The sequence below is a fragment of the Littorina saxatilis genome, linkage group LG7 (genome assembly GCF_037325665.1).
Source record: "Littorina saxatilis isolate snail1 linkage group LG7, US_GU_Lsax_2.0, whole genome shotgun sequence".
Taxonomy (NCBI): domain Eukaryota; kingdom Metazoa; phylum Mollusca; class Gastropoda; order Littorinimorpha; family Littorinidae; genus Littorina; species Littorina saxatilis.
In genome coordinates, this window is record NC_090251.1 from 47,671,239 (window position 1) to 47,731,238 (window position 60,000).

Consider the following 60,000-nt stretch of genomic DNA (forward strand, 5'->3'; position numbering starts at 1 on the left):
ATCGGTATGAAAATGCGTTTGTGGGATACCTCCAGCTTCGCTGGGATGATGACAATAACATCAGGTATAAATGCAGTGCATACGTGAAGTTTCCAACTGTCACACACAAACTCACAAAATGTACTCACAGATTAGTAAGAACGATACACACACACACACACACACACACACACATACACATACACATACACACACACACACACACACACACACACACACACACACACTCACAGAAATGCACTCTCACTGGCGCTTTGCATTTGAATAACGACATCCAATAAAGTCTTATCAATTAGGTTATTCCTTTTTATACAACTCCTGCAATGCAACCGAGGGGTGGATTAAATCTAGTTGATTATTTTTAGACAAGTGAGAAATTAGAACGAACTACTTTGATTAAACCCAAAAATCACACGTGGATTATTCGAAGTAAGAATAAAGAGGGCTAAAAAATAATCAACACTAGAATTTATTTTTAGAACATTTCAAACCCAGACGATTGGACCCTGTTGCGGAAGAATACGTACAATGTTGACTCAAAACTGTAACAACAATGGCTGACGTGTATAACTAGTCGACAGACGATGCCATTTGCTTTGTGTGTGTTTTTGTTGTTGCTTACTGTACATGACATACATTACGTGTAAAATCCAGTTCTTTAACAGGCAACAAACCTTGCAAATTTCCAGAAGCTGCAATCTGAAGCGACCTATCTCTGATTCTAGCAGACGATCTCTCCAATGTTTAACACAAAATCAGCAAACTCTCCTGTCACATAGAACGTCCATTATATAGTGCAATGTTGAAATGAAGTTACCGATCTAAAACATTTAGTCGTTTCTTCTGAGACAATCCTTGTTCTCTTATCATCTACAGATTTACCGCAGTCTTCACCACGCGAATTCACAACAGTCAGACTTTCGAACATGTATACAATCTACGTAGGCAAGCATGATACGTCATGACGTCATATGATTCCCAGCATATTGACGTAATGCTAAACATCCGGTTATCCCGAGTTTTCTCCGTAATACATGTCCGTGGGTTTTTCAATGTTCGGTTATTTCCGTGGCTTCATACGGAAAGGGAACCGTCGTCTGCAATCAACGACATGGAGCATTCTGGTCCTTGCTGCTGACAAAAACATGATTTTAACACAGAATGTAATGTCAGAATAGCTATATAAACGCTATTGTGTTTTAATCGTAGCAATGGGGTCCGATATTTAGACGAGACAAGTATAATGCCGACGAGTCGGAGACTAAGAATAAAGTAAAAGAATAGGGACTATTTGAATGACGCGCATTTGACACTCTGAGTGATTAGGCTGAAATGAAATTGCCTACAAAATGTCGTCTGCATGACTGCATGTTCGACCCGTGTTGTTCGTTGTATAAATAGCTTAAACAATGACAACTCGTTGATTACTGGAAAATAAACCACTCGTGGGTATTTGCAGCCGCTTGGTAATTCACTCGTGTTCTCCGCACACTCGTGAATTACCAAGCGGCTGCAAATACCCACGAGTGGTTTATTTTCCAGTAATCAACTCGTGGTCATTGTTTAAGCTCTATCTAAGCTCTCTGTCTCTGACGGATTGCATATGAATAATGACATCCGACGGGCGCAGTGGCCTAGTGGTAAGACGCCGGCCTTCCAAGCGAGAGGTCGTGGGTTCGAATCCCGGCCGCTGCCGCCTGGTGGGTTAAAAGTGAAGATTTTTCCGATCTCCCAGGTCAACTTATGTGCAGACCTGCCAGTGCATTTGTGTGTAAACGCAAGCACAAGACCAAGTGCGCACGGTAAATATCCTGTAATCCATGTCAGAGTCCGTTGGGTCATGGAAACACAAAAATACCCAGCATGCTTCCTCCGAAAGCGGCGTATGGCTGCTTTAATGGCGGGGTAAAAACAGTTATACACATAAAAATCCACTCGTGCAAAAACCACGAGTGAACGTGGGAGTGTCAGCCCATGAACGCAGAAGAAGAAGAATAATGTCATCCAATCAAGTTTACCAATTACGTAATTCCTCTCTAAGCTTTCTGTCTGTGGCGGTTTGAATTTGAAAAACGACATCCAATAAAGTCTACCAATTACGTAATTCCTTTCTAAGCTCTCTGTCTCTTACGGATTGCATTTGAATAACGACATCCAATAAGTCTACCAATTACGTAATTCCTTTCTAAGCTCTCTGTCTCTGACGGATTGCATGTGAATAATGACATCCAATAAACTCTACCAACAGCTGCGGAAACTTTTAAGAAACTTAGGAAAGCAAGAAAACAATACAACGTAATTCCTTTCTAAGCTCTCTGTCTCTGGCGGATTGCATTTGAATAATGACATCCAATAAATTCTACCAACAGCTGCGGAAACTTTTAAGAAACTTGAAACTTAGGAAAGCAAGAAAACAATACAACGTAATTCCTTTCTAAGCTCTCTGTCTCTGACGGATTGCATTTGAATAATGACATCCAATAAAGTCTACCAACAGCTGCGTACACTTTTTAAAATCTTAAAACTCATCAAAAGGAATAAGTTGCGCCTTGGGTCATTTCGGTCCTGAATTTCACGACCTCAGCCAGGCGAAACAGGAAAACAATACAACGTAATTCTGTTCTAAGCTCTCTGTCTCTGACGGTTTGCATTTGAATAACAACATCCAATAAAGTCTACCAACTATCAGCTGCGGAGACATTTGTCTCGAAAAAAATACGCCGAGAGGCGTTAACGTTCCCCTTGGTTTGTCCCTGGCAACTTGTGACATACGTGTATATTTAATGTTTTTCGTGCTTGCTGCTTCATGACACAAAACTTGCCAAATAACGACACCGTTGTTTGGATCGATATAAGAAGCAGTAATGCAGACAATCTGTTCTGTATATGACATTTACACAAGTCGCGTGAAGAAAAATTAATAAATTTAGTCAAGCTGTCAAACTCAAAGAATGGTACTAAACGCACTGCATTGCATGGACAAATGAGATCATCCACGACCGAGACTTTAATGCGCTGACTTTCTTGTTCAAAATTTAGCGGCCCGCATTCCCTTGCAAAAGCAACTTTTTAACGACAAACACCATACACTATATTGTTTTTGAATCAGCAACTGATAAGGAACAGATAATGATAATAATATGTGTCTTCTTCAAACAATAAAGAAAGTCGAAATTTTAACGGTTTTCTCCATGTTAAGCCAATTTGCAATCAAACACAACAAAATCAAATATGTTCTCATACAGGAGGAAACAGCATACAATGATATCACCTTTGTGATTCAAATATAGATTTTTTTAAAATAAAAAAAATCAGCTAATATTGAGTGACAATTTCAAAAACGAATTTTGAAGGTACCATGATGGAATGTAATCCCATAGTCCGCAAAGTCAAAGATCATCTTACAAAAATGTCAACAGATGGATGAAAATCTGTAGCCGTGAAAGTGCCGCCTTAACTTTTGCAAACGGGCAAATATGACGCCATCAAATTGTCCAATGAAATAAATCGGAGAAAAAGCTCTTACAAAATGCCCTGAAAAAATGTATGCATCAATTGTCATGAAAATCCGTCGGGTAATTTCTGAGAAATGCTTGTCACATACATACATACATACATACACACATACGTGCATACACACACGCATACATCGGGAGACAAACCTCGCTCCCCGATCTCGTTAAAACATTCAGTCATTACTTGACTGAATGTAAAAAGCACATTCAATACCCCTTAAAATCGTAAATGATGATTGAGTAGGCAAGCAAATTCAATAATACCAAGGTGCGTATAGTTACCAGGTGTCACACACACACACACACACACACACACACACACACACACACACACACACACACACACACACACACACACACACACACACACACACACACACACACTATAAGACTTAAAATAGGCACAACCTATAGGGTGTATCCTTATTGAAGTCACACAGCTTGCACGCTATAAAACGTGGTACAAACAGAGTTTAGCTCACAGTCGATGTCTGCATAGTCCCAGAGTACTACAGGTGAGTGCATCTTGATTCATTCATGTCCTGCCGAGTGTATGCCGTACATACTACCTGTACTTCAAATCCTAGTTTTACAATTATTTCTCGGAGTTAGACATTGTGAATCTTGCCAAAGAAACAAATCTTAATATCCGTCTCTGGCCTTAAATCAAATTATTTCTTGGAGTTAGACATGGTAAAGCTTGCCAGAGAAACAAATCTGAATTTACATCTCTGTCCTTTAATCAAACTATTTCTCGGAGTTGGACATTGTAAAGCTTGCCACAGAAACAAATCTGAATTTCCATCTCTGGCCTTTAATCAAGTTATTTCTCGGATTTAGACATTGTAAAGCTTGCCAAAGAAACAAATCTTAATTTCCATCTCTGGCCAATTATTTAGTTAGATAACTAAACTAACAAAATCAATTTAAAGAGATATTCTTTCTTCATATCAGGGGTCGAATTCAAGCAAAGTCTGGTTCTTTTATATTTGTCTCATAATTATGTGTGCGTCTGTCTGCAATGAAGACCATTTTGTTGACGGACTTGTTTTTTTAAACGGAACGTTCCCATTCTTATCTTTCTTGTTTTAGATTCTGGATTTTGAAACTCTTTTAAATCTCTTGGATTTTGTTGGTGTTTTTTTGTTTTGTTTTGTTCGTTAGTTTGTTCATTCGTTTGTTTGTTGTTTTATACGTGAATCTGACAATAAAAATACGTCTTGGAAAGTATGGTGACAATTGACAAACAAAAGGTATATCCTATTCGATTTTTAAATCATGCGCAAACGATTATATCGTCATAGGATATACCTTTTGTTTATATATATGTATAAACCCAGTCACCCTCCGTCGCGATATAACCTTGAATGGTTGAAAACGACGTTAAACACCAAATAAAGAAAGAAAGTCACCCTGCAGAGACACGTTCCGCCATCCAGACCATTCAGACATGCATCACTGATGTTAAATCTTGGATGGTCGATAACAAACTTGAGCTGAATGATGATAAGACTGAAGTCTTACTGTGCAAAAAGAAGAACACTACATTTCCCTCTCCCCAACCTGCTTCTGTTCAAATAGGCAACACCGACATTCTTTTCTCACCATCAGCAGAAACCTTGGATTCACCTTTTCATCTTTTTATATTTAGTCAAGTTTTGACTAAATATTTTAACATCGAGGGGGAATCGAAACGAGGGTCGTGGTGTATGTGCGTGTGTCTGTGTGTGTGTCTGTGTGTGTGTGTGTGTAGAGCGATTCAGACTAAACTACTGGACCGATCTTTATGAAATTTGACATGAGAGTTCCTGGGTATGAAATCCCCGAACGTTTTTTTCATTTTTTTGATAAATGTCTTTGATGACGTCATAGCCGGCTTTTCGTGAAAGTTGAGGCGGCACTGTCACGCCCTCATTTTTCAACCAAATTGGTTGAAATTTTGGTCAAGTAATCTTCGACGAAGCCCGGACTTCGGTATTGCATTTCAGCTTGGTGGCTTAAAAGTTAATTAATGACTTTGGTCATTAAAAATCTGAAAATTGTAAAAAAAAATAAAAATTTATAAAACGATCCCAATTTACGTTTATCTTATTCTCCATTATTTGCTGATTCCAAAAACATATAAATATGTTATATTCGGATTAAAAACAAGCTCTGAAAATTAAATATATAAAAATTATTATCAAAATTAAATTGTCCAAATCAATTCAAAAACACTTTTATCTTATTCCTTGTCGGTTCTTGATTCCAAAAACATATAGATATGATATGTTTGGATTAAAAACACGCTCAGAAAGTTAAAACAAAGAGAGGTACAGAAAAGCGTGCTATCCTTCTCTGCGCAACTACTACCCCGCTCTTCTTGTCAATTTCACTGCCTTTGCCATGAGCGGTGGACTGACGATGCTACGAGTATACGCGGTCTTGCTGAAAAATGGCATTGCGTTCAGTTTCATTCTGTGACTTCGACAGCTACTTGACTAAATATTGTATTTTCGCCTTACGCGACTTGTTTGTTTGTTTGTTTGCTTAACGCCCAGCCGACCACTAAGGGCCATATCAGGGCGGTGCTGCTTTGACATATAACGTGCGCCACACACAAGACAGAAGTCGCAGCACAGGCTTCATGTCTCACCCAGTCACATTATTCTGACACCGGACTAACCAGTCCTAGCACTAACCCCATAATGCCAGACGCCAGGCGGAGCAGCCACTAGATTGCCAATTTTAAAGTCTCAGGTATGACCCGGCCGGGGTTCGAACCCACGACCTCCCGATCACTAAACTTAATTTCAAAACTTCAAGCAAGAAGGTATGGCAGATTATCCGTAAGATTAAAGGTAAAAATCGTAGCCTCAAGCAACATGGTCGAGTAATAACCGACAAGAAAAACGTGGCGAATATCTTAGCTTCAACAATAAATCATAACTCTTCTTCGGAACATTATTCTGAAGAGTTTCAAAAAGTTAAAGATAAATCTGAAGCTACACCCGTTTTCTTTGATTCTGCCAATTTGGAAGATTACAATTCCCCTTTCTCGATGTACGAGTTAAAGGATGCCATTTTAAAATCCAATGATTCCGCTACAGGGCCGGATGATATCCATTATCAACTTTTGGGTCATCTCCCTGAAAACGTCCTGACAGTTCTTTTAACCATTTTTAATCATATCTGGTCTACTGGAACTTTTCCTCTTGACTGGCGAAAGTTTACTCATCCTTTTTTAGTCGACATTCACGACCTTCATACTAAATTTATTTCTGAAGGAAAGACAATCAATTTAATGTGGGCGCCAAGTCATATGGGCATACACGGCAACGAGGTTGCTGACAAGGCAGCAAAGGATGCTCTAGATTTGGCGGTTCCTCGTCTCCCTGAGCAGTCTGTTCCTTTTACTGACTTACGTCGGAAGACCCTTTGTTACAGTTTAAAACTCTGGCAAGACCGTTGGTCTACCTGCACGGAAAACAAATTGTATAAAACTCTTCCTGACCTGTTAAAGCCACTTCCTTTAGTGGCTTCAAATAGAAAAGAAGAAAGTGTTTTGGCCAGGTTACATACTGGTTACACTTATATTACACATGTACATCTGCTAAAAAGAGAAGAGGCACCATGGTGCCACGCCTGTGATACTGGTTTTACTGTGAGTCATTTTAGCACCGAGTGTGCTGATCTGTATGATCAACGAGAGAAGTATTTTGGCACCTCGAACTTGACAAGTATTTCCACAGAGATCAGCTCTACAGCTCTTTTTGGGGTTTTAAAGGAGTCTGGTCTTTATTTTAAGATTTGAATTTTAAAACTACCTAAGTTATTTGACATATAGGGTTTTGCTTTGACTTTTTTGTTGCCTTCGGGTGACGTTACAGATTTTATGTATTAGAATTGTTTTTAATCAAAAAATGTGAAATGATTAACTTGTGGGGTCCTGATTTGGCCTATTATGGTCCGCTGGACCCGAAAAGCAACAGCTAACTAACTAACTAATGAGTTAGCACTTGAGATAATTGAGAATGGAAGACATGGTGCCACATTTACTGATGATTATTTGGAATTGTTTATTCTTTTGCTTGCTGATGATTTATTGTTGTTATCAGAGACTGTTGTGGGTCTACAGACTCAGTTAAATAATTTACGCAGGGCAGTGTCCTCTCTTCATTTAAAGGTAAACATGAGTAAAAGTAACATTATTGTGTTTAGGACAGGTGGATATTTGAGTGCAAGGGAAAAATGGACATATGAGGTTGATATTTTACCTGTTGTAAACGTGTATAAGTATTTAGGAATATTGTTTTCAACTCGACTCAGTTTCACTGCTGCCTGTAGTGATCTCTCAAGCCGGGCCAAAAATGCTCTGATGTGTATTATACAAAGATTATCTGTGCTTAATAATAATAGTTTGCATGTTTTTTTGAAGTTGTTTGATTCCCAAGTACAACCAATAGTACAGTATGGTGCTGAGATATGGGGATTGGATAAAGCTGCTCTGCAGTGTGAAAAAGTCCATTTATTTGCATTGAAGAAGTTCTTAGGAGTTCGTATGCGAACACCTAATGACCTGGGGTGTTATGTATGAGTGACGTCGAAAGTATACGCCGACTTCAGCGAAGTCATGACTTGAAAGTCGCCACCTACAGCAGGCGCTCAGTCGGTATGCACGGGTGACGACCAGACCGCCGACTTTCAAGTTGCCGTGTAAAGCAAGGTCACCAGTCAATCTATTTTTTTAACGAGGAATTCCTTCCTTTGCGCATGCGCTAGGGTAATTCGATAACATCCTCCCGCTTCCTCGCACGGGGAGTTCGACTATTCAGAGACGGAGAGCAGTGAAATATGGGTCAGTGCTACTTTGCGCTGAAACGAATCAAAGATGTCTTCGCTAATCTTATCGGTGTTGGTTCTAAAATAATATGACAAGGGAAGTGAATCTCGCAAAAAAAAAATCTTTTTAGTCCAGCATTTCCAACTATTGGGTTCTGTCTAAAAAAGATTACGGCGCAAAATGCGTCGACTTTGATGGCGGAAAACCATGAAAATGTCCATTCTGTTCGCTGAAGTCGGCGTGTAAACCATTTAGACGACCTCCGGAGCACGTCTAAATTTCGGTGGTACAAGCGTGTAGTCGCCACCCGTGCATACCGTGTACCTCGCGGTTGGCGGCACTCGCTGTTTGCACGCCGCCTAAACGTTTAGATGTCACTCATACATAACACCCCTGGTATATGGCGAGACAAACAGATATCCGATATATTTGAATTCTATTTTAAGATGCGTTAGCTACTGGATGAAATTGTTAAAGATGGAGGCGCACAGACTTCCTCGTAAATCATATGATATGTTGTACAAAATAGCTGAGAGTGGTAACAAGAACTGGGCCTCAAGTGTCCGTTGTAAATTGTATGAGTACGGTTTTGGTTTTGTGTGGTTGAATCAGGGCGTCGTTATAAATGAAAAAGAGTTTTTGCGTGTTTTTTGGGAAAGGTTGGTCGATTGCAGATGGCAAGAGTGGGATTATCATATTCAAAATAGTGATAGATTTGCTGTTTATCGGACATTTTGTACTGTACATGACATTAAACCCTACCTTTTGTTGAATGTGGATGGACATCCAAAGTTTATTATGACTAGGTTTCGATTCGGTATTTCAGAAATAAATGTGCATGCTAACCGATATAAACAGCATGATGCCGATCAGTTAATATGTCCCCTTTGTAAAGTAAAGCAAGAAGATGAAGTCCATTTTGTTTTGTGTTGTCCATACTTAAACAGATTAAGAGAAAAATTTATCCAATTTAAATATTATAAAAACCCAAGCACTTTTAGACTCAGCTTGCTCCTGGCTTCACCTCAAGAAACTGGGTTGTTAGAAATGTATCCTTGTATTTGTATAAAGCCTTTAAAGGCATACTAACGCACTCCCGTGTTTACAAAGTGTAGTTTGCCCACAATCGATGTCAAACGCACCATAAGACCATATAATGACGATATGTCACCATGCGCGGACCATAATACATGCATTACAGCTTGTTCTAGCCTCTGAAAAAGTGAAGATGTCAACAAAGCCGCGGTTGCATCAACGTTACATGTGTTGCCAAATCTATAAATAGGACCATCTCGATCAAAATAAAAATTCAAATATCTCAACATTTAAGGGCTCCTAGACCACAATATTTTGCAGGAAACTTAATTTAGTCTGTCTCCAGCTCTGGGTAAAGCAATTAGCGTGTATATTCATCAGCTTTCTATGCCTTTAAATTAAGAGATGTTTTAACCTCTTAGTTAAATAACGTGTAATCTACTATATAATACTGGTAGGTTTTTCGGTGGTTTTTCGATTCCTGTGACCAAACCGCGCGGATTTGTGCCTTCTCCTTCGGTTGCTATGCCAACGTGACCCAGGAAATCGATTCCGCTAGGTCCCGACTTCCAATTTTGTCCACGAACAAAGTTTGAAGAGGTTTGTCTCGCAAATTTGAGCAGACAACAGTGAACTTTGACCTGAACTTTGACATCGCGGCGAAAGAGATCTGTGATTGGTTCTTCTTCTAAACACTACATTAAACACTACGCGACCGCACCTCAGACGAACCTAGCTGTGTGTTTTATTTCTCTACCCCAGACGAACCTAAAATAATAAGAAGATAGATAGATCTGTTTATCTGTTAATGGAACTCCAAAATATTCCATAGATTTGTTTACTTAATTTTTAAAAGATAAGTTCGAAACATTATCACCTGATAAGTCGCCGTATAACCTTATAGGTTCCAGCGACTAAATATTTTCCCCCGGTTCAACCATAGACATGTACGTCATCATGATCTCCCCTTAATTTGACCGTTATTTTGGCTGTCTTAGTGAAATGGTAAGATATATCTCTATGTTTTTTACATGTAAGTGTTCGGAAAAAATACAGTTATAGCAGCTATGTACAAAAATAAGCAGCATATGCTCTTTTCGCCAAAGTAAAGTCCTTTTTTCTTCTGGTTTCTTATATGTGTCACAGCACACCGCAAGCTTTTAGGCGAATAGCAAGTGAGTGGTATATATATATCATCAATTTTATAGTAGATAACGGTGTAAATTACTTACCATGTTCATGTCCGTTATACGTTTTCCATATTCCATATGTGTCATTTAATTGTGTATTGCTTGATGCCATGTATGTATGTGTGTGTGTGTGTACATGACTTTAAATAAGCATGGATGGATGTGTGCACTCGATTGTGTGTGTGAACCATGTATATATTTTCTGTTGTCAATTACATATGTTATACTATGCGTTTGAATCATTAAGTATTTTAGACGTCATACTTTTTTTCGTATCTTCACGATGGCTTTTTACCCGTTTAAATTTTAATGCTTCCAACTTTCAAAGCGCTGCACGGCTGGGAAAAGATGCGCACTTTTATCACTGTTGTTCATGTAGACGTAATCATGGATTCATGCAAACGTCATACCTGCTGTATTTTATTTTGTTTGTTTGTATAGTCGCGTGCGGTCGCGCAGTCTTTTTGGTCAGTTCCGATTACCTCCCATTGATGCGAAAACCTATATGACTGTTTTTTGTTATTTTTCTCTCTGTTAATTCACCAGTGGCTATGTAACATGTGTTATTCCCCCCTCTGCTTCTTTACCTCTGTAAACTTGTAGGGCTAGTTATTTTTCGGTAACTTACCCAACAACCAAAATCACTTACCCAACAACGGGCCTGAATCCTCGATAGCTCATGGGTAGAGACTGTACACATTGTGGATCTACTTTTTGCGACTCAAAAGTTCAGAACACTCTAATGTACAAAATATACATTTCTGGAGCAAACAATACAACCATACCGTATTTAAACCAGCAACTACAGACTTGAACACATGAATCTCCATATAAAATCCATGAGTTTGGTTGTTTTCTGAATTCAGATCTGCCGTGCACAATCGTTTATCGCTAGCAAGATTCCAAGGAAAAGTAACTCTCATACTTTGTCTAGCGACACGAGTAGTTCCCCTTCCAGATTTCGGCTGCACCGACAAGACTGCAATCCGACGGTCAGTTTTCAACAATATTTCATTTTATAAACAGATCACACGCAATCAATTGCAAACATTTAATCAACGTAAAGAACATGCAGCGGTTTCATACACTATTTTGCCCCAGAAAACTAAACTTCATACAGTTTTTAACGTTGGAACACGGGTGTAAAACTTCGTCTGCTAGTCACATTCGAAGAAAGAACATTTCCTGAGCGATACCAAAACATGAACAGAACACACACTGTCTGCCTTTACTGCCACAGCAGAATGACAACATAACTGTGTACTTGATTTTAGTTCAAAACATGGAAACTGACAAGAAGTGTTAACAAAATTGAATGATTTGCACGGAACTATACAACCGCGCATTAATCGATCGCCTGCGCAGGTAGACTGGTTGGGTGAATATGATTCGATCAAACTTTCGCACAAAAACTCCTCTTTTCTTTGAATAACTGAAGAAAGGAGGGATAAAGAGGTTACATACCTCGTCTCAGTGATTATCAAAAATAATGGTCTCAGTTCGCGGTCATGAAAAAGCTCGCTGAAGCTCGCATTTTTCATGATCCGCTAACTTCGACCATTATTTTTGATAATCACTGAGACTCGGCATGTAACCTCTACTTATACCTTATAGGTTCCAGCGACTAAATATTTTTCCCCGGTGCAACCATAGACATGTACGTCATCATGATCTCCCCTTAATTTGACCGTTATTTTGGCTGTCTTAGTGAAATGGTAAGATATATCTCTATGTTTTTTACATGTAAGTGTTCGGAAAAAATACAGTTATAGCAGTTATGTACAAAAATAAGCAGCATATGCTCTTTTCGCCAAAGTAAAGTCCTTTTTTCTTCTGGTTTCTTATATGTGTCACAGCACACCGCAAGCTTTTAGGCGAATAGCAAGTGAGTGGTATATATATATCATCAATTTTATAGTAGGTAACGGTGTAAATTACTTGCCATGTTCATGTCCATTATACGTTTTCCATATTCCATATGTGTCATTTAATTGTGTGTTGCTTGATGCCATGTATGTATGTGTGTGTGTGTGTACATGACTTTAAATAAGCATGGATGGATGTGTGCACTCGATTGTGTGTGTGAACCATGTATATATTTTCTGTTGACAATGTTGTCAATTACATATGTTATACTATGCGTTTGAATCATTAAGTATTTTAGACGTCATACTTTTTTTCGTATCTTCACGATGGCTTTTTACCCGTTTACATTTTAATGCTTCCAACTTTCAAAGCGCTGCACGGCTGGGAAGAGATGCGCACTTTTATCACTGTTGTTCATGTAGACGTAATCATGGATTCATGCAAACGTCATACCTGCTGTATTTTATTTTGTTTGTTTGTATAGTCGCGTGCGGTCGCGCAGTCTTTTTGGTCAGTTCCGATTACCTCCCATTGATGCGAAAACCTATATGACTGTTTTTTGTTATTTTTCTCTCTGTTAATTCACCAGTGGCTATGTAACATGTGTTATACCTTATAGGTTCCAGCGACTAAATATTTTCCCCCGGTGCAACCATAGACATGTACGTCATCATGATCTCCCCTTAATTTGACCGTTATTTTGGCTGTCTTAGTGAAATGGTAAGATATATCTCTATGTTTTTTACATGTAAGTGTTCGGAAAAAATACAGTTATAGCAGTTATGTACAAAAATAAGCAGCATATGCTCTTTTCGCCAAAGTAAAGTCCTTTTTTCTTCTGGTTTCTTATATGTGTCACAGCACACCGCAAGCTTTTAGGCGAATAGCAAGTGAGTGGTATATATGTTCTGCGCGAACTTAGAATCCGGTTTCATTCTAGAATGGACCGGGTCCAGGTTGGAATTCTAACCCTGCGCAAGTACAGGGGTGCCATTCTAGAATGAAACCCTTGTTGCTGGTCCATTCTAGAATCGGCCGTGCGCAAGGTTGGAATTTGGGTCCAAGTTGGAATAGTCATTTCAGTTAGACTATCACACAGCCAAAGCCACAAATGTGGATTTTCGGTTTGTTTTTGTTTTTTGTGTGTTTGGTTGTTTTTTTTTTCTCGGGTTTTTTACACTTTACTCAAAGACATCGTGAATTGGGATTGTGATGTTCTGAAAGTGATTACGATTTTGAGAGACACTCAGCACTGATCGCTACGAACGGAAATTTCCGGACTGACAGTGTTTTGCTGATCTCGCTTGTAACTTTTAATCTTATTCATATACATGAAGTTGGTCTTCTGAATTGTGAAGATATAATGTCAACTTTTTTTAAACCTGTGACAACAGCTCTATAACTCACTCTGTCCTTCTGTTGGTCTGTCTGTCGGTTAGTCGGTCTGACCGTCTGTCTGTCCAAAAAATTGTCAAAAAACCGGACATTTCCGAGAGGGAGACAGCGCTGACATTGCAAGCGGCCGCAACCGGCTCTCATCACAAAAACAACTGCCCTGCAAACAATACCGCCCTGGTAGTCCCCCTTGCTATGGTCTGCCTTTGTTTATTGCGTACTCAGGAGTGTCAACTTTCTTGACATGACATCGCAAGATCGCCAAAGGATTTTTTTCAGGGGTAGACAAATCAGCCCCATTTTATCAAAGGGAAGGTGCAGGTGGAGATAATTCAAGGGAAGACAACTCTGTCTTACCTACAAACATTACGGCCCCCTTTATTCAAGGGTTTCATTCTAGAATGGCACCCCTGTACTTGCGCAGGGTTAGAATTCCAACCTGGACCCGGTCCATTCTAGAATGAAACCGGATTCTAAGTTCGCGCAGAACATATATATATCAACAATTTTATAGTAGATAACGGTGTAAATTACTTGCCATGTTCATGTCCATTATACGTTTTCCATATTCCATATGTGTCATTTAATTGTGTGTTGCTTGATGCCATGTATGTGTGTGTGTGTGTACATGACTTTAAATAAGCATGGATGGATGTGTGCACTCGATTGTGTGTGTGAACCATGTATATATTTTCTGTTGTCAATGTTGTCAATTACATATGTTATACTATGCGTTTGAATCATTAAGTATTTTAGACGTCATACTTTCTTTCGTATCTTCACGATGGCTTTTTACCCGTTTAAATTTTAATGCTTCCAACTTTCAAAGCGCTGCACGGCTGGGAAGAGATGCGCACTTTTATCACTGTTGTTCATGTAGACGTAATCATGGATTCATGCAAACGTCATACCTGCTGTATTTTATTTTGTTTGTTTGTATAGTCGCGTGCGGTCGCGCAGTCTTTTTGGTCAGTTCCGATTACCTCCCATTGATGCGAAAACCTATATGACTGTTTTTTGTTATTTTTCTCTCTGTTAATTCACCAGTGGCTATGTAACATGTGTTACAGAATTGCACCGGTGTAAGGGTTAACATTTTATTTTTCACCAAGAGAATATAATTCATTATATGCGGGATAATGTGCGGGGGGGGGGGGGGGGAGGGGTGCAAACAACATTTTCACAAGCACATAACCAACAAAATGACATCGCATGCGCAGCACACAAAGTGCGTAGCACGGGTACCACTAGTGTATGTTTTAATCCGTAGTGTTGTGCGATTATTATGTTGTACCTTTTTTGCACCTGATGAGTTAAATTATTTGCAACGTTTGTCATTTGTTCACACTCCGATCCTTCATAAGGGGCTATGGCCTATTGAATAAATTATCTGCATCTGCGTCTCTCTCTCTCTCTCTCTCTCTCTCTCTCTCTCTCTCTCTCTCTCTCTCTCTCTCTCTCTCTCTCGACGCCTTTCGGATTATGAGATCATATTAAAGCAAACCACTGTCTGTAGTTCGATTCAGAATTGTAATTAGCACCATCAAATCCTCCCCCGAAAGGACAGATGTCTGTTAAACAAAGCCCTTTTTGCGCACAAAATCCCACCGGGACATTGAATCTAAATTTTGAAGAAAAACAAATCTAAAAAGTTCTTTTCGAATTAGGATGTTAGCAATTGTCTGGAAGTGTCTTCCAGACAGCCTCCATCAGTCTCTTTACTCTTCGGTGTTTAGGGACACATAGAAATGTCAACTCTCTGCTCGTTTGATAAATTCATGATACCTGACCATAATTATTGTCTGTGTAATATGTGATGACTGTATTTTAATTATGATTGTTTCCAAGCGTATATTACTATATATTATAATATGTTCTATTAAGGTTTTATTGTGTGTGTCCCTTTGCTTTCAGGTTGTTGTCTCTGTGATTTTAGGCACTTTACTGTGTATGAATGTTACCAATTACAATGTAGAGTATTCCCTCATTCGGCGAGGGCTAAAAAAACACACCACTATTTGATATATAATTATGCTTGCTCCTTTACCCTCTAACAAAAATACAGTATTTAGTGCATTCCTCTCTCTTTCTCACTACCTTTCATTTTCTCTCTTTTTCTGTCTCTGTCTCTGTCCGTGCCTCTGTCCGTGCCTCTGTCCGTGCCTCTGGCTGTCTGGCTGTTTGGCTGTCTGTCAATCTCTCTCTGTCTCTCACACACACTCTCTCACTCTAGTTTTCTTTCGAGTAAATGTCTACGTGCATTGTCATTAAGGCAGCCATACTTCGGTTTCCTTTTGTCCAAGGTTCCTTACGTTCAAGCTACCTTGAAGAATAACCAACTTCCCCGCCCCCCCACCCCCCAAAAAAATAAATAAATAAATAAAAGTAGCTATAGGTAGTGAAGGGAACTGCACATACACTGCGGGAAAGTGGCTGCAGACTGACAGTGAGAGTGTGAGAGAAAGCTATCGACGTCAGTTCCGTTTCTCACCCTCCTTTCTTCGTCGACAGCAGCGTGTGTGCTGTGTCGTGGCATGGCGTCTCAGCTTGCCAATTTTACCAGAATTCCTTAGAAAAAGTAAAATTGAGTTGATTACATTTGTCAGAGTTTTACTTTTATCCCGTATAATTTGTGTGTGAATAGATATATGCATTGTTGTAACAAGCGTATGGGCACCTTGAAAACCTCGGTGTTTATTCTCGGGTATCTTGGTGTGTACCCACGTATTTTGGATTATGAGACTGTGGTGTCTGTGTTTTTCGTTTAAACAAAAAATCAGTTTGATTCTTTTCGGCCACCATATTAATTAAATAGTTTGTTGTCCCTTTCATTTCAACTCACTTTACAACCGGCACGGTTGGCCTAGTGGTAAGGCGTCCGCCCCGTGATCGGGAGGTCGTGGGTTCGAACCCCGGCCGGGTCATTCCTAAGACTTTAAAATTGGCAATCTAGTGGCTGCTCCGCCTGGCGTCTGGCATTATGGGGTTAGTGCTAGGACTGGTTGGTCCGGTGTCAGAATAATGTGACTGGGTGAGACATGAAGCATGTGCTGCGACTTCTGTCTTGTGTGTGGCGCACGTTATATGACCGTTCGTGGTCGGCTGGGCGTTAAGCAAACAAAACAAATCTCACTTTACGTGAGGGAATACGACAACCTAAAGCCTGTGATTTCACCAGGGAAAAGACACAAACACGTGCATACGTATGTGTGCCCGGTGTAATACGAAACCAGATTAATTAAATATTTTGTTATCCCTTTGTGAGAATTGTTTTTGTCTGTCTTTATGGGGTTTTTTTCTGACTGTCTTGCCCGTCTACTTTGTTTCTATCGCACTTAATCGTGCACGTGAACGTTGTTTCTTTTGTCTTGGACCGCTGTAACACGAGAAAATTACTCCCACGAGATTTTTACTACAGAGTAAAAATTCGTACGAAAAATCTACTCCCTTTACGAAAAAACTACTCCCCCATTACACGAGAAAATTACTTCCAACGACAGGTGTGTTCCGAGTCAACATTTCGGTCAAAGATGTTACTCCCCTGACGAATAAAGAACGAGTAAATTATTCCACCCTAACACGAGCAATTTACTGCCCACGCCAGGTGTACGCAGCTTTTACTCCCCTGTCCCCTGTTAGTCTTGGTGGTGGAAGGGGTGGAGGGAGGGTAGCTCTTTTTTTTATGCGCGAGATCACATTATTGGCATCATCCCTTCGCCCCCATCCCATTTTCGCGTACGAGATTTTTACTGGGAGTACCGTAAACAAATTGGGGAGTCAAAATTTTGTGGAGGGAGTCATTTTTTCGTACCTTGGGGAGTTCTTTTCTCGTACGAAAGGTGTACTCGGAGTGAAAATTTAGTACGAAATTTTTACTCCGGAGTAAATGTTTCGTGGAGTAAAAAATTCGTACTACACCGGGCACACATACGTATGTACGTGCTTGTGTCTTTTCCCAGGTTAAATCACAGGCTTTAGGTTTGTCATATTCCTTCGCGTAAGGTGAGATGGAATGAAACGGAGGGAGATGTGGAGGAACGCTCGCTAAAGCTTGTGCTACATTATTTATGAAGCACTTGATTGCTTGTCTGTTTGGCTTATGATTTTAAATGCGAGACGGTCTCCAAGGAATAAAATCAGACAAGGAACAGGGTGGAAATGGGGATTATGCAGGAGAAAAAGTGTTCTTGCCAAGACGCATTAAAATAGGTTTTCTGTGCGCCTCTTTTTAAAAAAAAAGGCTCAGGCTTTGAAGCATTTTGTATTGCATAAATTATGCGCGTGTATGTATGGGTGTGTGTGTGGGTGTGTGTGTGTGTGTGTGTGTGTGTGTGTGTGTGTGTGTGTGTGTGTGTGTGTGTCGTTCTGCCCGTTTCTCTGCCTTCTGCCTGTTTGTCTCTCTGTATTTCATAGTTTGTGTCTGTGTTGTTGTTTGTCCAAGTCTGTGTTGGTCTGTATAATTATGTATCTGTGTTTCTGCGTCTGTGCCTCTGTTTCTTAGTCTGTCTGTACCTTTCTTTGAGTATGTCTGTGACTATGTCTGTGAGTATGTCTGTGACTATGTCTGTGACTATGTCTGTGACTATGTCTGTTTGTCTGCCTTTCTCACCACAATGACATTAATATTTCTCTCGTTTCTTTTCCAGACTTATAATTCCAAGCACCAACGGCCACGTACCAAAACAAGCGGAAAACTTCTGCTGCAGAACTAACCTTAAAGTACCCTTCTTTCGCTGACATATCAACGCTTCAATGGCACGCGTCATGTGGCTATTTATAGCAGTGGTGTTGGCACTGGCAACGCTACATTTGTCTTCTGGTGATGCTGTGAAAAGACAAACCAGGTATGTTGATGTAGTCTAATTTAGACAACTTCTTACCCGTGTCAAACACAGCACAATTATTTGTCCAGACTTTTACATCGACTAAACATATCCCGGTAACTCAGTTGGTAGAGCACTTAACTTGTGATGCTTGGAATCAAAACACAGGACAGGTAGGTTGTTGGAACGTTTGTTATTGACAAAACAATACATTCACACATATTTCGACGTAACGGTCTTTTAGGTGAACAGACAAACACATATTCACATAAAACCTATGTTCTGCGCGAACTTAGAATCCGGTTTCATTCTAGAATGGACCGGGTCCAGGTTGGAATTCTAACCCTGCGCAAGTACAGGGGTGCCATTCTAGAATGAAACCCTTGAATAAAGGGGGCCGTAATGTTTGTAGGTAAGACAGAGTTGTCTTCCTTTGAATTATCTCCACCTGCACCTTTCCTTTGATAAAATGGGGCTGATTTGTCTACCCCTGAAAAAATCCTTTGGCGATCTTGCGATGTCATGTCATGTCAAGAAAGTTGACACTCCTGAGTACGCAATAAACAAAGGCAGACCATAGCAAGGGGGACTACCAGGGCGGTATTGTTTGCAGGGCAGTTGTTTTTGTGATAAGAGCCGGTTGCGGCCGCTTGCAATGTCAGCGCTGTCTCCCTCACGGAAATGTCCGGTTTTTTGACAATTTTTTTGACAGACAGACAGACAGACGGTCAGACCGACTAACCGACAGACAGACCAACAGAAGGACAGAGTGAGTTATAGAGCTGTTGTCACAGGTTTAAAAAAAAGTTGACATTATATCTTCACAATTCAGAAGACCAACTTCATGTATATGAATAAGATTAAAAGTTACAAGCGAGATCGGCAAAACACTGTCAGTCCGGAAATTTCCGTTCGTAGCGATCAGTGCTGAGTGTCTCTCAAAATCGTAATCACTTTCAGAACATCACAATCCCAATTCACGATGTCTTTGAGTAAAGTGTAAAAAACCTGAGAAAAAAAACCAACCAAACACACAAAAAACAAAAACAAACAGAAAATCCACATTTGTGGCTTTGGCTGTGTGATAGTCTAACTGAAATGACTATTCCAACTTGGACCCAAATTCCAACCTTGCGCACGGCCGATTCTAGAATGGACCAGCAACAAGGGTTTCATTCTAGAATGGCACCCCTGTACTTGCGCAGGGTTAGAATTCCAACCTGGACCCGGTCCATTCTAGAATGAAACCGGATTCTAAGTTCGCGCAGAACACCTATACTTTGTTTGATTATGCAGAAGAAAAAGTGTTCTTGCCAAGACGCATTAAAAAAACAAAAGAAAAAAGGCTCAGGCATTGAGCATTTTGTATTGCATAATTTCTTGTTTTTATATTCTGAATTTTGGAACGATGGCAATCTCTTTTTACATTTAGTCAAGTTATGACTAAATGTTTTAACATCGAGGGGGGAATCGAGACGAGGGTCGTGGTGTATGTGTGTGTGTGTGTCTGTATGTGTGTGTGTGTGTAGAGCGATTCAGACCAAACTACTAGACCGATCTTTATGAAATTTGACATGAGAGTTCCTGGGAATGATATCCCCGAACGTTTTTTTCCTTTTTTTGATAAATACCTTTGATGACGTCATATCCGGCTCTTCGTGAAAGTTGAGACGGCACTGTCACGCCCTCATTTTTTAACCAAATTGGTTGAAATTTTGGTCAAGTAATCTTCGACGAAGCCCGGACTTCGGTATTGCATTTCAGCATGGTGACTCAAACATTAATTAATGACTTTGGTCATTAAAAATCAGAAAATTGTAAAAAAAAAAAAATTATTATAAAACGATCCAAATTTACGTTGATCTTATTCTCTATCATTTGCTGATTCCAAAAACATATAAATATGTTATATTTGGATTAAAAACAAGCTCTGAAAATCAAATATATAAAAATTATTATCAAAATTAAATTGTCGAAATCAATTTAAAAAAACTTCCATCTTATTTCTTGTCGGTTCCTGATTCCAAAAACATATAGATATGATATGTTTGGATTAAAAACACGCTCAGAAAGTTAAAACAAAGAGAGGTACAGAAAAGCGTGTTATCCTTCTCAGCGCAACTACTACCCCGCTCTTCTTGTCAATTTCACTGTCTTTGCCGTGAGCGGTGGACTGACGATGCTACGAGTATACGGTCTTGCTGCGTTGCATTGCGTTCAGTTTCATTCTGTGAGTTCGACAGCTACTTGACTAAATGTTGTATTTTCGCCTTACGCGACTTGTTGTTTTTACATTTAGTCAAGTTTTGACTACATATTTTAACGTAGGTGGGGGAATCGAGACGAGGGTCGTGGTGTTGTATGTGTGTGTGTGTGTGTGTGTGTGTGTGTGTGTGTGTGTGTGTGTGTGTGTGTGTGTGTGTGTGTGTGTGAAGAGCGATTCAGAGTAAACTTCTGGACCGATCTTTATGAAATTTGACATGAGAGTTCCTGGGTATGATATCCCTAGACGGTTTTTTCATTTTTTTGATAAATGTCTTCGATGACGTCATATCCGGCTTTTCGTGAAAGTTGAGGCGGCACTGTCACGCCCTCATTTTTCAATCAAATTGGTTGAATGTTTTGTCAAGTAATGTTCGACGAAGCCCGGACTTTGGTATTGCATTTCAGCTTGGTGGCTTAAAAATTAATTAATGACTTTGGTCATTAAAATCTGAAAATTGTAAAAAAAAAAAAAAAATCATAAAACGATCCAAATTTACGTTCATCTTATTCTCCATCATTTGCTGATTCCAAAAACATATACATATGTTATATTTGGATTAAAAACAAGCTCTGAAAATTAAATATATAAAACTTATTATCAAAATTAAATTTTCGAAATCAATTTAAAAACACTTTCACCTTATTCCTTGTCGGTTCCTGATTCCAAAAACATATAGATATGATATGTTAGGATTAAAAACACGCTCAGAAAGTTAAAACGAAGAGAGGTACAGAAAAGCGTGCTATCCTTCTCAGCGCAACTACTACCCCGCTCTTCTTGTCAATTTCACTGTCTTTGCCGTGAGCGGTGGACTGACGATGCTACGAGTATACGGTCTTGCTGCGTTGCATTGCGTTCAGTTTCATTCTGTGAGTTCGACAGCTACTTGACTAAATGTTGTATTTTCGCCTTACGCGACTTGTTTTCTTCTAATTTTTGAATTTGGAACGTTAGCAATCATTCAGTTTCGGATGGTGGATGATTTTTGGTATATATGTCTAAGTGAAATGATACTTGTATACCATGCAAGACCTATATTTGTAGCAATGTACACGATGGCGTAATACGTGACGGTAGGTGCCATTAAAAAAGATAACTCAGCATCCCTTATACCCTGACTAATCTGCAAAAGATTGACTTGTTAGTACAAATTAACTGGACTTTAAAGCATCGTCGTGGACATGACCTTGGTTTTCGGTCCTGTAAACAGAGCTTCAGAAACGTTCACAAATGTGGTCAAAACTTTTGTCAGTGCTTGAAAAAGTTGTCTCTGGGCCTAGGGTCGGTCATCACCGTAGTCAATGCATAGACATGAGTGTGAATGTCAATTCAAAGTAACCAAACTTTCTATGACCTATCGTTATTGAATTGACTGTATCGGCAGCCTTAAAACAATTGAACCAGATTCTGCAGCAGCACTTTTTGCGCAATGTGTCCAACGACAGCGAGCAGTTTTCTGTCTATACCGGAAGAACAATTTGTGTGTCGACGTCACTTCCAAGGAGCTGGTGATTGAAATTAGTATGCCTCATTAAGCGAGAAGATGGTTTCTCCTCCTCCCTAAACGATGCTTATTTTTGAATCAAACACAGATTGCTTTTCTAATGCACACGGCCATTGATGCAGAGATAGGATGCACATTTTTACCAGTCCTCTTTTTTTACTCGCGTATTGATTTGACTGAGTTGCGTCTTCTACATGAATGCGCACATACAGAGAGAGCGAGAAAGAGAGAGAGAGAGAGAGAGAGAGAGAGAGAGAGAGAGAGAGAGAGAGAGAGAGAGAGAGAGAGAGAGAGAGCAGGGGTAGGAATGGGAAGAGGGTGATTATAGGGTGGTGGGTGGGTGGCATGGAGGTGGGAGGTCATCGTCATGTAGGTGCAAACGAAGTCTCGCAGTGATTGTTGATTCGAGTTTTTTGGGAACAAGAGGACAATAATTGTGTAAAGATGTTGATAGCCTCTGTGTATGGGAACGCTTTTTTTTTAAACTTCATTGAATTACTTTGACTAGGCAAAAACGTCAATAAAGCAGGGGGAACAAATTGTTGAAAAAAACAGAAGGAGCAAAACTGAAGAAGACACCGAACACGGAAATAGCTCTTTATTGCATCAAGAGCTAACCGGGGATAGTTTGGCATACCGGCATCACCAACCCTCCCCCTACAATGAAGAGGAAACAGTTTTAGTTGACAATAACGTTGTTACAACTCCCAGTGCCCACAGCTCCGTCATTATTCACTGGGCGGGAAGTGTAAGCTTAGAAACTACCGTATATATCTCTACTTTTGTTTGTTTGTTTGCTTAACGCCCAGCCGACCACGAAGGGCCATATCAGGGCGGTGCTGCTTTGACATATAACGTGCGCCACACACAAGACAGAAGTCGCAGCACAGGCTTCATGTCTCACCCAGTCACATTATTCTGACACCGGACCAACCAGTCCTAGCACTAACCCCATAATGCCAGACGTCAGGCGGAGCAGCCACTAGATTGCCAATTTTAAAGTCTTAGGTATGACCCGGCCGGGGTTCGAACCCACGACCTCCCGATCACGGGGCGGACGCCTTACCACTAGGCCAACCGTGCCGGTATATAACTCTACTTGGCTGGTCACGAAGTATACATACTTAGAGCGCATGTCACACACCCTACACAGGGACGTAGCACACCTAATAAAAGTGGTAGGGCGGAAAAAAATGGAAGACAAAATGCTGAGACAGCTAAGGAAATATGGGGCTTACACTACCGCCCCCCCCCCCCCCCTTCCCGTCCCCTTGTAATGGTCTAAAAAAGAAAGAAAACATGATGCGATTTCGTGCCTTCTGAGCTCAGTTCCATCTAATCATCTTTCCATCCTCCACCAAACAACGGGCTGGTGAATGTATCAGTGATTATCAATCGACTTACATTTATATCTAAATTCCGATACGTTGAATGTGATGAGCACTTATACTTCAAATGACTTTCGTCTTCATTATTGTCTAGTGTGTTAAAAAGCAAGGATTGACAAACTGGTTTACTTCTAAACAAGCAATTTATTGATCCGTCCAGCCATCAACATTGGCAGCCTGAGTGATGACTGAAAAATAGAGGGATTTGTCAGAATATTTTTAGCGCGTTTTCGATCCATCACAACCAGGATGCACACTTGTGTCCATTGTTCAATTCTCTCTCTACATGTTGTTTCATGTGACACTGTTAACCCCACAAGTTACTGTGTTACTCAATTGTTATGGCGTACTTACGGTTGACACACAATCACTCACCCCTCAGTCTGACCCCAGCTTCACACACAGAATATACAAAACATTTCTTACCTCCATTGTTTCTCATGGGAGCAGACGGACGAAGAAGCAATTTTCACTAAATTGGCGCCAATACTTTTATGGCCTGACGGAACTCGTCACGTGTGACGTTCTCGTCAAAATAAGACGTCATCCTATTCCAGCAGTTGACCAAGACTAACACACAAAAAAACAACCCAAAAAAACCGACCTTATGCCATCGCGTGAATACTACGTGGGGTGTTCTGTTGGTAGATCTCTCTCTCTCTCTCTCTCTCTCTCTCTCTCTCTCTCTCTCTCTCTCTCTCTCTCTCTCTCTCTTTTTTTTTTTTTTACGGAAAAAGTGGTCGGGCGGTCGCCCTACATGCCCTACCGGGTGCTACGTCCCTGCTACATAGTTTGTCGCGCGATGCAACGTTTAGCAAAGATTGTAGCATGATCTGTCGCATTTTGTCGCAGCAGTTTGTGCTGTCGCAGCTAGGTTGTCGCAGCAACATTGGTTTGTTGTGTCAGGAAAACATGATAAAGGGGACAATTGTAATGCTCTGGATTCCTGTTGGTTTTCGTCAATTACTATAAAATCATAGCTTGTTGTTGATTCTAAAAATGCTCATTATATATTGTATCCGTGAGTTGTTAAATAAAAAACTGTTAAACCACAAACACACACACACACACACACACACACACGTACACACATACACACACACTCACACACGCACGCACGCGCGCACACACACACACACGCACACACACACACACGCACGCACACACACACACACACACACACACACAGCAAAAACAGACACAATTCCCTGCTATTTGATACACTGATGGAAACAGTCAACGACTGTTGGCCAACCACAATGTTTTTCCTTGTCGAGACAACGAGACAATCCCAATGACAAGCTCACGAACATCGATGATGATGATGATGATGATGATGATGATGATGATGATGATGATGATGATGATAACGCAAATTTACACATGTAGGCTTTTAAAAGACACATTGACACGCACAAACAAGTAACTGCAAATATCTGAGAAATAAAGGAAATTTAATGCATTTTTAGCGCTTACTTACCCTTCATTCCCAGATCGTAAGATAGCTCTGTGCCTCATTTGATTACGAATTGGACAATCGCAAAGTGTTGCTCCTTCAGAAGAACGCGTGAGACAAGCTGAATTCATTTCTTTCGGACGATAGCGTGAACGGTTGCAGTGACATATTTCGACAAGACAGACTGTTTATACTTCGTTTATACTTCTCTCAATCTCTCAAAGTCAAACCATTGTATGTTGTTGTCCAGGAAGAGGACATGCAACCACTGCCTGACCGAAACACACATCACGAGTAATTCACTGCAGTTGCTGGCCCGTAGAGTGCGTCTTTCTCAAGCAGACATGCTGCATACATAGCGACTGCTTTAACGTACCTCGAGCTTACATAGCCAAGTCAGTGCTCAAAAAACGATTTCCTCCCGAATTCCTGATGGTAAAGGGGGACAATCACATTGTGTGTGTGTGTCTTAACACACGACACAGCTCCCTCTGCTCTTGGTATAGACCCAGAGAGGGTGTTAACTGCCCTTGGTGGCTTTTTCACTCGCCCTGCAGGAGTCCTCGTGACTCTCGGGAGAGAAGTGAAAGTCACTAGAGGGTGAGCTTCAGCTCACTCTTTGTCAAGAAACGCTTTTGTCATCCTTTCTTTTTTCTTTTAATAGTGCAAGACGCCTCCTCATAGCAAAGCTCATTACATTTAGTCAAGTTTTGACTAAATGTTTTAACGTAGAGGGGGGAATCGAGACGAGGGTGTGGTGTATGTGTGTGTGTCTGTGTGTGCGTGTGTGTGTAGAGCGATTCAGACTAAACTACTGGACCGATCTTTATGAAATTTGACATGAGAGTTCCAGGGTATGATATCCTCAGACCTTTTTCATTTTTTTGATAAATGTCTTTGATGACGTCTGTAGCGTAGGGTGTGATATTAAACAAACCTGTCTAAAACATTCTCACCCTACCCACTTCACGAATCGCTTCTCGATTATTTTAAGATCTTTTATTGATGATTACAAATATTGGCTCGTTCTTTTTACGTATGTTCGTTCGTAGTCAATTCATCGACTACTTGTTTTCCTTTTATCTCCGTTTCATTATCAGATCACATGTATCACTTAGCCTATCGTTCTGTCCTCGTTCATGCGAAGCCATTAGAGTTGAACAATCTCTCGAATGCGTGAATACGCTGTCGCAACTCGAGCTTGTTTGCATTGTCTGAGAACCGTGCGGGACGTCGTGCATCCATCAAGAGGTTACGACGTGGGGCTGGTAACACCGGCAATCGGGACCGCAGTTCTCAGGAACGTCATAAGTAGGCATACGAACTTCATCCTTCTTCCACCTTGGATTGGATCAGCATGCCGCTGTAACATCAACGGTAGCATATGCTCGTACACAGCGCATCTCACTAAACATCATTTGCAAAACATTTACCTAATCTACTGTGAAATCGCACGTAACAGGACAAACAAACGAACCCCTAACATTGCACTTGACTATTCCATATACTGTTATCGGTTAGACGGTTATCACAATACTGACCTTCACCATTCATTTACCCAAAAACAATCTACACAATGCCTTCTCTTGTCAAACGGGTGGACGGGAAAATGAATCATCGATTGGCTTACCTGGACCGATGTTGCAACAATAATTGTTTACGTTTCCACGCTTTCCAAAGCACGCACAACAACGCATGTCATCAACTCCATGTTGATCAACGCATCCAGTCGTGGTAGTCAATAATACGTCAGCGCAACGAGTTACGTCATCAAATGACGTCGAACCTCTCGGCATCTCGGTTCACTCAAACCTTCCGGAACATGACCAAGACTAGGAAAGTCCTATTTTGTTACAACGTCATATCCGGCTTTTCGTGAAAGTTGAGGCGGCACTGTCACGCTCTCATTTTTCAACCAAATTGGTTGACATTTTGGTCAAGTAATCTCCGACGAAGGCCGGACTTCGGTATTGCATTTCAGCTTGGTGGCTTAAAAATTAATTAATGACTTTGGTCATTAAACATCTGAAAATTGTAAAAAAAATATTTTTTTTATAAAACGATCCAAATTTACGTTCATCTTATTCTCCATCATTTTCTGATTCCAAAAACATATAAATATGTTATATTTGGATTAAAAACAAGCTCTGAAAATTAAAAATATAAAAATCATGATCAAAATTAAATTTTCGAAATCAATTTAAAAACACTTTCATCTTATTCCTTGTCGGTTCCTGATTCCAAAAACATATAGATATGATATGTTTGGATTAAAAACACGCTCAGAAAGTTAAAACGAAGAGAGGTACAGAAAAGCGTGCTATCCTTCTCAGCGCAACTGCTACCCCGCTCTTCTTGTCAATTTCACTGCCTTTGCCATGAGCGGTGGACTGACGATGCTACGAGTATACGGTCTTGCTGCGTTGCATTGCGTTCAGTTTCATTCTGTGAGTTCGACAGCTACTTAACTAAATGTTGTATTTTCGCCTTACGCGACTTGTTTTTTTTAGTCATTTCGCTTTTAGAGGGTCCTCTACCAAGGTCGCTCACAACTACACACACACAGACTGCTCTCTGAGTACTCCTCACTGCATTTGAACACGAAACGGCCTTCACAATGGCCACTGCCACCTTTGTCATAAGCGACAAACCACCTTTGGCTACCTCTACCCCTGCTGAATCTATGGACAGCACATCGTGTTACACACCCCGAAAAAGGTTAAAGGCATATGTACGCGCTCCCGTGTTTACAAAGTGTAGTTTGCCCATAATCGATGTCAAACGCACCATAAGACCATATAATGACGATATGTCACCATGCGCGGACCATAATACATGCATTACAGCTTGTTCTAGCCTCTGAAAAAGTGAGGATGTCAACAAAGCCGCGGTGTTAGCTCCCTTGCATTAACGTTACATGTGTTGCCAAATCTATAAATAGGACGATCCAGATCAAAATGAAAATTAACATATCTCAACATTGAAGGGGTCCTAGACCACAATATTTTGCAGGAAACTTAATTTAGCATGTCTCCAGCTGTTGGTAAAGCAATTAGCGTGTATAGTCATCGAGTACATATGCCTTTAAGAGATTCCGACAGCTTCTCTCCAACAAGTTCAAAAAAGACAAAAGAGAGCTCAATCAACCACTCTGACGCTGACGCCAGTGTCAATAACCACAACGCAGTAGTGCCCTCAGAAGACGGGAACATTTCACCTTCCCAAAGCACAGAAGGCGATGACGACGGGCGCAGTGGCGTGGTGGTACGACGTCGGCCTCCGAATCGAGAGGTCGGGAGTTCGAATCCCGGTCGCTGCCGCCTGGTGGGTTAAGAGTGGAGATTTTTCCGATCTCCCAGGTCAAGTTATGTGCAGACCTGCTAGTGACTTAAACACGTCACGGCCAATCCGGCCTCTCCCATAATGCAACAGAAAAAAGGGGCGGGGCTTAGCAAAAATAGCACAACGCGTGGCACGCGATGTAAACACGAACAGGCCAAAGTGCACTGGGGACGCGGGGGCATCAGGGCGCTCTAATAAATCAGCTTCAATGTTTTTGTCAATAAAAAAAGCACAAGATAGTGTCCACAAGCTCTTTGTTTGGATTTCCTTCTCCCAAAAATGTTTTAACCTTTTGAACTTGGGCGTAAATAAGATCAATTTCCTCTCTCTCACCGCTAAACTGAATTTTACCATCTGGCTTTCTGTCTGTGCGAGAAGCATTTCTTCTTTTAAAAGCTTCTTCAGAGTTTTTCACATATTTTCGTTTCTGAACATTTGTGATATCTTGCATATTGATTGCGTATTTTGTTTATATTTACAATACAATTGAACTTTCACACAGAGAACCTTTGTGTCAAAGAAATCAGTCACACAGAGAGAAACAGAATAACAATGTCAAGGCTGTAGATGTCAGGCTAGTCAAATGGACAAAATGAAACTTAGTCTTGGTTGCTGTAACTCAGTCACCGCTATGATGGTACTTTCGCTGATATTGCAGAAAAACAACACAGAATCAGCCAAAACCGCGAACAATAAACAAGTTTAGTACGTCACAACGTCAATGAACAGAATTCTCGAGTCAATTTTTGCATCAGACTCTGACTAAGTGAGTGGGGCAAGCGTCAAACACCACTAAAATGAGGAGGGAAATCGTGGCGCATTTTTTTGGCGGAATACTTGAACAAACCAATCATTTTCAAACTGACCAAGGACAAAAACAGGCCTGTGAACCGAATGGTGAGGGGGGAGGGTACCTCGAAATGTGTGGGTGATGATTTCACATCACCAGTCCATTGCTGCAGTCTTAGTATAGTAGCTCCACCGACCACTGTCCCCTCCCCCCTCCCGTTCGTTCCCCCTTTCAACCCCCTACCACCTTGGAATAAACTGCAGAAGACCATTTGCATATCCTGGATTCTTCCATTTGTGTTGCCAGGGGCGACCCAAGATCCGAGTCCCGTTGTTTCTCATGTCCACTTAGAACAAACCGAGTTTAGATTACCCCTTTCTGTTTTGAAAGTAAACTTGCCCATCCTGTGAGGCACTTTCAGGGACAGTAATTATAGTTAGCGGGACCATGACTGTAGACGAAGTCAACGGTGATAATCTGCGTAGTGTATACGCATACTTTGGAACACGGTCTGTTATTCCACCCAGCGAGAGCTTCTAACACAATCAGTGTTGTCGACAGATGAAGGCGGGAAGCCCTGAGTGTTTCACATTCCAACATCCGATGGTGATAGTAACTTAGTAAGGGCTAGGCTGCGGTCTGTAAGCTGTATTGCACTGACATCTCTTTCTGTCTGTGGAAATAAATGGCGAAATTTGATTTAACACTTCTCAACATTAACAGTGACCAGGAGAACGCAATAAGGAGACTATTTACTGAGAATCAGTGGCCATTTGAAACTCGAAGGTGTGTAATAAAAGATTCGACTTGTGTACCAAGAGGTGCTGGGCCATCATCGTGTGACCTCGATACAGAGGCTGTCTCCCGTGTGTGTAGTACCGTTAGGGTGCAGACGTGGTTATCTGATCCTGGAGGCGATGGTGAAAGCAGACACGGGTCCTAGTACAGGGCTCTCCTCTGGGGTAGGCCAGTGTGCCTTTTGTTTTTGCAGCCCTTGTGTGACAAATCATCGCCAGAGGTGGCTAGGTACAGGCCAATTGCCACACCGCAGGAATTCCGGCGTTAGAAAAGTACTCTACAAGAAGTATTGGTCCATGCTAGACCGACGCGGTGCTTGGAATTGTGCATTGTACTTGGCGAAAAAGACGTCTTCCTTACATCAAGACAATCCAACACGGGTAAACATTAACCGAGAAATGATGCCCGACTGTGTGCTCAAATTAGTGAGAGAGCTTTATCCCAACCCCACAGGAATACCCTATCAAGGCCACAACTGGTGGTAAAGGTTAGTTGCATTTCTTTCTTCATATCCGATGTAACAAATACACATGCACCTGAGACAGCATGTTCTGGAACCAAATTGCCGCATGCCACGTGTTTTGCTATTTTTGGAACGCATGGTGTAAATCTGTGACGTCGGAGAGTGTTGACTCCGCCCTTTTCTTTGAATAAGATCCCCATTGAAATGTTTGTTTACAAATATCTTCTTTATTATGGAGAATTAACCTTATCTAAGCGCATAGGGCGGTAAATGTGTGAAAACCAGCTGTGTGAACAAAAAATCTGACACCGTAACTCATGCTTAACCGAGATATTAAAGAAAATGTAGGAGCAGTATTTGTCCGTTGCCTGCAAGAGGTTTGAAATGATTTGCCAACGCAGAAGGTCAGGCTCCTTATATACTCCTGCCGGGCCTTTAACCCCCTTCGTGTGTACACGCAAGCACAAGACCAAGTGCGCACGAAAAAGACCCTGTAATCCATGTCAGAGTTCGGTGGGTTATATAAACACGAACATACCCAGCATGCCTCCCCCGAAATCGGCGTATGCTGCCTGAATGGCGGGGTAAAAACGGTCATACACGTAAAAATCCACTCGTGCTAAAAACATGAGTGAACGTGGGAGTCTAGCCCATGGACAAAGAAGAAGTAGAAGAAGAAGGCGATGACATTTTTAAAACTCAACGCCGCCGTCAGCGGAAGAAAAAAGCACCCATTGCTAACAGTGATGCCGAACAGGCTCTGCCTCAGCCCCAGTCAAAAGTCTCACAACCAGTCAAAACTGGGCCCCCTAGACACACAAAGTCAAAACAGGTGACACCAAGTCTTCCTCCAACCTTTGCACAATACCCAGTCATTCTCACCAACGCGGCTACAGGTCTAGCTATGTTCTCAAAACTTGGGCCATCACTCCAGTGTCGTGTTTTGGTTGACGCGGTCGGTCAGATAGAAGGTGTACGACCTCTGCCCTCGGGCAAATTCTTGATTGCCTGCTGCAATGAAAAACAACAACATAAACTTGCCAATCTCACCAGTCTCGCTCAAGTGCAAATAAGATGCACTATACCAGAGGCAACAACGGAAGGTGTCATGAGACCCATCCCACTCCCTGAAGACCTTGATAAACTTCAACAATCTCTCAAGAAAGTAAAATCTCTTCAGCGGTTAAAACACCAGAAGGGGGAACCTACTCAAGCTGTTAAAATCACCTTTTTAAAGAAAACGCTACCAGATACAGTGAAGATAGTGAAAACCTTCTTTGCTGTAGAACCCTATGTGGCCCCAGTCAGAAGGTGTACTAAGTGCCAGAGATTGGGACACGGCTCCAAACATTGCAAAGCCAGACAAGACAAATGCCCAAGATGCGGTCAAAAGAAAGACTACCCAGTTGACAACTGTCCAAATGACAAACACTGCCTAAACTGTGGCGGTCCCCACTCGACAGCTTACTTAGGCTGTCCTGAGCTAGTGCTCCAAAGAACAGCAAACAAAATCCGAGCAGCTAAATACATTCCATATACAGAAGCTATAAGAAGAGCAAACTTTGAAATAATGAAAAAACAAAAGAAAGACCCAGATACATTTAATGACTCTGATTCAGAAGTTAATGAGTGTTGGGTGCTGAAAATGGCAGGGGGGAAAAGTGCTCCTCGCGGTGCCAGCAAAGCAAAGAGAAATCTGGCTACCTCCCCAGCTTTCGTGGCTGAGATTGAAAAGCAGGATTATAGCACTGTCTGGCCAGAACCAGCAACAAGCCGCATACGCACAGGAAATCAAGGCGGACCAAGCAACCCTCGAAATGAAAACCCCATTTCAGAACAAAATATTGCCCTCCAGAGACCTGGACAAAGAACTGACATAAACCCTATTAATAGGGAGTCTACTGTTGCCCAGAAACTTAAATCAACACACAATGTGAAAAAGGCCCCTACAAAAGCAGCAGACAAAACAAAGACAAACAAACAGCCAACAACAAACAATGAGAAAAAGGTTGCTGATGCAGGATCTCAAACTTCCCTCACACACGATTATGATGACTCGTTCATGGATGAACCTAAGCTGATGATTGTTGAGGAAGATGAAACACAAAGCACACCAAAACCACAGTCTGAAGACTGCCTTAGACAACATGTTTTAAACAAGAAGGGCAAAGCCCATACGACTCACATGCTTGACCTTGACATCATACACTAAGAACTGCTTTACACATTTTCCTACCAAAATACATGTTACCTTGACCCAAGGTCAAGGTCATCCAAGGTCATGCAACACAAAGCTGTTAATTCAAGACATAGGAAGTACAATGGTGCTTATTGACTCTTTCTACCATGAGATATGGTCACTTTTAGTGGTTCACTACCTTATTTTGGTCACATTTCATAAGGGTCAAAGTGACCTTGACCTTGATCATATGTGACCAAATGTGTCTCATGATGAAAGCATAACATGTGCCCCACATAATTTTTAAGTTTGAAACAGTTATCTTCCATAGTTCAGGGTCAAGGTCACTTCAAAATATGTATACAATCCAACTTTGAAGAGCTCCTGTGACCTTGACGCAAGGTAAACCAAACTGGTATCAAAAGATGGGGCTTACTTTGCCCTATATATCATATAAAGGTGAGGTATTCAATCTCAAAAACTTCAGAGAAAATGGGGAAAATGTGAAAAATAGCTGTTTTTTAGACAACATTTATGGCCCCTGCGACCTTGACCTTGAAGCAAGGTCAAGATGCTATGTATGTTTTTTGGGGCCTTGTCATCATACACCATCTTGCCAAATTTGGTACTGATAGACTGAATAGTGTCCAAGAAATATCCAACGTTAAAGTTTTCCGGGGGGACGGACGGACGGACGACTCGGGTGAGTACATAGACTCACTTTTGCTTCGCATGTGAGTCAAAGAAAGCTATGCTAAGATGAAGATGATGAGCGCCGAGAACTGCGGTGAGGTGTTCAAATTCGTCACTGGCATCCTAGCTGCACTTATTGAAGCAAAAACGAATGAAAGCCCCGAAAATGTTTTGACACTTCTGACAGGGCTGTATACTGACATATCTAAGCCAAAGGAAAATCCAACTCCACCAGCCTTAAATAAGATACTTACCATTCAATGCGCTCTTCTCGGCATTCAGGGAGGCAGATCTGTAACAGAGTCTCAACCCCTTGACAGCACAATGACATAGAGAGTTGGGGGAGATCAAACGGTCACATCAAACTTTAGGTCTTCTGTGATTGAAATGGATTCAAGAGTAAATATACTGCAGTGGAACTGTCGTTCCCTTAACACTGCTCTACCGTACTGTATTAATTATCTTAACCAAAACAACATGTTCAATGTGTTATTGATACAGTCCCCACTCTGTCATGCGGGAACACTCCCGTTCATATCTGGTTTCTTTTACCCACCCGTCACAGATTATCAGGTTGATGATACGAGCGGAGCACAAACTATCAAGTACACAGTAACCTATGTCAGAGACAATCTGAAGTACAATGTTCACCCAACCCCTGTTCCGGCTGACACAAAACTACATTCAAACCTAGTTGAACTTCTGCTGAATGATGGCCCATCCATCTTCCTATTAAACATATATAACAGAAACATTGCCAAAGGCCCGATTTTCAGCTGGCTCCCAGAGCTCGACGGAAGACGCACCTGGGTGATCGGAGGAGATGTTAATGGCCGAAACCCCCCGTGGGATGCCAAGTTCCCCGATCAGACATGTGCCGTGGGAAAGAGCCTTGCCACCTATATAACACAATCAAATGTGTACTTACTAAATGACGGATCAGCAACCAGAATACCCGATATTTCAAACCAACACCCCTCCGCCATTGACATAACCTTGGTTAGTCCCACTCTCGGATTAACTGGTGCGTTGCGTCAGATAAATTAAAAAGCGACCACTTACCAATCATGATATCCATTATTGGGAAATCACCACACACAGAGCCAGGTCCAAAAGTCTTAAAATACAATTATAAAAAGGCAGACTGGGCAGTTTTCAAGGACGCTGTCACTAAGTCTGCAGATGCACATACCCTCTTGGATGGCAATCCAGAGTCCCAAGAAAGTATCGACAACAAATATAAACAGCTAAGATCCAACCTGTTGAATGCAATGGAATTGTCAATCCCCAAAACAAAACCTTTTATCGGACCCAGTAGAACTGATCAGAGCCCATGGTGGACAGAATAATGCAGAACACGGCCATCAGGTTAAAAAGAACTGCAAAAGAGAAGTATGATCGCTTCAGGTCTGCACAAAACCACAACAATATGAAATCAACTGAAGAACAATGTGACGAAATTATAGACAAAGCAAACAAAGAATATTTTGAAAACATGTCCAGCAAAGTGAGCGATTACAGGGATGCTGGAAAAATTTGGACCAAAATAAGGACATTCAAATGCAGACACAAGCAGTTTGAACGTCCTCTTATGCACGAAGGAAAAATATATGAAAGCCTTCCTAGAAAAGCAGAACTGTTTGCAGATATTTTTGCAGCAGCAAGCCAAACAGATAAACTGTTATGTGAGCAGGAACTCTTCCGTAAGAAGTGGGAGGATAAACATGACTTAAACGACACAGAACTTAACCCTTCCTTAAAAATAAATGCTCCCTTATCCATTCAAGAACTGAAAACGGCTATAGCGCCTTGCGAAGAAGTTTCATTTTGTGTTTGGTAGTCCTTCTCTCTTAGGTTAACCGTTAGGCCTAATTAGAGTAAAATAGCTTTGATAGACATTCAGCAAAAATTAAATACATACAAAATCACAAATGGTACATATTAGGAGCCTGGGCGCCTAATATGGACCAGTGAAGCGGCCTTCACGAATCACTGTAAAAATGCCCCCTATACTTCAAAATAGCATGATACAACTTAGTGTACAAGTCAGACTAATTCAAATATGATTTAGATTGATCTGTTTCGGGTTGATGAGAGCATTATTTGAAGAACACCAGGAAACTAAACAAGCTTATCAAAAACAGAGTGCAAATAAGTAAAATTATCAACTTCCACGAATATGTGCACGATATAAAAAAAAAGGTAAAGGTAAAGGTATTCCCATAACCATCTGGTCGTAGGGGAGAGAGATGTTAGAGATCTTCACTTTTCTGGGGGCCAGCTTTTTATGAGGGCGGTGCCCATCTCCTCTCCCTCGCTGCCTTTGCCTTCCCCGGCCCTGAATAGGGTCAGGTACCCATTTCCAGCTGGGTGGACGATATAAATTGCATTAAAAAAAATCCCTGCGCTTAGAACTGTACCCACGGAATACGCGCGATACAAGCCTCATATTGATTGATTGATTGAAAAGAAGACTTTTTGTTATATTTTTTTTTTTAACTGATCTCGAGGGCTAGTAATAGGTTATTTCCAGCAAGCTTCTTAATGAATTAATGAAAAAAGCCTTTAGCTTCTTTTTCTTCGATTTGTTGAAGGTGGTCCATATTAGGGGACTCGCACATACTTTGAGATTTTGCTATTGATTTTTTGTTTGAAGTAGAAACTTGGGGTCAACACTGCTAAAATGTAACAAATGCGGTCTTAGCTGTCATATATAGCAATTTTTGTGTGATAAAAGCTTTGGCTGTGGCCAGAAACTAGTCCGTTTTAGGCAGCACATTTAATAGAGTGAACGCTGCCAAAAGTGAAAAAAAGAGAAAAAGCCTAACAGTTTTGAGATTTGTGTTTCTGCAACTGTTTTGACATGTGCAAGTTATCCAGAGAGGGTGAATACAGCGAACAACACTTTTTTGAGCGCTCTAGCGCCGTTAGTTTGTCAGAACAGGAGGTGGTCCATATTAGGAGCCCTTCCCCTAATATATATATGAAGCTACCACCGCTCGGCTTTACACACACACACTTTTAATTACTAGATGCTTTTGGCACACGGCCTCATCATCTGAACTTGAAACAAATACAAAACACAACAACAACAGCATGGTTGTGCTTGTCGGGTTATCACCATAAGGCGCCTGTGCTTGTCCCGCCCCATTTTTAGATCAGTGGCCTATGCTGGCGCATAGTTGTGTATTGACTGGATCGCCAACTCGCTGCGGCGGCGCTTGCGGTAAGTGCTGACAACCGGAAGAAAGATGCATTCCGAGATAAAAGTCACTTCCGTTTCGCCGTTTTTCGATGATGCCAGCAAATTGTTGTATGCCTGGATGCAGTTTGAGCTCACTAAGATGTTCAACGCTTATAACTTTCCATTGTATACCAAACGGAAAAGCGGATGTCGAATGGAGAGCTGCTCTTATCCACAAAATCAACCGTGCTGACAAGCTTTTCAACCCGAAGAATGCGAGGATATGTTCCCGACATTTCGAAGAAACATGCTTCAAATACGGTACGTAAAAAACTAGTAATATAGCGAAAATAAGCTTTCATCTGATTGTCTGTGCTGTGTTGTTTTGCTTGTAATGCTTCAAGTGACGAAGTTCTAGTAGTAGTGCTTTTACAGCTCGCAGACAAAAAATAGAACAATCGTATTCTGAATCATACATTGACAAAGGTGTAATTCTGAGCTATAATTATTAGTTCATGGGGAAAAAAACACTCTTTGTTCTTGTGATAATGTGCTTTTGAATAGATTCTAGTAAACTTCTGGTTTAGATTTCTTTTGTTGTTTTACTCGGTCACTGTGTCAGTCTTGTTCATTCTTGACAGATTTGCAGTAGTGTGTTTTACTAAATCTTGTTTCCATTTCAATAGATCTAAATGTATAGGTCTGTTTAGTTAATTTAACTTATAATTTCGACTCGGCATTTTGAACATTTTCTTTGCATGTTTTTTTGCAGGGCCTACAGGCAAGCGAGCACTCATTCCAGGAAGTCTGCCAACCAACCATGTGCTACAGAAGTCAGTAGAAACACCAAAGACTCCAGCCAGGAAACCCCCAGTGAGTAAAAATTGCTGTTATTTGCCCAGTATAGTATGCTATTAATGATACTGATAGTGATAATATGCTACCTGTAACTCTTTTGTGAGTACCGGTACATGTATACTGGGTGTTTTCTCAGTTTTTGTCCGCTGTCAGTGTGAGATTTATATTGTGGTATAACCTGTTTTTTCTAGTTTCATGGTTTAGCCACGACTCACTTTGAATGAGGGTCATCTGCCAGGCATTTAGCTGATTATCTGATAAGTGATATTTATTAATTTGCTATTTATAAATTACAGTTACAGTAAACTAACACTGTCGCACAAAGTATGTGACTTTAAAAAAAGATTTGTTTGAAATCATGTGAGTTCTGTCCACTAGATGATGGAGAAGGGATTTTTTCCAGTTGAGTCTGCAACATGGATTTTTTTCTCTCTCAGGATAACAAATACAGTATGGTAGGAAAATGTTGGGTTGGTGTGGCGATAACAATAAAGATATGTCATAGTGACTTGACTACAGTAGTACCTGCCATATCCGGTCACCCATTAGTCATTGCAAAGGTGACCGCAAATATCAGGTGGCCGTTCATTACAGGCCCCCTCCTCCTCCAAAAAAACCCCAAAACACGATCAAGTTTTCATGAAGAAAAGAAAGCGATCATCCACGAGCCGCCGATTCATTGTCTCTGTTAGTTTTGCTTTCGTTTATACATCTTCATTATTTGCGTGTTTAACTCGATCGTCCTGGCTAAGCTATTGTTTCGTATGTTTCTATGTGTGTTGTTTGGATTATTATATATATGTATTTGAGTGTCAGATAAACAAGTGTTTCAAACTCACATCAGCTGTGATCGATCCGGAAGTGACTGCCGTAAATGTACATGTATGCGCATGTCTGTATTTACAGTTTGCGCATGCGTAAGTATTCATGTCGTCTGCTCGTGCTGTGCCGTCTGTGCACACAACACACACACACACCACAGGCGCTCGCCCGCGAAAGTGACAAGTGGCCGTTAAGTGGCCGCTCCTGTCGAGTAAGAGGGGCACCTTAGGGCAAAAATCAGTGACCGTTGACAGCGTCAGACAGGTTAACGGCCATTAAGAGTCAATTATAGAAGGAAAACTCATTAGTCATGGGAAAGCTGGCCGCTCCGGGCAGGTTCACGCCCACGAAAGGGCCGGAAATGGCAGGGACTACTGTAATTGATTTGAATTCTGCTGCAGGTCAGTCGCCCCCGGCCCACCTCCTGCTCCTGACCTGGTTGCCTACTACAACTTCGAGGAAATACGACAGGACACCCTTCAGCTTGCTGCACCATGGTGTCTCTTGGAGAAGAGCAAGGAACAGATACAGGTGGGAATAACTGAAGCCAGCCAAGTGAAGCTGTTGTCCTCTACGTTATGATTACGTACTCCAGCAGACATCAACTTGTGGTCGACGTGCGAGGGTTTTGCTCAAAATACGTCAGTGTTTGGCTTCTCGAATTAAGTTTCAACTTAATCTCTGTCTCGAACCACAGGCGGAAAGTATCGTTCACTGGACCACTACTTACATAGAAAGACTATATACTGAACGAATTGTCGGTAAGCTTACCACACTGTCATACTGTCATACTCATAGTGATATCACTGATACATTTGTACAGGTAAACATGGCTGTTTGCTGAAAAATCGTTGTGGAAAATTGTAATGTCTCTGAAGTTTGATTCAGTTCGTCATTCATTTTGATGGGACGTCAATCCTTGGTGAGGCTAATACTAATAGTGTTTTGATCTGTATTCTGCCAGTGCCATTGCCAACTGCCATGGTTGTTCTTGTGGAGTTCTAGAACAAGCTCTGGTTTGAATGACCAGCTAAAATTAATGCTAATAGTAAATAAGTACATTATTTTTGCATTAGCGGGGTATACAAAATATTTTATTAAAAAAATACCGCATGGTTTTGCTTGATCAAATCATTTATCAGCTAACAATATGCTTTTATTTCAGTTGGACCTGACTTGAGCATGGTTCCGTTGTCTCCGCAACAACAGCTTAATTGAGATACAGGCATGTCCAGTTTTCAGCAAGTGCAGGCTGAGTGTTAAAATGTGATGGCTGATCTAGACACAACATAAGCTGCTTGACACTATTCCAAGGTAAGCGAGAAGCTTTGAAAATAGTTACTTTAATTCAGTAATGCGTCATTATGTATGCAATACTCCTGCTGGTAAATTCACTACAAACAGGTACTACATCAGAACTAGAAGAATAGGTTCCACAAGAAAATTTCTGACTGTTGATGCCACTAAAACTCTCGTTACATCCTGCATTCTGTGTAGATTAGATTACTGCAACTCCCTTCTCATAGGCTGCCCTGACTCCACTCTCCAACCCTTGCAAAAAGTACAACACTCTGCAGCACTCCTCTCATGAAAGAAATTCACTGGCTTCCTGTGTCTGAACGTATTAGGTATAAAGCTGCCTGCTTCTGCTACAAGATCATCTCTGAATCGGCACCTGCCTATCTTTCGGAACTGGTCTCCCTCTACACTCCCTCTCGCACCCTTCGTTCTTCTGCTGATGCTCGACTTCTCCGTCAAGGTTGCTTTAAACGCAAGGCTCATGGCTTCCGCACGTTTTCATATCATGGCCCTCAGTTATGGAATTCACTCCCCTTTCTATTACGTCACTCTCCATACATTTCATCTTTTAAGTCCAATTTGAAAACTCACTTGTTCCAACAACATTACGGATAGTTCCTTAGGCCAAACAAACAAAAATAGTCTGTTTACGGTAACATAATAAAAAATAGGGTCGGTAGGTCGGGATTTTTTTTCTTTTTTTTCCCAAAAAACATTATTAAATTATTTTGCCAAAAAACAACCTTTTTTTTTAAATTTTAATTTTTTTTCTTCTTTTCCTAAATGCCAAAAAAAAAGAGTCTAGGGTCGCGCAAAAAATAGGGTCGGTCGGGATACCGTAAACAGAATATATATATATATTTTTGTTTGCCTTAGGTGCATGATGTGTTATTTGAATCTAACAGTGATTGTATGAATTTTTTATACATGTATTTTTATCACGCGCTTTGAACTTCTGATAAGGCGCTTTATAAATGCCCGTTATTATTATTATTATTATTATTATTATAAATAGATACACACTTGTAAACTTATGTTAGTTTTCACACGTGAGCATGAAGGAATGTGCCTTTATGAGGAATGTATAGTGGCTTGCAATATTGAATTTGAGGGATGTTTGCAGTTTTATAATATATTAGCACAGCTCAGTTTTCTTCAGGGTTCCGTGAGAACAGTGAAATTCTCCTTTGAGGACTGAAAAATATCTTGGATAATTGGTCTTAATTGGGGGGGGGGGGGGGATTTAAAACATAAGTACATTCACATGTGTTTTTCATTTTCACTGTGTAAAGGTGGGGAGGTCCTTCTCTACTTGTTTCTTTGTTTTCCCATTGACATATATTTTTGTTCTTGTCTATATTTTTTACATAGGTGATTAGCTGCTGTCCTCATCCCCAGCCGACTGTTTCCGCTGAAGCCGTAAAGGATGCTTCTTCATGTAGGCGTGGACATCTTTTTCGTCGCCGTGCAAGGCTTCCAGTACCATATAATTTTGTGAATACTCTGGGGACCTGTCATCAACTTTGGAAGGACGCTTTATTTTAACACTTTGTACCCCATCTATGTTGACCAAGATTTGGGGCGGGGATATAGCTCAGTTGGTAGCGCGCTGGATTTGTATTCAGTTGGCCGCTGTCAGCGTGAGTTCGATCCCAGGTTCGGCGGAAATTTATTTCAGAGTCAAATTTGTGTGCAGACTCTCTTCGGTGTCCGAACTCCCCCCCGTGTACACTACATTGGGTGTGCACGTTAAAGATCCCACGATTGACAAAAGGGTCTTTCCTGGCAAAAATTGCTTAGGCACAGTTAATAATTGTCTACCTATACCCGTGTGACTTGGAATAATAGGCCGTGAAAGGTAAATATGCGCCGAAATGGCTGCAATTACTGGCCGTATAAAATGTCATCTCACACGGCATCATTGCAGAGCGCCTAGAACTGTACCCACGGAATATGCGCGATATAAGCATCATTGATTGATTGATTGATTGATTTTTTAAGCCGAGACCAGCTGTGCTGCAGCAGGTCCCTCAGAGGTGTAGAACACTGTGTATCAACAGGCTAGAATGCTGGCGTTAGATCAACGTTACAGGAAGCGACTGAAGCTAACAGTCAAAGCAGGATGCGGATATGTGCCGAATGATAACAGATGCAATGTACATATTGACTGTGTGTATGGATATATATCCATACCTGGTCAGATAGAGCCATATGAGTGGGTACGGATATATCCGTACCTGGGAGACAAGGAGTTAAGACCACATCTGAACTGAGGATTTAGTCTCTCCATAATCAAACGCTGAAGAAGATTTCAGAATGAACTTTGTTAGATAAATTATGGTTGTTATGATCGCCACATTTTAGGTCCCCCCCTCCCCCTTTTTCAAACTTCCCCGCTTTTAAGACCTTACATTTTTGGATTTTCTGTTCACAACCTGTTGTACATTTACCTACCTATTAAGCAGGTTTCCTCCTTTTTAAGACAAGCTTTTTTTTTTATTCTTGGAGGCCTGAAAAGGGGGGTTGGAAGGACACTGTATTTGTTTGTTCGAAATTCAGAATTCAAATAATTCTTCATCAACGAGTTATTACTGCCTCACCATAGCCGGTCTCGAATAGCAGCTAGCATCTGCTGAAGAGACATTAAACCCCAAAAACCAACCAACCAACCTCACCATAGCAGTTAGGCCAGTCTTACTAACTCTTACTTTTATTAATGTGCCGTGATGCAAAGACGTTGAGCAGTTTTCAGATGTTTATGAATCTAGGGCTTTCAAAATTTACTGACATGTTCGACTCCATGACATCCAAACATGAAGTTCAGTTACCCCTGTTCAACTTTGAAGGTCACATTGTGGGCGAATTTTTAGCAAAAAATTGGAACATGGTATGACTCTTCTTACTCACAAGGGAAGTGATTTAGTTCTTTACTGATTTTCATTTTGTGTGGCCTTCTTTCACCCATAAATAAAAAAAAATTCATTCATAAATGTTCATACCCAAGGGAAGTAATTCACATATGTATCTATGGCCAATGTTTTCACCGGGCATCTGCCCCCCCCCCCCTCCCCCTCCCCTCCCAACACACACTCACATGGGATAAAAACTTACATGGCTCTTATGGGTATGACGCTCTTACTCACAAGGGAAGTAATTTACTGATGGTGTGTTTTCATTTCTTGTGGCATTATAATTTATTTTAGCTTATCCAATTATAGTGTGGATGAACACTGTCTCCACTCAAAATAGTCCTTTGCTATTGTACATTGTGAATCAGCATTTTTGTTTTTTGTCCTGTTTGAATAAAGTGCAATACTTTTACAACCAAAGTGTTAATGTTAAAGATGTTTACATAATGTGTGAAGGATGATGCATTTGAAAACTAATATTGTTAAATGTAAATTGACCTGTGACAAGTCAGCAAAGTGCAATATCCAAGCTTCAAACCCGCACACAATTCCCAAACAACATGCTTTCTTTTCCACAACATTCCATCCAGGTGAAAACAATTATGCGAACGTCATAACATGGTGTTTTTTTAACATTAATAATCAAGCCTAACACCAACTAACATGGTGTTAATAGGCATTTGAGCAAGCTTTAACACCAACATAACATGGAGTTAATAGGCATTTGAGCAATCTTTAACACCAACATAACATGGGGTTTTGCATGTTAAACCAGCAATAACATGATGTTAATCACATTACAAGCAAGCTGTAACACCACCAAAACAAGCAGTTTTGCAAGTTAAGTCTACGATAACATGATGTTACTAGGCGTTAAACCAAAGCTTTAATGCCATCAAAACTTGGAATTTTTGCATGTTACAAACATGCTGTAACATGGTTTAACATGATGTTTTGACCGTCGCTGAAATTCCAGGCAATTTCGCAGCGATAACTTCAACAAAATCCAATCAAAATCTGGCGTTGTCGTGAACACCAAAATGTAATAAACCCATTGAAACTTGAAGTTTTGTTGGCATTTTGAGTAGTTTTGTAAGATACAAAACGCCACTTTTCGCCCAGTGAGCATCGGTGACAAAAGTCCGATCCGCCTGTGGTTCTGATCCAATAAACTATCAGGTCATACAACATTTACCAAACCAAGGATTAAATCTTTTACTGGATTTTTATTCAACATGCTGGAAGTCAGGCCTGATTCCCACAGCTTGGAAAGAGGCTGTTGTGATCCCCATTTTAAAGCCTGGAAAACCAAGAGCTGACCCTGCCAACTGGCGCCCTATATCTCTGACCTCCCATCTGAGCAAAATCTATGAAAGAATACTAAAATCCAGACTAGAAGATGAAATGGAAAGAAAAAAGGTAATACCTCTGTGTCAAGCCGGTTTCCGTCGAGGCAGGGGTGTCTCGGATCACATTGTAAAACTGTCCTCCAAAATCAAGAAAGCCCTCTCACGCAAGAAGTCTCTCTTTGCTGTCTTTTTTTTACATCAAAAAAGCCTACGACACAGTATGGCACCAACGATTGTTGTTTAAATTGAAGCAATTAGGCATCAGTGGTAATATGTTTCAATACATAAAAAGCTTTCTACTGAACAGATCCTTTCAAACTGATTATAAAGGTGCCAAATCATCCACTCGCAAAGTTGACATGGGAGTGCCACAGGGATCAGTAATAGCACCACTGCTTTTTAGCATTATGCTGCATGACATATCGACAGTTAAAACACATTGAGCCGAACTGACGCTTTATGCGGATGATATTGCTCTATGCAAAGAGTATCAAAACAAAACCTATAAAACAGAACACAAATTCTCTAAAGAGTGGCAAACAGGTTTAGATAATGATAATAATAAGAACATTTATATAGCGCTAAATCAAAAACTTTCGTTAAAAAGGCTTGCTCTAAGCGCTTGACATCTAAACTAAAACGTCATTCACACTCTTTACAATGATGTACAAGAACTTCATGTCACACTCTTTCATTCAGTATAGCACCATTCACACAGTTGTTATTCTGTACAAGACAATAAGTTAGTCTAACATTTAGAATGTTCATAAGATGAAAACAAGAGAAAACCAGACTGATTAAAACAACTGCTTAGTGCTAACAAAGCATGAATCTTAATGATAACGTAATACATGTTTAACTATTAAGACCATAAAAAACCTATATGCTAAAATAACTTCGAACTTTTAAGAACTTCTTATAAGATACACAGCACATCTAGATAAACACCAGAATGATAAAACAAAAGGCAACTCGTTAAAACTATTAAATGCATCAATGTCTAAAACACGAAAGACTCAAATATAAGATACACAATTCTCTAGAATTGTTTATTTATTAAAACTGAAACCGACCTGCTCAAAGTAAACCATACCCACCCCCTCCCTACCCACCCCCAACCCTCCTCCTACACTAAATACTAATTATTTCTACTCTTAACTTCCCAACTACACGTTATCCACAAACTATGCACAGGAACATGTGTGTCAGCATTATGTGGCACCGACATGACTTGTGCATATCTAGCTTACAGCTAAGGGTTAAAGTTAAAGGACTACTGCAGTGAACAATTATATTTATAATAATTTAAAACAAAAGACAAAAATAACAAGCTGAATAGAGATGGAACCGTTACAGAACAGGATGGCTAAATGTTGCGACTTTAGGTGTTGTGTTTCTGGAAGAGGTGAGTTTTGAGTGCTCGCTTGAATGACTGTACTGACTGAGAGTGGCGAATGTGAGAGGGGAGAGAGTTCCATTGAGTAGATGCGCAAAATGCAAAAGTGCGTTGTCCATATGCTTTTGATTTTGTGTGTGGGATGACTAGGGTGCGGCTATCAGAAGAGGAGCGGAGTTGTCTAGCAGGAGTGTATACAGTGAGAAGTTCAGAGAAATAAGCAGGAGACGAGGCAGAGAAGAAGTGAAAGCAGAGAGTGGACAGTTTGTATTCAATGCGGGCTTGGATGGGTAACCAGTGGAGTGTCACGTTTCAATATATCACTTAAGGTGATTATGAACCGGTTAATTACTACTAATTAACTAACCACACCACGATCCACTCTCGCAGTCATACAATTTAATAGAGTCAACAAAAGTATAAGTTTCAGACGCCTGTTTATGTATAAACTCGCCACCTCCCTCGAGCCTTCACTCAAAATATGTTCCTTTTACGTTCTCAACACGTAAAAACCCGTGGTCACTGACAAAATGCCAGTAGTATATAGAAAATTATAGTAACACGCTGATCCCGTGTAAATACAGTCAAATGAGAATGTTCTGTTCAAAAAGCTCTAGTTCATGCAGGTGTCACACACCCCACGTTGTCACTACTCCAATGTAATCACAGATAAGAAAAGACAACGGTGGTCAACGGGGTGCGTAAGACATGGTGCACTCAGCTTTCTTTCTGCCACTGGTTAGCCGGTATGCTGGTTAGCCGGTTTGCTGGTAAGCCGGTTCGCTGGTTAGCCGGTTCGCTGGTTAGCCGGTCTGCTGGTTAGCCGGTTTGCTGGTTAGCCGGTTAGCGTAGCTTCCTCAGGTCCCAGCTCCCACGTCTGCAGCTAGCAGTGTCCCGTGCAGCAGTTACAGGAAAACGAAACGAAGGCTGCAAACAGAAAGCATCGGTGCACTAAACATGTCAGCTACCCCTCACCCACCACCTTTAAACATGTCATCTTTAAATATCTCATCGAGCACGTGGGCCTGCACAAACGGACTTATTACAACAACAAAACAGTCATTTTCCGTCCTTTTCTCCCTATCTGCAAAAACCATATACAGATTAGTATTTTAGCGTCACAGAGAGTAAATTATGCGCTAACCTGGAAAGAACAACAGAGAGTATTTCATTCCACAAACACAGACTCATCAACAGCGTTAAATAATGATTTATTACCTCAAAAAGCCTATGATTGTAGCACTCTCATGGAAGCAAAATCCGCTTCCTCCCTGGAACGGCCTCTGTTCGTCAACAGTGACAACAACATCCAGAACCCCTTGTCGAATCCTTATGCGAAAACCATCGCACGACGAAGGAAAGTTGACGACTTGTCCTCAGCAAAACATGTGGCAGTGAGAAAGAAATAACTAGTGGAAGTTCCCCTAGAGTGCCGAATATAATATTCGGTGAAAATCCATCATACTCTAGAAACTGTGTATTAGATCCTTCCCCTTCTGCCGCTGGGTGTCAAGTGCGCCGTCCTTGTGTCTCTGTCAGACAACCTAGCCAATAACACGTGACTGACCTTGTCACAAAACCAGTCCAGCTATACACAATTCTGCCTCCCAAGCAGAAAAAAGACACGAGAAACTCAATCCCTGAAAATCCCGTGCGCGCTGTCAGCGAAAAACCGTCAGCCCTATGACAGCAGAAACCCCCACCGTGAAACTCGTGCGCTACAAAACATCCGTGCTCGTTGAGCACTGTCAGCAACCTCTACTGTAGCCCAATATCACGTACAGGCGCTTTCTATCATAATTGACCAAGAACAGGCACTCCACCGAGTGACACTTTCTTGGTCTCTGTCACCCGATCGTGACATGGAGTGTGCGGCGAAGTGGTGTGACATGATCATATTTTCGTGCTTTGAGGATCAGGTGTGCTGCAGAATTTTGAACTTTCTGTAGTTTGTGCAGGAGGTAGAGTGGACAGCCAGAGAGAAGAGAGTTACAGAAGTCAAGTTTAGAAAGAACAAGAGAGCAGACTAGAGTGTTTGTAGTTTGAACGGACAGAGTATGGCGGATGGTTGCGATCTTGCGGAGTTCAAAGTATGCGGACCTACAGATGTTGGAGATGTGCTTGTTGAGTGTCACGTCTGAGGAGATGGTGAAGCCGAGGTTTCTAGCTGAAGAAGAGAAAGAGATGTCGGTATTGCCTACTTGGACAGACGAAGGTTGAGAATTTGGGAACTTAGTGGACTTTTTCATGCACAGAAGTGCCTCTGTCTTATCATCATTTAGTTTTAACTTATTTTCTACCATCCATGACTTAACATCTAAGATACAGGTCTGAATGGTCTGGATGGTGGCATGTGTCTCAGCGGGGGAACTAGGCTTATACAACTGGGTATCATCAGCAAAAGACTGGTTTGAAACGGAATGATTTTGAATGAGGGCAGACAAGGGTTTGGTATACATAATGAAGAGGACGGGGCCAAGTACAGAGCCTTGAGGGACACCGAAAACAAGGGGGGCTGGGGCTGATCTCTGGCCATCGACAAGCACAGCCTGAGTTCTATCCGTAAGGTAGGACTCAAACCATGCCAGCGCTGGACCAGAGATGCCATACAGGGTCTGGAGCCTGCTCAGCAGCGTGACATGATCTATTTAATTGTGTCAAACGCTGCCGAGAGGTCCAGTAGGGTGAGCACAGACACATCACCACCATCCAGAGCAGACAGAATGTCGTTGGTCACCTTGAGCAGGGCAGTGAGAAGGACGGTATGCTGACTGAGAATGCGAGATCAGATCATGAGTGTTCAAATACACTAACAGCTGCTTTAAAACTACTTTCTCAATGATCTTTGACAAAAATGAAAGGTTAGAAACAGGGCGGTAGTTCTTTAAGACATTTACATCGAGATTGGATTTCTTAAGGAGCGGTTTCACAAGTGCAGTTTTGAACAATGATGGAAAAACACCGGACAACAGGCTATCATTAACAATCTGGGTGAGAACAGGCAACAGAAGATCAAGGTTTTCAACAAGTAATGGTGTGGGCAATGCATCAAGTGGACAAGTTGTAGGTTTGGATTTCAAAATAATCTCTCTAAGGTCCTTCTCACTGACTTTCTGGAATGCTAAAAACGTACAGGCAGGGGAAGCATCAACATGAGTGGGTGCAGCAGAATTAACAGCTAGCGTGTCAAGTTCTGATCTAATATCAGCTACTTTCTGGATGAAAAAATCACTAAAAACATCAGGCAGCTCACTAACAGGAAATACAGTGGGGAGTGGGGACACCTTAGTGCGGCCAGTCAAGCGGTTGCAAATATCAAACAGTTTCTTGCTAGAAGAACAAGTGGCAATCTGAGTCTGCAGAAAAAGTGTCTTAGCGGAGTGTACGATCTTGGTTACAACGTTCTTGGTGTAGTTAAAAATCTGCTTATAACATTGCGAACTATATGCGGGAGAAAGGCTTCACTCTCTCTGCCGAGAAAACTGTATTCGTTGTCTTTACAAACCGAAAACTAGAAGATCGAGAAAAGATACAGTTCTCACTAGATAAATATGTTGTCTCACCCAGTCAGCAGGTGAAATATCTGGGCGTACTTTTCACCTCAAATGGACTATGGAATGCTCAATTAAAGTATCTTTTAAGCAAAGCAAATAAGACCATCAACCTTCTTAAAATACTGGCTGACCAACCATGGGCAAAGTGCCCAGTTATTCTAACAAACATCACCAGAGCTCTTATAAGATCAAGACTATCATATGGACAGGAGGCCTACTTCTCGTCGGCTCGAAAATGGCTTGATAAGCTACAGTCAGCGGAATGTCGTGCCCTTCGGCTTGCCCTCGGACACCCAAGGCATTCAAAGCAGGCCATTGTATACCACCAAGCAGGATTCCTCCCTCTTGACATGTGGCGACGTAAGTGCTGCGCGGATTACAATGTTCGAGCCAACACAGTGCAAAACTCAACAAAAGAGGAGCTACAACCGCATTACAACCATGTCCAAAACAAAAAGGCCCACTTTGGCACTACTTTCACCTCACTGGCTCAATTCAATGCTTCACTCTTTAGTGAAATCAGTGTCGACCCAAATGATGTGGCCCAAAACCTCATATCTCGTGATCCCTCATGGACAATGAAAGAAATGAATTTTGACACAGCATATTGTACAGCTACAAAGGATGATCAGTTATTACTCAGGCTACAAGCCCTTGAGCACATTGATACCGTATACAAAGGCCATGTTCATGTTTACACAGACGGGTCAGTTTTGGATGACAAGAAGGCTGGCGCAGCTTTTGTAATCCCCAGCGATGACCTGACTGGGAAATGTAAACTGTGCAACAGAAACTCGATCTTCTCAGCTGATCAGCTCCTTGCCATCTGCATGTCGCTTTTTCATCTCAATCTCAAGAACACTCCTCCTCAAAAGATAGCTATATTCTCTGACTCCAAAGCAGCCATCGAAGCATTAAGAACTAACAAAAGATCAAAAAGACAGGATCCTGTCATTGCCATCAAGGAGCTGGCAAAGAAAATTATAAACAAGTCGCGTAAGGCGAAAATACAACATTTAGTCAAGTAGCTGACGAACTCACAGAATGAAACGGAACGCAATGCAATTTTTCAGCAAGACCGTATACTCGTAGCATCGTCAGTCCACCGCTCATGGCAAAGGCAGTGAAATTGACAAGAAGAGCGGGGTAGTAGTTGCGCTGAAAAGGATAGCACGCTTTTCTGTACCTCTCTTCGTTTTAACTTTCTGAGCGTGTTTTTAATCCAAACATATCTTATCTATATGTTTTTGGAATCAGGAACCGACAAGAAAAAAGATGAACGTGTTTTTAAATTGATTTCGAAAATTTAATTTTGATAATAATTTTTATATATTTAATTTTCAGAGCTTGTTTTTAATTCAAATATAACATATTTATATGTTTTTGGAATCAGCAAATGATGGAGAATAAGCTGAACGTAAATTTGGATCGTTTTATAAAAAAAAACCTGAACATGAGACAAGCTGAATTCATTTCTTTCGGACGATAGCGTGAACGGTTGCAGTGACATATTTCGACAAGACAGACTGTTTATACTTCTCTAAATCTCTCTAAGTCAAACCATTGTATTCTGTTGTCCAGGAAGAGGGCATGCAGCCTCTGCATGACCAGATCACTGGAGGAGAGGGAAAGGCAGAGGGAATATCTCAAGAGCGGCCACTCGCCCGGTCGCCGAAAACGTGAGGCCTCCGCCCTGGCTTCCATCCTTCCCGGATTGTGAGGAGCCCGCGTCAAAGGGGGACAATCAGGTTGGTATCGTTGTTATCTTATCGAAAAAAACAATTAACACAATTAAGTAGTTATCACCTTGTAAGAAGTCCGCGCCAAAGGGAGACAATCCTGTTAGTTATGTTATTATTATTATTGGTTTTTTTCTTTAATGTTTTTTTAAGTAGTTATCACTTTGTGAGAAGTCCGTGTCAAGAAAGACAATCAGTTAGGTGTTCTGTGTGTGTTTTTTTTTTTCAATGGACATTTCTTTGTAAGAAGTCCGTGTCAAAAGAGACAACCATGCAAGTTAGTTCCGTAGCTACTTGATTTTCATCACCTCATTATAAACCCGCTTCAAGAGACCATAGGTTGGTTACGTAGTGGTTTAAGTTGTCATCACATAGTGAAAAATCCGTGTCAAGGGAGACAATCTCGTTGGTTCCGTCGCCGTTCGTCATTACTTAGAGAAGTTAGACGTCAAGGGAGACAATCACGTTGCTTCCGTATACGTAGCTACTTAATAGTCCTCAACTCATGAGAAGCCCACCGGCACGGTTGGCCTAGTGGGAAGGCGTCCGCCCCGTGATCGGGAGGTCGTGGGTTCGAACCCCGGCCGGGTCATACCTAAGACTTTAAAATTGGCAATCTAGTGGCTGCTCCGCCTGGCGTCTGGTATTATGGGGTTAGTGCTAGGACTGGTTGGTCCGGTGTCAGAATAATGTGATTGGGTAAGACATGAAGCCTGTGCTGCGACTTCTGTCATGTGTGTGGCGCACGTTATATATATGTAATATGTAAGCGCCTAGGGCTATATCTAGATTAGGCGCATAAAAATGATCACAATAATAATAATAATAATATGTCAAAGCAGCACCGCCCTCATATGGCCCTTCGTGGTCGGCTGGGCGTTAAGCAAACAAATAAACAAATAAATAAATGAGAAGCCCGTTTCAAGGGAGACCATAAGGTTCGTTAAGTAGTGTTCTATGTTGACATCACCCCGTGAAAAGTCTAAGCCATGGGAGACAATCACGTTGGTTCTGTAGTGTCTTAAGTAAATTGTAATACTCACGTCGTGAAAAGTCTATGTCAAAGGAGACAATCACGTTGGTTCCGTAGTGTTTTAAGTAATACTCACATCGTGAAAAGTCTAAGCCATGGGAGACAATCACGTTGGTTCCGTAGTGTTTTAAGTAATACTCACATCGTGAAAAGTCTAAGCCATGGGAGACAATCACGTTGGTTCCGTAGTGTTTTAAATCATACTCACATCGTGAACAGTCTATGTCAAGGGAGACAATCATTTTGGTTCCGTAGTGTTTTAAGTAATACTCACATCGTGAAAAGTCTAAGCCATGGGAGACAATCACGTTGGTTCCGTAGTGTTTTAAGTGATACTCGCATCGTGAAAAGTCTATGTCAAGGGAGACAATCACGTTGGTTCCGTAGTGTTTTAAGTAATACACACATCGTGAAAAGTCTAAGCCATGGGAGACAATCACGTTGGTTCCGTAGTGTTTTAAGTAATACTCGCATCGTGAAAAGTCAATGTCAAGGGAGACAATCACTTTGGTTCCGTTTAAGTAATACTCGCATCGTGAAAAGTCTAAGCCATGGGAGACAATCACGTTGGTTTCGTAGTGTTTTAAGTAATACTCACATCGTGAAAAGTCCGTGTCAAGGGAGACAATCACGTTGGTTCCGTCGCTGTTCGTCATTACTTACAGACACGGTGACAAATATGTATGAATGGAAAGAGGTTAGCTCCGCGGTTTTTACGTCTATTCAATATTTGACTGTAAGTCTATGTGTTGCAATATCGATGAGTTAGAGTGTTGTCTCCTTGACATGTTTGAAAAACATGGAGATTTGCAGGTCATTCTTTGTGGAGACTTAAACGCAAGAACAGGCCAGTATCAATCTAACGTGTGCCCTGTCGATGAAATGGATAGCGCCGATAAGCGATGTGATCCCTACGTTTGCACCAGGTCATCAGAGGACAAGGTGGCTAACCAATTTGGTTGGGAGCTACTTTCCCTTTGTACATCTTTTAGTATGCATATTTTAAACGGTAACTGCACTCCTGATTTATCAGAACACTTTACATATGTTTCTGTACATGGAAATAGCGTCATTGATTACTTTGTTGTCTCTGATGAATTATCGTCACGTTCTAAACGTCTAGCCGTAGATGAGAGAGTTGAGTCATCGCATATGCCCCTCTGGTTTACGTTTAGCGTCGATTGTGCCCAGGTCCGTCCTCCCATCAGTGAAGCAACACAGCCATCTACAAAAAGACTCATATGGGACAGAGAAAAAGAGCAAGAGGTCAAAACTTTGATCCAGTCTGAAAGCTTTGTAAACAAACTGGCCGCTGCTACAGCTATGATCAAAGAGGACGCAGAGGGGTCAGTGGAGTTGTTTACGTGTGCTTTGAAAGACGCTGCCAAACCAATGGAAAGGGTGTTTAAAAATGACTCACCTTTAATCTCCGAAAACAACAAGTGGTTCGATTCTGAATGCCGAAAATTAAAAAGACAAACACGCAAGGCATTTCGGATGTACAAAAAGGAAAAGACAGGACAAGAGAAAGACAGGTTAAAGGGGTTTTACCTAACGGAGAGAAAGTCATACTCCAAAGTGCTCAAACAGAAAAAAGACAGTCATAAACAAAATAGAGTGAATAGCCTGCTGTTGAATATTTCTGACTCTCATGCATTTTGGAAGGAGATAAAGAAATTCAGGAGGAAACGTAAACCCGCAGGAACTATTGACAATCAGGCATGGTATGATCATTTTAAGAAAGTACTTAACGAGGATGATGATAGAAGGCATGTTCAAGAACATGACCATACTGACACTGAAGAAGAAAACGAACTTGACTGCGACATTTTCAACATTGATATTACCGAAGAAGAAGTGAGGACTGCTTTAAGTGGCTTAAAAAAAGGAAAAGCAGCGGGACCAGATGGCGTTTTAAATGATCTCTTAAAAACCACAGGTGACACAATCGTCCCCTATCTTTTGACGTTGTTTAACGACCTTTTTAGGACTGGTGACTACCCTTCAGATTGGGCAAAAGCTATCATTCAACCAATATTTAAGAAAGGTGATGATGAGAACCCTGACAATTATAGAGGCGTCTCTATGTTAAGTTGTGTGAGCAAGTTGTATACCAGTATTATGAATGCCCGTTTGACAGCGTGGGCTGAGGAAAACAACATTTTCTCTGAGTCACAGGCGGGTTTTAGAAAAAAATACTCCACAATTGACCACATGTTCACTCTTTATGCAGCAGTTACCAAGCAGCTTCAACTAAAAAAGAAGTTATATGTTGCTTTTGTGGACTTTCAAAAGGCGTTTGACACCGTTAAAAGGGATGTTTTGTGGAATGTTTTATTAAAGATTGGTGTAAAAGGAAGAATGTTTAACATGCTTAGGTCAATGTACTCATCTGTTCTCTCTTGCGTCCGATGTAACTCTGGCAATACTGATTATTTTGAATGCCTACAAGGCCTGAAGCAGGGCTGTCTAGCGAGCCCAACGCTTTTTTCGTTTCTTATAAACGAACTTGCCTCGGAAATAATATGTAAGGGCACGGAATTCAAATGCTTCCCGGCGAGATCGAACTGTTTCGTTTGATGTTCGCTGATGACATTGCACTGCTATCATCGTCCATAGTGGGTTTGCAAAACCAACTGAACATCTTACATAACGTTTCAAGGCGTCTTGGGTTAAGGCTAAACATGAATAAAACCAATGTCGTTGTTTTTCGAAACGGTGGTCATTTAGCCAAAAGTGAGAAATGGTTCTACGGAAACGCGCAAGTATCAAGTGCTAGCTCTTACAAGTATCTCGGTCTGACATTCACAACCCAAGCCCGTTTGAATCTCTCTTTCAATGACGCAATCACCAGAGCCAAACAAGGTGTCATTGAAATTTTTAAAGTCTTATGGAATATAGGATGCCACGACATGGACATATTTTTCAAATTATTTGATGCGCAAATTGCTCCCATCTTGCTCTATGGCTCAGAACTATGGGGATGTTTTGACTGTTCACAGATTGAAAAGGTTCACATGTATGCCTGTAAAAGACTACTCGGGATCTCGTCAAACAGTCCAAACCAGATGGTGTATGGGGAACTTGGAAGATGCACTTTGTCAATCCTAGCAAATATCCGAAGCGTAAAGTACTGGTTGAGACTTAACTGTATGCCGGATTCGAGATATGCAAAGATGTCATACATCATGTTAAAAAACGCAGTTGAAAGGGGAAAACAGAATTGGGTCTCACAAGTTAAATGCCTCCTTTGCATGAATGGATTTGGAGATGTGTGGTTGAACGGGTCTGTAGGTAGGGAATGTGCGTTTATTAGAACATTACAGCAACGTCTGCAAGACTGCTTTGAGCAAAACTGGCACTGTAAACTTGACACAAGTGTGAGATTTGATGTAAACAGGATGTTTAAAGGAGAACTTGAAAAAGAAAAGTATCTGGGTGTCATTGAAAACCAGTACATACGCAAAATGTACACACAGTTCAGACTGGGCATTACACCATTGAAGGTAAATAAACTGCGCTATAATCCCGAGTGCGCTGAATCCAGAAATTGTACATTTTGTAAATCAACTGAAGAAAATGAAAACCACTTCCTGTTTAAATGCCCAGCTTACAATGCAATCCGTCAAAAGTTCATTGGTGCTTGTTTTGACCTTGACCAGTTCTCCAACTCATCGTTGTGTATTTTACAGACTGACAACAAATTACGACTGATTGCATTGTCAAATTATGTGTTCTACGCGTTTAGACAAAGACAAAATCAATTGTGAAATAGACCGGTATGATCGTACAACCCAAAATCCTTGTCTTCATCTTACTGTATTTTTTTTCTTCTCTGTTTTTACTTATTGTGCTAGGTGTTGATTTTAAGTTGCCTTGCTTCCGGACAGTCAAGTCCACTTTGTTCACATGCTAACTATTTCTCCCCCTTGTACATACACATTGTGTTTGATGCAATAAAAATTCGCCTTCGCCTTCGCCTATGTGTTGCAATAGACTAGCTGGGAGGGATGTGATGCTGTGTGTGTGTGTGTGTGTGTGTGTGTGTGTGTGTGTGTGTGTGTGTGTGTGTGTGTGTGTGTGTGTGTGTGTGTGTGAAAAATCTGTTTTGTTTTTAATGTTGATCACTATAATTATTATCATTTTCAAACGTCTGTTTTTTGCAGGCTCTTGGGCGACAGCAGAAGGAGGAAAATGCGCCACAGCTTTACACAGACAATTCACATTCCGGAAGTGAACGTTGAAACTTTCAAGTTTATGCTACTGTGCCCTTTGAAGATTTAATTTATACGGAAATGTAGACATTTAACAAACAAATACAGAAAAGACCTGCTTTTGTGTTGTCAAGGCAGGCAAAATTATAATTTCTCGGAGCATTTTATGGTTCTTCATTGAAATAATTATAGCGGTTGGACTTCACTCCCACTATCATAAAATAAAAGTGTTATTGTCATTGACTATGTATTATGGTTGAGTATTTATGTGCGTGTCTGCCCAATCTGTGTGTATATGAATTAGTGTGTATGTATACTTGTTGAGTGTGTATTTGAGACAAAGTCAAAGAGTTAAAAATAAATGAATAGAAAGAGATGAAAGTGTTTTAGGATTAAAACTAACCTACAAAAACTTACAACCAAAACGTTAACCTTTACAAAGTTTATTAACACTAAACAACTGACAACAACTGTCAACAAGTCTCACATAGTTTCTCTGGTCTATTTCAAGAGAGACAACTATTCTATCATTAAACTCTTGCTTCTAACACTCCTCAAAGAAAACTAACACCATAACCAATACAAGAACTCTAAAGATTCCCAGACTAAAAAAGAACACTATATTACATAAACAACTCACAAACTGACAATACTAATGACTTCACAAAAGACTTTTTCACGACTGACCCAAACCGACCCACCACATGCCCATGGAGTTGGACTTCTAAGCCCAAAAACAACTGTACATCAGCAGCTGGTCTTCTCCCAAAAACAACTAGAGGCGAAGCCTTCAAGGCTCACGTAAGAAATAGACAAACAGTAACAAAAACTCAATCACTCCGTCACACATACACACACACACACACAGTAAGCATAGGTGACACTGTACTTTGTGCAAGAAAGCGAGACACTAGATCTAGATCTGTCTGTCTGCATATAGCCTACTTACAGGGACACGACTGAGTAATACCGAATATTCTGGACTCGCAACGAAATATACAAACAAATGACAATGAACAACGCTTCGACCTGATGGTCTTCAACAGGTTAAAAAAAAAAATGAATACAACAATACAAATATCAAAACGACTTATCAGAGAAGATGATGTCCTCCAAGCGCAAAAGAAGGGGGAAGGGAGATAAATCAAAAAGAAAAATGAGCAATGAAAAATGAAACCAAAACGAAACAAACCAGAATAATAACGCTTGAAGGGCCTGAAGTTGAAAGAAAGAGAGAGAGAGAGAGTGTCAACAATCTACGACACGACTGCCAACTAGTCTCGGCCCGCTCAAAAAACAATGACCGAGACTTTCAGTAATCACGCCGTGGATCGTGTAACTCTGCATTTGCGCCACCGCAACTTTGTATCGCTTCACGCCGACGAAGAGGCAAGCTGCAAGGTAGGTCTCTCACAGAAAATGAAATTGTGTAGGACTTTCAGGCATCATCTAGATTCTTCATTAGTACATTTTAAAGAAGTATATACTCAAGGTCTAAGGTACGTGCTTTTTTAGTCGAAATGTCAGGTTTCGGCAGTTCAGAAGTCCGATTTCTGCTGGAATTGTAGCTGAAATTGCACGATTTGTCCCTTCCTTCGTAACTTCAACGAAACAGCACTAGTTGATGCATTCCCGTGATGATATCCTGTGAGCTAAACATGTCCTTTGTATTCTTGATGAATGCTGTTGCACAATTTTGTCTTTGGGTGACGCACGCGGCAAAAGAAAACACAAACAATTAGACTTCATGTTATACGCCACCGATGCTTCGTGTAATTCGCCACCGCAATTTCACGTCTTGGATGTTATTCGCCACCGCAACTGTCTAATGAATTGCATAATATGTTGAAGACTTCAGTGATTCTGTCACTTCCAATTGAAAATATTGATTTGGAGTTGTTCAGTTCAGGGTATAGTTCAGCTTTTGTAGAACACGTTTCTGAGACGCACCTGGCGGCGTTTCACTCCCACACTCTTCGTCATTCTTCTTTCCCGAAAAACGTCACGTCTGTCAGAGGCGTTCTTTTCTCTTCCAGCGTCAAACTGATGAGTTTTTGTGATGTCACTGGTAATAGGAATGACTAAATTTTAGAATTATTTCACACACATAAACACCAACGAAGCTTAAGAATTTTAGAGTTATGTGGTATTTGGCCCCACAATGTTTTTAACAGGAGCGTTCCAGGCCCAGTTTCAGACTCAAGTGACCGCAAATCAAACAGGAAGAGGTAGGTTCCATATTGTCAAACTTAGTGATTTCAGCCACTGAGTGTTTATTGCTAGAATGGCAAGAATCGCTGCGCTCTTCAATCACATATACTTATACAATAACTTTTCTGACGGGATACGGAATGCGGAACGTTTTTGTACATTCTTGTATGTGTAGTCAATCTTCCGAATGTAAATGAATGCATAAGAGAACATGAGGACAAACTTTTCATCAGCGTGCCTTCCTAGGAGTGAAATCTCATTGGTGAAAATGTTGGTCTTCATGTTCTGATGTGTCTTTATTTTGCTGCGTAATCTGTTCAGATCATCACTAGCAGTCATCGATGCATTTCCCACTTGTAAATATAGTATTTTTTTCACTCTTACGGTAAGCACTGTTATATTTCCTATTGATGTCATCATACCCTAAACCTCTTGAATCTCATAGTCCCAGGGATTTTTTTTGGGGGGGGGTCATATATATATATATCTATATATATATACGACTAGTGTCTGTCTGTGTGTCTGTCTGTGTATCTGTCTGTGTGTCTGTGTGTCTGTGCGCGATGCGCGGCCAAGGTTCTCGATGGATCTGCTTCAAATTTGGTGGGCTTATTCAGAGAGACCCCGGACACAACCTCATCGATGAGATATTTCAACAAGTGCTCTCAGCGTGCAGCGCGGAACCGATTTTGGTTCCACCTCAGCTATTTTGGTTCCACCTCAGCTTACCCGGGCCCCCATACCGACACACCATAGCCGCTACACCACATCACAACGCCAAAGTTCTCGGTGGATCTTTTTCAAATTTGGACACCGTATTCAGCTACACCCCGGACACAATATCATCGATGAGATATTTCAACACGTGCTCTCAGCGCGCAGCGCTGAACTCATTTTCGTTTTTGCGTTCATTTCACCATTATAAGTAACTCTTCCTTATCTTCTCCAGTGTTTGGCGTTTATCTCCCTTCCTTCGTGTGGCTTTCCCGTTCAGTTCTAAGTTACTATTACTATTTTTAGAATGTCACTGCGCTGTCCACTGCGCTGTCCAGAACGCTTCCCTTGCACCCGTAAGTTGTTCTTACTGTCAAAGTGAAAAGGTCGAATCAATTTATAGCCACGCGAAAAATACACTCTCACCTATCTCTATATATTTATAGATACAGATATGCATATATATATACGGCTTCTCTGTGTGTGTGTGTGTGTTTGTGTGTGTGTGTAGGCAAAAACCTATGTATTATAGAGTTCTGTTTGTGATGGGGTCTAGCGGCTTTTGTCTGTCTGTATGTTCTGGCATTTGAGAAGCCACAACAGATAATATAGGGCTAAGAAATAAGCTCTAAAATTCTCAATCCCGTTTGACAGGACTTCGCCTGCAGAGGTGATTGTGATGAACCGCCACGCTGTCTGTCTCTCTCTCGCGATTCACCCCGGCGAAGCCGGGTATTCCTCTAGTAATTATATATATAAGCACATTCCAGTACATGTGGGTTATACACTCAAGTACAGATAAGCATACTTTTCATACAGAAGTAGAAGAAGTAGAAGAAGAAGTAGAAGAAGAAGTAGAAGAAGAAGAAGAAGTAGAAGAAGAAGTAGAAGAAGAAGTAGAAGAAGAAGTAGAAGAAGAAGTAGAAGAACAAGTAGAAGAAGAAGTAGAAGAACAAGTAGAAGAACAAGTAGAAGAAGAAGTAGTAGAAGAAGAAGAAGTAGAAGAAGTAGAAGAAGTAGAAGAAGAAGAAGAAGAAGAAGAAGAAGAAGAAGAAGAAGAAGAAGAAGAAGAAAAAGAAGAAGAAGAAGAAGAAGAAGAAGAAGGAGGAGGAGGAGGAGGAGAAGGAGAAGGAGGAGGAGGAGGAGGAGGAGGAGGAGGAGGAAGAAGAAGAAGAAGAAGAAGAAGAAGAAGA

General features: G+C 41.0%; 1 long non-coding RNA gene across 1 annotated transcript; it reads left to right on the forward strand.

The window, feature by feature from the left end:
- Nucleotides 1-3,889: 3,889 nt before the first annotated feature.
- Nucleotides 3,890-56,125, forward strand: LOC138971653 (uncharacterized). The gene is made up of 4 exons (XR_011457325.1): nt 3,890-4,030; nt 18,470-18,667; nt 50,478-50,644; nt 55,835-56,125. It is a non-coding gene; the product is annotated as an uncharacterized lncRNA (long non-coding RNA).
- The last annotated feature ends 3,875 nt before the right edge of the window (nt 56,126-60,000 follow it).